The sequence below is a fragment of the Platalea leucorodia genome (assembly GCF_965183815.1).
Source record: "Platalea leucorodia genome assembly, chromosome: 6".
Classification (NCBI taxonomy): domain Eukaryota; kingdom Metazoa; phylum Chordata; class Aves; order Pelecaniformes; family Threskiornithidae; genus Platalea; species Platalea leucorodia.
In genome coordinates, this window is record NC_138828.1 from 62,012,483 (window position 1) to 62,084,571 (window position 72,089).

General features: G+C 36.5%; 2 protein-coding genes across 3 annotated transcripts in view; one reads left to right on the forward strand and one right to left on the reverse strand.

Annotated features, from left to right (window-relative positions):
* Window positions 1-20,196: 20,196 nt before the first annotated feature.
* Window positions 20,197-39,911, reverse strand: DTHD1 (death domain containing 1; the record flags this gene model as incomplete). The annotated part of the gene is given in 12 exon segments (XM_082315907.1): window positions 20,197-20,486; window positions 21,084-21,141; window positions 27,798-28,042; window positions 29,341-29,630; window positions 30,208-30,372; window positions 32,295-32,539; window positions 33,386-33,565; window positions 34,239-34,569; window positions 35,078-35,897; window positions 35,900-35,934; window positions 36,689-36,800; window positions 39,641-39,911. Coding segments are annotated over 12 exon segments (3,042 nt in total).
* A 13,837-nt stretch (window positions 39,912-53,748) lies between these two features.
* The window catches only part of ARAP2 (ArfGAP with RhoGAP domain, ankyrin repeat and PH domain 2), a gene marked incomplete at its 3' end in the record, with an annotated part of 127,575 nt that continues 109,234 nt past the window's right edge, over window positions 53,749-72,089 (forward strand). For both annotated transcript variants that reach the window (XM_082316375.1, XM_082316376.1), the window contains exons 1-5: window positions 53,749-53,837; window positions 54,941-55,018; window positions 59,815-60,875; window positions 68,062-68,132; window positions 69,078-69,157. In XM_082316375.1, the coding sequence (XP_082172501.1) occupies window positions 59,968-60,875; window positions 68,062-68,132; window positions 69,078-69,157 (1,059 nt within the window). In that variant the 5' untranslated portion in view covers window positions 53,749-53,837; window positions 54,941-55,018; window positions 59,815-59,967. The remainder of the gene's footprint in view (window positions 53,838-54,940; window positions 55,019-59,814; window positions 60,876-68,061; window positions 68,133-69,077; window positions 69,158-72,089) is intronic.

A 72,089-nucleotide genomic window follows, 5' to 3' on the forward strand; every position in this document is an offset into this window, starting at 1 on the left:
GTTGATGTCCACAATTCCACAAGTTTTAATGTGACGTTACTATGTCAGCTAAGAACCACTAAGCAACAGTAGACAGTATCTTCATTGCAGCTAAGTACACTCTGCTAAACTGGGTGATTTGGGCCTGCTCCTGGGCTCCCCACAACTTTAAACATTGATTCCAGCTGCCAGTTAACCTCATGCATTTCCCTTTGTGATTTCATTTCTCACATATTTTATACCACATGGAATTTCATACCATATTACCATTTTTGTTGGAACAGAATTTATTTTTTTTTTTGTCTAAGACAGAACTCCAAACATTTGAGTTCCTTCCTCCAATGCTTAGTGATTCCAGACTTCAAAGACAAGGTCATCAGAATTTATTATCTGAATTCTTCAAAATTACAGTTATTTTTGCAATAACTCTCAAATAACTTGGCCAAACAACATAGAATACCTTCAAATAGTACCTGTCAGTGGCAGAAATCTACCAAGCAAAATATCAGCTCACACTGATATTTGAAGCTTGGCAACAGAGATGAGCTCTTACAATGAAGAGAACTAAGAGAATCTTAATGACAAACAGTGGTATCAGTCCCAGCTGTAACTATTCAATGTTATGTCTAGTATTCAGATGCCATCTGCTAATGGAAACACTTTCTAAACTAGGACCTTTGATGACAAGCAAATGACAGCTGATACATGAACTCAGCCTCTTGCGTGTGGCCCTAAACTTCCAATATCTTACTGCTGTCAGCAGTCTCAGGACCTCGGAAAAATACTATTGCCCAGAAAATAAGATAAAAAGAAATTAATGAAAATCCTTTACAGGAGACAGGTACAGCTGCATGCTGCAATCCCCACACAATCCTTACTAGGGCAAGCTGCCAAAGGTAAAGATTGCAAAATGGCAGGAGAGCTGCAAACACCTTTGTAAAGCCTAAGACAACATTTGTACTGAGTCATGAGTCACTTTAAGAGATTGGTGTCAGGGCCCTGAGTGATTTTCCCCTGACCTTACGGAGAGTTTGGCTGCCTGAGCTCAGGGCCGACCTAGAAAGAGTACAGCTGAGGGCCTTGAAAGAAAGAGCAAGCAGACGCATCCTTGGAGGCTTGCTCCAAGCAGCTCTGCTAGGAAGACTGAGCTGGGGCTCCCTCCTCCTTCTCTTGGGGCTGCTGAGGCTCTTGTGGTTGACCCCTGCTGAGATATGCTGCAGCCATGTTGTGCCTGTGCCCTGTTGATCCAGAATCTGACCCACTGACTTGCTGTCCCAGCTGGAACTTGGCCCTGCTCTGTCACCACAAGCATCCCTGAAGACAACGGGCTGTGGGCTGCCCGCCCTGGCCCTGCTCCCTCACTGGGGGTGGTGGACAGGCCCTGGCTGGCAAGATCCTGCTCTGCCAGTGCTGCTCTGTGTATGGGCATGCATCTTTGGGGGAAAGTGTAGGGTGAGAGGGGTGTTTATCATTTTATTGAAAAGCCTTTAATAGTGTGGACACTCAGAATCTCAGTGATTGACTATAAAACTCTTTGCAGTTCTTATTTTTCTTCACAGTTCTTAAATCACATTGTGGTATCTTATGCTAAGCAAGTTGTGCTTTCCAAGCACACTTGAAAAAACGTTTTTGCTCCAGTTCCTTTAGGTATTTCTATTACATCAATTTTAATAATTATAACAGAGAAACTCACTGCTGCAAAATTATTGGTGGGATATATTGATGAACCTCTCACAAAGTTGTAGAAGCTGTACAACCAGTTTTATCAGCTCATGGCTCAGTCTCAGCCTGGTGATAGTTTCACTTCCTAGCATGTTTGCAGGCTCTTGATAAAGCTGTTTCTGTAGTATTCATACGGCTGGAAAATTCCACAATTCCTATGCTAGTACATTCATCTTTCGATGATGTTGTCTTCCACGCCACATATTGCCTTGTACTGTAATTATATTTCCTAATTCACAGATAATAATTCTAATTGTTTAAGAAAAGCCAAAGTGTTTGTATAAAAGAGCGTATTTGCCTACTTCCCCTTAAAAATAGATCCAGATTGTATTCATGGGTACAGCTTGTGGACATCCTCAAGGACATCTCCCACAGGACGAGGAATGTCTAGGAAGTGCCATTACAAAGAAAAATAAACTGTTAGCTCAGCTCTGGTCTAGGGACCGAGTTGTGGTGAAACAGAAAGGGGAAGTAAAATCCAATCATACAGAGAAAATTATCTATGAAGCTACTGTTTCCTTTTTTAAAAGCTGTCTCTTCTACAAAAGAAAATTAATATTCCCTTCCTTGAAGAAGAGAATTTCCACTATATGTTTCCGTCTCAAAGTCCTTCAAAATACAGATGTGGGTATAGAACTGCAAATTATCTCTTTTCTGCCGAGATGTTTCAGCCCTTTAGGAGTGCTTGCAGGCAACAAGATGCACGCTACATTTCCAGAAGGTCCCTTCCAGTCCTATTTCTTTCAGGAACTTTTACTCCCTTTTAAAGTCAATGGAAGATAACTATATAAAACTGAAAATGAAATATTGAAGTTCTTTTAAAACTATTTTTAATTAATAGTGAGACATTTGTCCCAGGATCTGGCATTACTTTGTAACCTGGAAATACTCTACAGACTTGTAAGTTTTGTTATTTCTGTGACAAGTAGCTCTACAATATACATAGAAAAACAAGAGAAAAAAAATCTTTTTACAGCTGACTGTTCCCAAGAACTTAGAAATTCTGGAATCATGTTGAGTCCAGATTATATGCTGAAGCAAACACACTTTATGTAGCCTAACACAATATAATGAGATTGTGTTGCAATGACTTGCAATGAAACAGTTAAGAAAATATTTTTGTGGACATAAGTATTATTCTGTTAATTCTCATGCCTAAAAGTTAAAGAGGGTTCTGACAATTTAGGATGGGATCACCTCACGTAAATGAGCTGGGATAGATTGGAGAGGGTAAGATATCTTCTGACCTAGAATATGACAAATATACCTAAAAAATGCATATAGAGCAAGGTGTTTCTTTGGCTGACAAAAAGGCTCTTTTGGCTGAAAATGGCTTCTAGCCAGAAAAGACTGTGGCTTCATGACTTTCTATGTAATGTTGGAATTAGGATTCCAGAACATATTCCTTCAGGTACAATAGTTAACTTTGAGTTAAAGCACATTTTTCTGCATATAGGCAACGTTCAGAACCCACTATGATATTCCCCTGCAGTGTTCTCCCAGTAGTTGTTCCCATGCTTAACCAGCCTCACTTGCAAAGACATTTGTTTTTTTCCTCTGAATTTCTCTGTGTTCACCTATAGAGAATTAAAATGAAGAGCCGTATAAGCACTCTTCTGGCTGCTCAACTCATTTCCGTCCTTTAAGACAAACAGACAAGGCTTCTTGAGGTTTTTTTTTTCTATCGCACATTTTATGTCTTCTACTGCTTTAAGTAATTCTTTTATTGCTTCTTTCATCCATCATCCTTATAACTGTAGCTTACTCAGAATCAGGGCTTTGAGCTCAGCTTAGCACTATAGCAGCTTCTCCCACTGAATATGGGAGCATTACAATTGCGTGTTTCCAGTCTCTCGGCCCCATGGAACTGCCCCACAGCACTGGTGGGTCAGCTCTTTTCCTTGGCACTCACCATTGCACCCCCTTCTGTTATCATTGGGATTAGGGTCCAGGTGTGTTTCTGTGAAAGGCTCTTGTGCACCGTATCGAGATCTCTGGGGAAATATTCAGATGTTCAGGCTGATGACAAAGAAGAGACCGCATTGTGTCTCCTTTATTTGAGTCCTGCCTGGGGAATCTCAAACTCCTTCTTTCATACTGTGAGAATGGCTTCCATCCTCCGCTCCTGAATGCACATATTACCATATTGAATTTCTCCTTCATTGATTGAACCTGCCTTCCTTGATTACTCATTGAGTCAACAACAAAATTTATCATCATTGACTGAATTATTTTTGTTCTCAGCTCTGTAAAAATATAAATAAATGTAAAATCAGTCCTGGAAAAGTGTGATGAAAGAAAAATAGCCACTTGGTGATATTCCCTGTTTACATTGCACGTTGAGATCTATTTGTTACTCAGGTTTTAATCCCATTAGTATGTGCCTTGATGATTTTTATCAACTGAATTTATAATTTCATAAAAATGATACCAACTTAATTTGACAAGATCTATTTTCCATGTACCCATGTTGATTAGCAGTAATTATATTATCCTCCTTTAGTTGCTTATTACTTGAATCCCATATCAGGCTTTACATAATTACAACAATCTCTTAATACTGGCAGCATGAGACCTTTCACTGATGACACTTAGATTATCTTCCCCATGATAATGCAAGGTGGTTTTTTTTCTCTAAATATTCCAGATAGATGCTAAAATACCTATTTATACCATTCACTAAAATGTTATGATAGTGTGAACATAATAATGAACCAAATAATACCCTGTCTCATGTTTTATTTGGTGAAAGATTTGACCAGAAGATTCAGAATTACTTTAGTCTTGAGTTGTCACTTCCCTGGAAACTTGGGGCTTTTCATATTCAAAAATCTTTCTACAAGATTTCTGTACATTAAACATTTTTTTCCTAACAAAGGAATATATTCTAGGCCTTATTCTTTATTCCTGAGGATTCTCACATTGTTGTATTAGAAGTTACGATCTGAAAGAGTCAATGACTAGATTTTATGTAGCTTTTATGCAAGCACATATTACATAAGGAAGAAAAGAGCTCCACTTACTGCAAGGACTACAAATCAAACTAACCCTTTATGAACATTTTTCAGATGCACCTCCCAGAAAAAGCAACTGGCCTTAAAGCAGGGGGGTAAGGAGAGGATGGGGGATGGAGGGAATCTTGGTTACCTATCATCTCCTTCTATCTTTTTTCTAAGAATTTAAGGTTTATTATACTTTCACTATTGGACTTCATACATAGTTTAATATCTTCATGCCTTCAGTAGCCGGAACGTACTTTGAAAATTTGATTTTATTTTTCTGAAAAGTGTCAGGTCCCTAGTATGTTTTGCTTACAAAATACAGTTCATTGAACATAGTTGCATCAGCTATACCTTTAAAAACAAGAATTACCTATATTTTCACACCTACAGTAGAGAGGAAAATATTTTTCTATATCTTTTTTGTAAGTAGACATAGATTTCTGGCATTCAAAATACCAAAGGCAAACCTGTGTAAATAACACAATGAAGAAGAAATTAATAAATTAAAGAGCAAAGTCAACTGGACATTTTTACCTTCTGTGTACTTATTGGGATTAATCTGGTCCAACGATTGTATTGTTTTGTTTCCAGTAATAGTTTGCAATAGCCTAGATCCTCTGATGACTGAAGAACTGATATTCAAGTGAATTTGTACTTCTGCTTCTGATTTAATTTTTCTATGATTTTATTTTAATAATACAATATGATCAATTTTGCTTTGTTTATCACATTTCTTCATTAATTTTAATTAATGAAGACATAGCATTTTTAATAGTAAGAAGCCTTTGAACACAGTGGAAAATCAGCACCTATAGGATAAATGAAAGTCTTTGCAAAGTTCAGAGGTTCTAATTAGAAGATTGAATCTAATACATCTCTTTCTCTAAGTGATATTGGATTTCATACATGATTTATAAGATGTTAAAGGGCAAAATAAATGTAAAACACTTAATACTGAACCTATAGATTGATGTCCCCTGACTTTTTGAAAAGAGCATCTGAATTTACTTGAATGTATATCAGCTTATCAAGAACTTCACTGCTGTTTCTGGAATACTTGTTTCTTTTTCTGAGCAACAACTTTGTTTAAAGTTTTTTGTTTAACTATCAGTGAATATTTAATATCTTTTTCTAAGTAGTTTCTTTCCTTTGGAAGATTGTCTCGAAAACTGGTATTTTCTGAGATAGGTCTTAAGTATGTGATTAAAAGAATGAAGGACATCCATACTTCTGTCATGTGGTTACCACTGGCCAAGCTGCTGCTGTTTTAATGATAAAGATTTTTTCAAATGAAGAAAGTAAGTGGGGTTTTGGTACTGCTATCTGGGAATGATTTGCTGGATTTTTATCTGGAAGAAATAAAGGTAATATTTTATATCACCTTTGTATTCACTGAGTAAGAACTTTTTTTAACATTCTGTATTTCAGTGAAATCTTTGAGAGATATATGTGAACAGGAGCTTGGGGTGAAGGTGAGAAATATGTGAGTGCTCTAAGATAACGATACTTAATGATTTTGAACTGAGAATGACATATATTCATGTTTTAATGGTTAATCTTCCTCGATCTTTAGTGGTTTGGTGTCATAGGAAATTAAGTTGATAGCTAAGTTTCCCACATGCAAAGGCAGAACTCCTGTCTGGTTGTAGATGCAAAAGACCTACAATTATATGTAGGAAGCAAAATGTAGAGCATATTACAAAGAAAAAGAGCTGTAGGTTAGATCCTTAGCTACTAGTGCAGCACAGTGATTGATATCAGGTAGGGACATGGTCCTAGATAAAAAACCCTATGTATAAATATGATAACTGAGTGGATTTATTTTCTCTCAAATATTATTTGGAAAGTTTTTATTTTTCATGTAATTGTTTTCAGAAGATGGTGGGGAGGGGTGTTAATCTTTCTAAATTCTGAATCCACAGTAGCACATCTATCTGGGAAGCTTCCAAAAGGGAAAATAAAAAAGTCTATGCCTGCTAGAATGTTTTGTATAGAAAAAGAGCTATGTTGTGGTTAACACATTATTTTTCTTATTTTTTTCCCTGCAAAACTTCTAAAGGGAAAATGACTGGTAGGAAGAAAGAAAATATTTATTGAACTTTTGCAATGGCTCTTAAAATCCAATACTTCAATTCAAGCTGAACTGCATGTCATTGAATAATCCATGAAGCATCTTGAATCATCTTTCATATGTACCTTGAACATCCCTTTAGTAGGGTGGCAGAATTTGGTGTACAGGGAGGATTCGTTCCCATACCAAGTGTTTGAACACTGTGTAAAGATGCAAGGCAACTGCTGCTGAGTCACAGTGGTTCATGCATCTTATTAAATTCAATCGGAGTATAAAGCAACTTGAACTGCCCAAGTGACACCACCATGCCATGGAAAAATATCTGTATGTCGAAAATGATGTTAAACTTTCCTGTGTGTAGAAGTAGGGATTCTAGGGTGTATCACTTACTCTTAAGAAGTAGCAGAAGGTTGAGCTGCTCAGTGAATATTTTCCAATGCCAATCTTGGCATCCAGGGTGATTGGGACAGTGCTGGGAGATTAGGAGTGTTCAAAATGGAAATATTCTGTGTTTATACTGCAGAATAGTGGGTAATCAGTTCTCCAGACACAAGCTTTAGTTTATACCCTTAAATAGCAGTGGTAGGAAGTTAAGAGCAACACTGTAGGAAGAGATATTGTACAGGGATGGGACTGCCATCTGGAGAAGCCTTTTTCACTGCAGTTTTCAGTAAAGATGCTGTGTTTTCAAAGAGAAAATTCCAGGAAGAAGGAATTTGTTTCAGAAGCTCAACATTTGTAATCTACAGCAGTGCCATATGATGACCTGCTTACAATTGTCTGCCATGTAAACATGTATGTTTAAATGCAGCTTTCAGCTAGTTTTTGAGACTGGCTTGAACAAGAGAATTTGAAGATATGCAAAATAAGGCTGAAGTCATTGTTACCATTAGAAAGAGGCAGAATCAGACTTGCTCATGGAATTTTACATAAAGCAGGTTCTTTTCTGCATGAACAAGGAAACTTATTACCCTAACTGCTTTGTTCATTTCTCTCAAAAGAAAAGATTTTTTTGAGTTGTTCAGAATAAAAGTGCAATAGAATTGCTCACCCTAGATAAGACTTGAAATTTAAAAGGCTTCCTTTCAACATTCAAAAATTAAAATAGCAATCAAGAATATATATATTTAAATTATTATGCCTAATCAGCTATTCCCCCCATTCTTAAAGTTTTGCAATTTATTTCTTTTCCCCAAATATAACACTTGTGCATTGAATTCCATCATACCTTTTCTAAGGTCATTTTTTTATTCTGATGCTGTGCTTGTAACCTTTCCCGTCTTGGTGTTGTGTACCATTTTTAGAGTGTATTCTTTATTATGTATTTTACATTAATGAAAATGTTTAATAGAATTTGACCCTTGATTGTTTTCTCCTCTTGCTCCCTGTCACATTCCATTTGCTTCGTCATCTTAATTTGTATTTATGCTCCTTTTTTTCCTTCTTGCCTTAGGGATTTTTTCCAAGTTGATTATTACCCCTTAGGCAGTTTCTTTTCTCCTGGAGACTCTCCTTCTCATTTTTCTGAGCCCTCCTAAACGTTAACTGACTGGCTAGCTTTACATTAACACTCTACAGTGGATACTCCTGGCTCCGCTTTCTTTAATTACAGTTAATTTTTTTATATGGTATATTTAGCATTTCATGACAAGCATTCAAGACAGAATATGACAAAGCTAAGGTTTTTACTGTCAGCCTTTACTGTGTTATTTTAAAGCATATCCCGTATTATGCAATCCTGATGTGCAAAACCATACTGTTGGTTTTGTATTGGTTTTGTGAAGTGCAATGCGGACACAATGTTCCGGAAAGACAAAAATTGTTCAGTGCAGATATTATGGACCAAATGCTAAAGGACAGATCTCATGACATGGCAGATACTATACATCAGGTTATTCCATGAGTAGTACCCCACTTGCCTGAGGGAAATGTTGAATTGAATGATAGTATTTGCCTGGCTATGTAAGAGGGTGTACAAAATATAGCACAGTTCAGCTTTGGTTTTAGAGTGTTTGAACCTACAGGTTCACTAATTTTTTTCTGGAACTCAGGAATGTCAGACATGCAACACAGGACCGATGTCCCTCTAGTCTAATTTGACACTGGCCATAATCTGTTGCTACAGGAAAGAATTGCTATGGCATGCTGTGATTATTTTCCTAATGCAAAGCTGTGGTACGGTTTATGCTCTGAAGCATTGCCTATCCATGTTCTAAGCTATTTTATTTTACCCTAATGTAACTCTGGTGATGTTCTTATTCACGTCCACATTTTAGGCCTGTAGAGCTTCACTGTTCTCTCTGGCAGAGTCTTATTGTGGCAATTATAGTTTAGGGTTGGTTTTTTTTCATTTTTTCCCCCTCTTCCCCTTAACAAAAAATATCTGTCCTAAAATACTCCCTTCTTATTATCTCTAGTGTCGTGAGTACATAAAAGAAATAAAAATGCTGGTTTACTTCTTGCAGACACTTAACTTTTCAAGCTTCTAAGTAACAGCATGGGAGTGCAAAGAAATATGATTCCAATTTGCACAGGCACATGGAGTTTGCCCAGGCTCCCAGTTATTGTTACAGACTGAGATCATGCTCCACAGCATTACCACTCTCCTGTGAACATGAAGCTTGGATGGACAAAGAGGGGCCAGAAATTAGCACTTGGTCTCCAAGTACCAAGCATCTTCAGTGCATTGGAAAATCAAATTCCAGAATCTGTAAATCTCAGTTTTCTCAGATGAGAAGTGGTTTTTTTTTGGTTGGTGTTTATTTTGGGTTTTTTTTTAAGGTAAGTCACAAAACTGCTCTCCTGTTTTACAGCTTCAGAGTTGCTGTAATTCTGGCTATCTAGTAAGACTTAAAGAGGTTTTGCAGTATTTGAGATCCATCAAATGCTCATGGTTAAATTGCAAATGTAGCTTACAAAGAGAAACCCATTGCAGAAAAAAAAGTTGGCTGCAATCCCATCCTAGTTTTGAGTATAGTAAAAGAAGAAAGACTGCAACAGATTTTGCAGCCCCAACAGCGTCAATTATGAGCACAAAAAATAAGTCAGAATTGTACTTTAGCAGACTACAAAAAATATTGCAAGTGTAAAAATTGCCAGAATAAGCCTTCTGCTTTGGTTTACAAGCTCATTTGAAAGATTTCACTTGAACTTTTTTGTCTTAGAGGTTACATGCCAAGAAGTAAATTAAATTTTTCAGAGGAAAGGGGAAAACTGAATGCTTTGATTTATTTTTTTCTTGATTCAAAGTTTTAAATTCTTGTGGAAGATAAATTCACCTTCTTTCATGTCATACAGACTTGTATGGCAACATACTGTGCATCTATGTTTTTTCCTCTTGTACTTCATTTTATAAGAAGCCCTCCTGTAGCTCCTGTAGGGGTGGACTTAGAGGCCTGTGGAGACACAACATTTTTAAACTCATTATTGCAGTGTAATAGTATCATGGCAAAGAGGAAAAAACCAAATACTTACAATCCCATTGCATGCTATCGTTGTTTTTTTATTTTAAAATCATTATAACAACATATGCATATTTGAAGCATCTCATGAAACCATGTTCTCAAGGCATTTTTGTCTGTTATATGTAATCTCTATTCTCCCTGACTCAAGCATCCAGAAGACTGTAATAAATTATCTGTCAAGGAATCAGCATTTTATTTGGTGTCACTAAGAGATTTTGTCCTATTTCACAGCTCACAGTAGCTGAACTTTGGCATAAGTAGAAGCAGGTTCTGAGAAGTACTCCCATTATTACATAAATTTAAAAAAATTAAAAAATAAGTACTTACGGCTTGTACTGTAACAACAACCATCCTCATGGCTACTGGGGACTGCAGATGTATGGTAGTTATAACCACTTCCTGTCCTTCCTCTACCACAGATATTTCTAGATTATTTTCTCTGACCATGGATGATGGAAAGTCTTCTCTTCCTCTTAAGAATCTCCCCTTATTGAACACATTCCACTGCTGAGCACAACATTGGACCACTACTGTAAGAAAGAGCTGAAGTTTTTTTCCACTTCTGATATTTGAGCCTGTACCAAGCTGTTACCAAACTTTTTAACACTGAAGTAGCATTAATCAATTATGTGATCACTTTCCAACATCAGTTCATCTAAAAATATACTCATTCCTTGTACTTAATTTAATCTTCTTACCTTTTTTTAATCTTTAAAAACTTCAGACCAATATTTTATGTAAAATAATATTTGAATAATTTTGCTCACCTGTCTATTTTTAGGTAACAGAATGTCCATTTGCTGAATGAGTCTTCATATCCCAGACATATTTGTTTATCATTGTCATGGACTAACATCATAAATGTACGTGTTGAGTTTAAAAAAACCTCTTAAAATCTAGCAGTAGAAGAATAAGCTAGAGGTAGATACCATCTACAAAAGTTGGCCTCAGATTTTAAGACTGCAGTTCTGAGGCTGGTACAGATAGAGGATTTTGAATTAATTTCTTATAGATAAAATAGGAACAAGTAGAAATTAGCTCCTTGTCCTTTTTTTAGGGTGTTAGATATGGAAATTTACCACAGCCAAGCCATATAGAAACATCTAGTGAGTTTTGTGGGCTTTTGAAGAAGATTATTTCCATTCACGACCAGAATGATGAATATACAAATAAGTTGTTAAAATGTATCTGTAGTTGACAGAAATGGATTCATTCTCACGGAAATGAACTGAGTCACCTAATCCAAACTGGATCATGTTTCAGCCAAAGGATGCATGTTCCTGTCCCTTTGGATGTACCATTATTTTTTTTGCTTTCTACTCCTTACATTTCTACACAGAACTGCTATGGTTAGTTCTTAAACAGAGTTTTCATATCTTTTACACCAGAGTTTGGTCCTGGCCTTGATTCAGGTAAGTACAGATAACAAAAGGCTTGCAGTTAAGTACTGATGTTGCAAGAGGTGCAGCATGAATGCAGTGAAGAAGGCATTCAAGGAAAAGGTGAAACTGGAATGATGGTATCTATACCATCAGTTTCTATACTGCTTGTTGATCAATAGTTCAAATGAATTTTAGTGACGAAAAGCAGTTGAAAGTAGAGAATTATTGGATGGCAGCATAAACAGCTACACAATGGGAAACAGAACAAAAATATGCTCATCAAATATGTCCCAGCCTGTTCAGAATAAAGTGAAAATGTTTAGCCACCTTAAATTTAAACGATGGAAAAAAACATTAATGTAAATGCAAATACTACTTCCAAAAACTGGTAAATGAAACACTTCCCCTTGGCCCCCGCCCAGGGCAATTAACTATGAATCTACCTTTTTTCCAAGTTTCTGTTCACTTTCCTGCAGAGGAAAACTTTAAATTGGTATGGAAATATAAACTGTAGTATAGACAATCATAATGTTACCACTATTTGAATGAACTATAGATGCTAATCTATAAAGTAAAAAATAAAGAAGATGTTTTGTATAAAACGGACTTTTATGTCAGTTAAAAGAAGCAAGGGGTTAAAATATTACCCCAGCTAAATCTATTAAACATAAAATGGCTAGAATAGCTTTGACAAGCTCATTAAAATTAATATGAACATTTCAATGGGACAGACTGGCTGTCATAAATTATTCAGGAAAAGAAATTATGCCATTCAACAACGCATGCATTTTTTATTAAAATACAAGCAAAATATGAACTAGTAGCTAATTTCCATTTCACCCTGAATTACTAGTTTTATCTTCTTGGGGTTTCATAACAAAATCAGTTACAATAAACACACCCTGTATTACAGCATTGTGGATCACTTAACTTTATTACATTGTGTAGCCATGGTTACCAGTCACTGAAAATGAAAAGAGACAAAGACTTGACAACAGTTTATTGTCAGCCATGAAACCATAAATCCGATTAATTTTATACCTTTTCAGACATGAACTGAAGCTATTAGTTGCTTGTCAGGTTTAGATGTGTGAATGTGTGCCTGTGTGTGTACACAGTCTGTAACGTGACAAGGAGTGGCAGAAGCCTGCTTGCAAGACGAGATGGATCGAGCAACTGGTATAAAGGGTATGTTGATAATTCCTGTCCAGTCTATATCTGTCTGCATAATCTAGGAACACAAAAATGGACAGAGAATTCCTCTCCTTGTGACTTCAGTTCTCCACTGTTGAAGACTGCTGTTACAAAATCTTTCATGAACTTTAAAAACTGCATTTTTAAATGCTTTAGGTATTTTCTCCTATTAATCCTGCTGGAAGGTTGTGATGTTTGGGAAAGTACTTCTAATTCCCAATCTATATTTATATTTATGTTCAGGAACCAGCACTGTGTTTATCTAAGTGAAAATAATTTTTCAAATTTTCCTTTTTTCTGGCTAGACAAGCTCTTTTTAGTTTGCTTTCAAGATCCCTTTTTCTTTTCCATGATTTTTAAACTATTCCTTCTCTGAAAAAGGGTTCAGTAAAGAGATTCAGCATTTTAAGTTTATTTCTTTTGAACATGAGCAGAAGTATAAACCATCCTGCAGAGGAGGTCTCCTCAACCTCTTCTAGACTGGCATTGACAGTTTGCTGCTCCTCTTAGAAATATTTTCTCAGTATATATGGGGATTGCATTTACATTTGGCGTGTCAATGATGAGAAAAATGTGAAGCTCTTGATTAAAACTCACAGTACCTACACAGTATGTAATGAATGAATCAAAAAGACTCCCAAGCAAAGCCTAAGGGCAGAATAAATTGAGTAGAAATGGTTCAGTAAACCCACAGTAGCTTTCCTGACTTTGCATGCTGAGTCAATGTAGTTTTACCTTGTGTCCCTCCTTGTTTTGTTCTAAACCATTCAGCTCTATGCACAGCTCTTGGTACCATTTGTTTCTGGAAGATTTCGGAAGATGTCCATGTAGTTAAAAAAAAATAGCAGAAGGCTTTCACTGTTTTACTTGCAGACTGACAAAAATCTAAGACTTTTAGGAGTTTCTGTGTGTGTAAACAGAGAGATGAACTAAAGTATTCTTGAAAACATTTGGATTTAGTTTTATAAGTACCGTAAAATCTGTTATTGTATCATCAGCTTAATTTAATGCTTGACAGGCATTCTCAGAAAACCTTCCAGATTTTTTGCAGCATCTTGTTTTCTCTGAGAAATGATGTTTCATCAAAATTCCGTAAGAAAAAAAATGGAGAACATAAATTGGCTATCTCCATTAGTAATTATTCATTTACCCCCAAAAGTTTGCCAGTTTTTAAAAATCTTTGGAAGTATATGAAACAGTAAATTGTTATGAGTTTCTCCAGTACAGAATAATTTCCTCTTTCTTTCTAGAAATAAAATACTCCAAAATATTTTTACACATTTGATTCTATACCACTTCAAACTTTTTTTATTCCTTTCCTTAATTCCTCAGGCATGCACATGGATCTTAACACTTAGAAAGAAAACATTCCTATTTCTGATTGCATAATATCTGCATCTTAAATGATTTGCATCCCTTCACCTTAAAAGACTCTAAAAGGGGGTAACTCGTTAAGAGACAAGTGAATAATGCACAATCTTTCAGGAATTTCTCTTCCATTATCTTACTGAAGTGACTTTTTATATATTGATGTCAGGTTTGAAAATACTAGAAAGTGTGTCTTTGTAGAAGCTCTTCTGCGACATCTGCTGGTTAAATTGGCACTTGCCGTATAAAACTGGCATGTAATAATAATAATAATCCCGGCTGGAATCCTTCCAATTCTATTAAGCTCTTTCAACTTCTGATATGTAATTAGTCTGCTCTGGCCATAATCTGACCAAAGGACAAAATTAAAATGGGTGATAACATTTCTGGAAGTCATACTATCAAAATTGGACTCCTAAATAGAGTGCAATGACGATAAAGGTCATGTATGGATTTTAAAGTATTTTAGCAAGTTGAAGAACCACCATTTTTTCATTTAGGAAGCTACAGCACAAAAGGTCTTAATTGGAACAATGATGTGGCAGGTGCTCAATGGACAAAAAAAGGTCAGTGAGATCTAAGCATGTAAGATGCCATATATGGTTTTGGAAAAATCTTTCATCAAGGGGATATACCCACTGTGACATAAAGAATTTTTATATATAACGGGGAGTTCAAAAGCATATGATTTTTTTTGAAAGACTAAGCATAGGGTTACACTAATAATGACAAAGGGTTGTCTTTCACTTAGACTATAGGTGAGGACAAAGTCTTACACTTGCATATTATATTATAAAATAATTTTTCTTATATCTATGATACTTTCATCGTTCAGGGAGAAAGGATGAAACATAGACTCTGCTTTTTTATTCTTGCGAGCTTTACTGTGATTTATTACAATATTACAGTAGATCACTAATTCATAACAAGCATTTTGTTAACCTCTAATAGTATATGAGAAAATTGTTTTCATATCAGTCTGTATTAACAATGTGAGCTCTTCAAATTGCCAGATTATGAATGAATTTTTATTAAAATAAGACATTAAGAAAGTAATAGAAGTACTAAGGCAAAGTTTTTCAGTTTATCAGAATCTTGTAATGATGCAGGCTGTTGCAAACACTGAGTTGGTTATTTGGGAGGGGGGGTGTTTGGGAATTTTTTTTTTTTTTTTTGCTGTATATTATGTTGTTGTGATGACTGAGAAAGACTGTTAAGTATTTCCTGGGAGAACATGAAATATAATATGAGTTATCAACCTTAAACCTGCAATTTCTGTTTTAGAGTTTATTTAGTAATCATATTAATGATTCTTCTTTTCTGAAGAAAAAATATGTCTATTCACAAGGAAACTTGCCATTAAATTCTTTCAGCTCCATAACATTCATTGTGTATGATATGATTCAACTCAATTTCAGATCAGCTGAAATAGGTGTGCTTGCGCTTTTCCAAATGTCTACACTATCTAGAATTATTAGGAGACCTCCTAAGTATATTTTCAGAGCATCATGCAACAACCTTGTTTCTACTGATATATTAATAATGATTGCATAATTCATATATAGGCAGAGTCATTAGAGAAAATATTCTAGCATCTTCACGAAAAAGGAGACTTTGAAGGAGTCTCGGAACAGGCTGGTACCTGGTATTCAGTATTCAGACATACATTCAAGCTCCTCTACTGTTTAGAACCAGAGGAATTGCAGATAATGCATTTCTTTGGTTGACAACTTTTATGAGATGCATCAGAGATGCTCAAGGACTTTTTGTTGTGCCTTAGAGTAAAGATTATATTGAAATAAAGGAGTGGTTTCAACTGGGCTATTTTATGCCAGGTTCCTGAGTGCCCCTGCCCTTTCAGGGATTTAGCTCACTGCACTTCAGACCAGGTCACTGAAATCAGTTGTTGGGAAGAGCTGGAAGGAGCCTCTACTGAGGCTTCCCTGCCAGACAGCTCTGCATATTAGTTCCCTCACAATTCTCTTGGGAGCAGCTTTTAAGTTGAGACTCTTGCACTTGAAGATGACTTTGCTACAGATAGTTATTTCTATGAAAACAGCACTTCTTCCAAGGCTATTGAAAGGATAAAATAACTCATTTGTGCAAGGGGCTTGGATGGGATGTTGATTAAATGCCATCTTAATTTTTTTTTATTAAACCCATCTGTTCTGTTCAACAGCTTACTGATCCTGCTTATTGAGCCCTGTTTCACTAAGTAAAGAGAATTTGTATTATTCTAAATGTTGAATATGCAAAGTCTGCTTTATACCTTTGCACTTCATCACTCTCAGATACAGTTGGCAACACACCCTGTAACAATGCCGCAAAAGGAATATATGTGTTCCTTCCTTTCTTTTCTGCTTAACTGTTCAGTATTTAAATAATTAGCTTCTGTATTCAGTCAGCTAAATTATAGTTGCCTAAGTGGTTTCTTTATGAGCAACTGACTTCCTATCTTAGCTCATTTTCTGTTCAGTTGCCTCCACCATTTAGCAGGAATATGCAGCATCCCCTTTTATCTAGGGGTAGAAAACATATACATTCTAAGCAGTAAAGCTCAGATTTTGCTCTCAGTCAGTCCTGTATATTTTTTACAGCCAACAAAAACACACAGCACAGAGAAGATTTGTTCCATATAGACTGCATTCTTTCCTACATTTTGATTTCAGTTCAGTGAGTCTAAATCTCACTGAGGGAACCTTTCATTTAGGAGACAATATTTGATTGAATGAAAAGCAAATGACAGCTTTGATGCTAGATAAGAAATTGGATTTTCCACAGCAATAGTCCAGTCATATCAGCCTGTGACTGGCATTTGCCATTTGGAAAGAAGCAGAATTGTCAGACATCCATCCTTCCATAAGGATTGAGAGCTATCTCAGTTGACGTTCCATTGCTCCTCTCTTTTCGACAAGGTCTCTTTGGATTCTGCTACAGCTTGATTTTAATTTACTTTAGCCAGAAAGGGCAACATTTTGGGAATTAATTGATGCTGATGTCATTGTTCTGTTGCACAGAATGCCACATTTTGGTCTGAAACCTGTTTTGTTTGGAGGTTTTGTTTACAGACTATGAACTTTAGAGGGGGACGAATCTCTTTTCTGACAAAAAAATTGGAATAAAACATGTATCTGTATATAAACCTGTTGCTTGAGACCTAGCATGAAAGGAAAGCTGCCATATTCCCTCCTCCTGCCAGGAGTTCCTGGGGTCAGGGAGACCGAGAGAAGGAGGGTTCTTCTGTGGACACCTGGTAGAGCAAAGGAAACAAACTGGACAGGCATAAGCATATTTTCTTTGCACGACTTGTTTATATCAATTTTTGTTAAAATGTATATTTTAATATGCTTTTCTGTTAAAATGTTTTTGTGAGCTGAGAAAGTGTGTGCTCAATGCTACCCATGCTTTTCCAGGAGCTGAAATAACAAAAAAGTGGGAACAAAATCTATGAAGGTTACCAAGAACAGCTAACAGGGAAAGCCCCAGCACAAGGCAGAACTGGTGGCAGAGATGAGGAGGGAGAAGAACAGAGGAAAAGCACATCACCAGCCAGCTCAGCTTTGCTGGGCCACAGCAGGACTAGTTACTAGTTTTAGACTGTGAGTTTTACTGCAAGAAGAGAAAAATAACTAGTGGGCCTAATGGTTACCTCCTTAGAGAAGAAGAACATGAATTGTTATATTAAAAGTTGTTATTTTTTTTAATCTACATTATGAGGTTTTTCTCACTCTTTAATAAAATATATGGTTTGTTTAGTCACTTAATTAGCATTTGCCACTAATAAAAATGAGCTTTTAACATGATCAAATTTAATATAATTTTACCATTCAGTTAATGTAAAAAATAATCTCAAATTCCTAGGAAGAGGAGGCTGAATGCAGTTATTCCCGTTGTATAGATGCTACTCAAATGCCCACAATTCTTGCTGATTTGCACTAATGTTAATGATACTGTACAATGGAGTATCCAGGTCTTTATAGATGGCTTTTAGTTTTTAGCAGTGCTTTAGTCGCATGTTTTTCAGCATGTGAAACACAGGCATTATGTTTTTCTTAGACACAGAGGCCATCTTGCGGCAGAATGTTGGTAGTTGTATTAAAATACTAATTTAGAAGGAAAAATGAAGTCCAATTTGTTGCAATATTTCCAGTATTATTTGTAGTACGATCATACATTTAAGCATGACCATAATATACTTACATTCTGACAGTATCTGCTGAGCCTGCGGCAGAATATTCATTCCTAAAGAGAAGGCACTGAAAACAAAAGATCTGATGACAAAATGTGTTAGGGCACTGAGAAAGGTGTGATAATGTTTTCAGCTAATAAGAAGCCAGTTTACATTTTAAAAACATCTTTATTTATAGAAAAAATTAAAAAAGGAAAGGATGGCTATGTCACAGTGAAGGGGTTAAGTTCCTCATATATTGTCTTACAATTAAAACCTGATAATCCTACAGGATGAGACATTACTGAATAGATGAATTAAACTAATTAATAATATTCCTATTTATTTTTTCTTTTGCAATGCAATTTTCTCTTTTATAGTAGTGATTTGGAAATGTTCCAAATATATGACCTCTGAAAATAAAATATCCAGACTGGCAATGCGTATCACAATTTAGATTTGTCAGCAAGACATACAGGAATTCTAAATAGTCTAAATATTACTAAAGTTTAGATTAATAACTTTTATATTTAGATTAATATTTAAAGATTATATTATATTATTAATGGAGGGGAAGGGGTTGAAAGAGGAAAAGAACTGGTGTATTGAATCCAGAAGAATAACAGTAACTGAAAAATAATTATGCATAGGTGGACTTGAAAAAAGAGCTGCATCCACTGCACATTGCTAAAGCAGTAGGGAAACTGCACAGATGTAACAGCCTGTGCAGTCATATATTGATATTTGTACATGTAAATACCAAGCAGTCAGCTTTCTCCCAGAACTGTGTGATTCACTGGCACTTGCCAGCTACATTGAGCCTTCAACAGAAATGTCGAAGTTCAGTTTTTAGAGAAATCTGTGGTGTGTTGTCTGAGGTGGATTGCAATATACCAGCAACTAACAGAAGACTGTCAATTAGAATATTATTTCAGTAGAAACACAGTTATAAAAGTCCAACCCTGCTATTGCTCCAACTTCTAAAAATTAGGTTAGTCTTACTTAGCATTCTGGAAAGAAATGAGCTTTTAGAAATGAGAATACATGGCTGAGGAATGGCACAAATACACCTGTTTTATTATCTGTACCTTCAATACAAGAACCCAGTGTAATGAATGAAATTTCAAAGCACTACATTTTAAAACTTATAAGAAGCAATACTCCTTTTTCCAAATTTGATGGTAACCTGAAAAAAACCCATTACCATGACAGATGAAAGTGAGGCAACAAATCTGGTAAATTCTGGAAACAGATTAGATATTCACATGTGGTAACACCGAAATCTGCTATGACATTCACAAGGATAAAACACATTCATGGAGAATATAAAAGTCAGGATTAATTACTAACAAACCTGAAAGTAAGAAGAAATTTCCTCTGTCTGTGCATTATAATGATCTATTATGCTTTCCTCTGAAGAACCTCGTAGCTATTATTACTGGATGTGGAGTAATCCATATATCATGGAATGATTCATAAGATTTTGATAAAGTATAGTGAATAATTCCTGGTGTTTAAAGTGTGTAGAAATATGATTCTATGTCAATTGAGCATGGTATGTGCAAGGAATTAAAGTCCTTAGAAACCTATGCAGACCAATCTATAATCCTTCATACCTATATTTTCAATATCTCACTTTTCCACAGGAGAAATGTCCACTTTTAGCAAGCAAGGACATTGTTATTATACTTTGCTTTAGTAAAGAGGTTGCACAGTAACAAACAAATAAGCAGTCTGATCCTTGACCGGTATCCCTGTCACTTGCTCATCCAAAGATATCATGGAAATATTCACACCTCTCAACAGCAAAGAAGAGAAATGGGGCTGTTAGTTGCCAGTGATTCTGTCAAGTGAACACTTTATTTTGCCACTTAAAACGAAGTTCTTCTGAAAGATCACTTCTGCCACTCTTCTGCAAATAGCGAGACAGGAGCTGCTGTTTATCAGCCGACCTTGGAAGGGTCTTTTTCCAGCAGCAAAGCAGCTCATAGATCTGGTGTGTTAAATTATCAGGGCACTTCAGCCTAACAAGCTGAAGTATGCTCCGCCGAACAGGTAAGCATAAAGCAAGCAATGATGTATTATCTTCTGCAAGCTCTTCTGCAAGCCAATATAGCAAGTTGTCCCACAGGGCCTCTGAAGGGCAAAAATTAGTAAATTAAGAGCATTATTCTTCTGCTACATATATCTATCTTTCTTTTGAAAAGCTTTGTAAAGCTGGAGGCTCAATGGGTGAACAACCCAACTAAATGTGGTTTGCTTTTTACTTTAATGAAAACATCATCACTTCTTATTTCTGATGTAATTTTTGATAACTGCACTGAGGCATGAAGTGAATTTAGTCAAGAGGAGATTCAGCAATGATCTATAACCTTTGGAACTGCATGGGGAAAGCTAGCAATAAAATAAAAGGGTTTGGGCATTTCCTATGACTAATACATAACTGATACTGGAGCTTTTCAGTACAAATTGAATCTCCTTATACCGAAAATTATATGCTGCTCAAGCACCCCACCACAACATTATCTTACAAGAGATTTTGCATTTCCCGGTAAACAGATCACTTTTTTTTTTTCCTTTGAATATCTTCTAACACATTAACTACTTTGGTTCATGAATATGGCATTTTAAAATGTCAGTTACAGCTGAAACAAATCTTGACATTTAAAAAAGTAAATAGAAAATATAACTATTATTTATATAGAAATTAATATATTATGTATGTGTTCTTACCTGATGAATCAGAAGAAATTCTTTTTGTGCTTCGTGGACGGTTGATCAACTTTTCATGCTATCAAAGAAAATACGTTGAGGAAAGACAAATGATTAAACGAGTAAGGGATGAGGTGGAGGATACAGGGGTGGATTGCAGTAAATCAGCATTTAAGATTGGTCCTACCTACACAGAGGATTTGTGTCATTATTAAAAACCAGTTAACACCATCAGCAGGTAAAAATCAGTATACAGCTATTAAAATAATGAAAATAAGTCTGTTTACACCAAATGGATGTTTATTGCATCTTATTAAAAAGTTTATAATTTATGTAATTTTACAAATGTTTGATCAGTAGCATTATGTCATGACTGGTGTATAGAAACTGGGTGTAGAGAAAATCTGTATGGAACTTTCGTACATGAAATGGATTCTAATTTTGAACACTGCATTAACTTTGCCTTGCTGTCTCTCTGTTCTTACTACAACTGTGTGCATACCATACTGTTTCAAGGAAAATAACAGTTTCTAGGTAGGAAGTGGCTATTATAAGGTCTAGAAATCATACTATGTTTGTAGCTATAGTTATTCATTTTACATGGTTCAACTTTTAATTATAAATCACTAATAATCATCAGAATTTCCATTAGAAAGTACTGAGTTCTTCATCTTTCTTCCTCTGAACACTGGAGAGAAAGAAAAAAATACTTTGCCCTTTTTCCCTGTGACTGAGAAAGAGGAAAGTCTTGTGGGCTTCACTGTTGTCTCCTGCTCCATATAAAACAAGAAATTACTTATATAAACACTGAGCACAAGAAGAGATTAATTTGTATCAAGTGAAGTTCAGCTCTTTTTTTGTTAAAAGCTGTAATTGTCCTCTTTTAGTGCCCCTGTTACTTTTGTCACACACATTCAGTTGTATTACCTGGCTGTTTATGCACAGCTTTCCCTGTGAGACTCACTCCAGTTTTATTCACTGAGTTTCTTTTTTCCATTTGTGAATTAAGAGCATGAAACTCTGACTGGATAAATTACTCTCCTCTTCCTGCTGTGCATACTGAGCCCTGCTGAGCTTATCTTAAATACTTTTATAATACAGACTTTATATATTGTTTAATATTTGGAGTGTTTCATATGTACTGAGCTAGACATCCAAAAGGTCAATATAATCATAACTGTTACTTATTCACCTGTGAATTGAACAGCTTTTCATCAGGCCTGTACTCAGTCATCTTGGCAGGGGATTTCAGCATGCACAGGATGCACACAGTATGCGCTGCTTGGCAGTGCAAAACCATCCTGTGCTGTGTGCATCTTAAGGTCGCCTCATCTTGCGTGCTTCTACAGCAATTCTGTCACTGGACATGCCATAGTGTGAAGACGGCATAACATGGCTAAAAAAAGCCCTCAAAACAAAGGGAATATAAAGCTCTTCCAGAAGGGGGCATTGTTTTTCTTCCAAGACTCAGCTTTCTTTGGCTTCATTTAATTATGCATTTATATTTAAACTTATTTTCATTCATTAATGAGAATTTAGCACCTCAAAGGTCTGTATGAGATTTTCAAAGTTATTGTAGATGAACTCAATTACCCATGCATTGACTTTAATCTGAACCACTTTATGCTACTTAATGTTAAAATAGGAGTAAAAATGATAAGAATTGAAAATGAGTATTGTCTAGAAACAGTGTAATAATATACAATGCATTAGATCCAAAACATTAAATCTGCCTTTAAAGATTAAATATCTGTGGTGAAGCGCTAAATTCACCCATGGTTCAGCTGCACTGGCATGTGGCCCCACTGTTCTGGCTGACAGCGTAAGTAAAATACTCTTAGCGGTCAAAGCAGTTTTCTAGTCTGGAAGTCCCTTCAATTAGCTAAGCAACTGCCTTTCTGAAGCAGAGGATCACATGCTATTTTGCTGTTAGACAGTCATTAGACGTAAAACTTCAGCAGAATAGTAATTTGATAATGCTTGTATGTATTACAACAATGTCTTTTTGCAAAGCACTCTGATTTCAGCCAGCAACACTGAAGTGCTCTGTCAAATGGACCTCTCAGACATGATTAGACTCTACCAGCATATCAAACAGGAGAGACAGAAAAGGAGAAATTAACCTTTTAAACTCTTTAGCCCAGTTTCACATAAATACAACTGCTTTGAAATCAGTAGAAATATTACTGATATGCACACACATACTTGACATCAGAACCCAGTCCACTGTGTTTAACTTGTGTTGAAAATAACAGGTTTGACCAACCAGTGTTTTCTAATGCTGAGGAAATGAAAGCTCCATAATAGGAACCGTTAGTGAAGATCAGCTTACTTCTGTACAAACGTAGCGTGTTTAAACCAAAACCTGATGTGAATGGTTGCATACAAAATAAACAACCACTGCTTTGACCACTGTCAGAAATATATTTGCAAGATAGTGGACAACGTAGGCACATACATATAAAAATGGCTTATAATCTGTATAGTTATTGTCTTCTCTCCACAATTCAAGAGAAATTTAGGTGGGAATTTTACAGAAATGAGTGAAAATTTAGTCAGAATGGTTGCCTTAAAAAGATTCCATCTGTCTCTGTCACAATCAAAATCAGGCATTGTGGATGCTACTAACTTTATCATCTGGCAAAAAAAAGCCCAAACTTCATTTCATTTTGTTGAGAAAATTTCTATTGTTACTGGCAACACTGAGTATTTGTGACCTCATATGTATTAAACCGAATCCGTTGACAGGTTTAAACTAAACTTAAGATATTTATTAACTCAACAAAGTAGTAGAAATGTAAATAGTCTTTGTTGTTCTTACCCTGCGTTTACTGCTATTTCGGGGATTTTATTCCCAAACCATGAAAGGCTTCCCCAGCATAGTGGGAGCAAGTGAGAAGTCCATCAACAATGCCACAACTTAGAGTAAACTAATTCACAATTAAGACATGAGAGCCTTACTGTAACAACTGGAATTCTGTAAGCAGCTGTGTTGGTGTAAGCAATACTGTAAACAACACAGCATTAGCAATAGGCCAGATATGAACACTAGAATTATATTTTAATAAGCTTGTGAAATTTGTGGCAGCTTAACTGCTGTACTGTGGTAGTATACATGTGATAGAAACCAGCAAAATTGAAGTATCATTGCTTGAGTGCATGTCTACACACATGAATGTAGTCAGATAGTTGTAGCAATATATATTAATAGCATCAGCATATGACTGATTATGCACAGTGCCAGTCTTGGTTCATATTATACGAACATTAACACAAGACTTGTACTTTAATGAAGTGGTAAATAGCAGTTGCATTTGACAGATGGTTGGTGTAGTTGTTTGTATAATTAGCGCATTAAATTTCTCCATAACTGTGTTTTCTCATCCAATTTTAACTATTTCCTTCTATTTCTTTTATTCATTAGAAAGCCCACCTAAATGTGAAGATATATCTGATTAAAATTTGTCGATCAGATCATGGATAGTAAAAAAAGGATAAAGTTCTTATATTAATTTTTACTGTCAGTGATTTCATCACTGTTAATAATTTTAGAACACTTAATAAGATATGGTAAGTAATTAGAATTTCCATTTCATTGCTCTGGCATTTAATTGCATCTGGATCATTATGTTTAATATATGGTTCTGTCTCTCTTCCAGTCAATTCCTCTTCTAGCTCAAACACATTTTTAACTGCTGCAAATATCCTGTAAAAATGAGTTCACCTTTTGATTATTTTTGTATGTAAAAAGTACTTTCTTTTATGTTATTGGTTACACCTGCGACTTACCAATATCATTGTTCTTATATCCTTTGAAAGGGGATATAATCATTCCTTTTTCAGTTTCTCCAAATATTCCTAAGTGTACACAGTATTTCAATGTCTATCAAAACTGCCTGAAGTGTTGTCATCAATGTATTGTCTCTCTACCTGGAATCACTCCATGTTTCTGATGACCTTCTTTCTGTCCTCTTCTTCCGAATCCTCTTTCTGAGCTCTGTGACCAGGACTGCAGAGTGCAGTCATGATGTGGATGCCTCATAGATATATGGCATAATCTTGATTTCATTTTTGTTCTCTAATAATTTGGAACATTCCACTTACCTTTTTATTTGCTGCTGAATGCTCTGGAAGTTTACAGAGAGCAAAATGACCAAAGATTTCTTTTTTGAGTGGCTATAGGTAATTTGGAGTCTACCAGTATAAAATTAGATATGTACTTCCACCCCAACAAAACACTTATTGGCATCTAATTTATCTAGTTTATTTTCTAGTCACTCAGTATCATTATATTCTGTGATTCTTCACAGAGAGCTTCAGTACTATGAATATTTTGTACTGTCATCACACTTGTCACTTAATTATTCAAAATTTCTGATGAATATGTTAGCATGGATCTGTCTGGGACTTCACTAGTAATCATCAGGAAATAAGCCAAAAGAGAATATTTTTTGTTCTTAAAATTTCTATGAGTTTGTTCAGTATGGAATTCAAGATTTACTTGGCTGGAAGAAGGTATGAAGAGCAAAAGAGTGAACAACTTTGTAACTTTATGTTAAAGAATGTTACATACCACTAGATAGTCGTGTGGGTGAAATTCCCATTTGCCTTTTGTATTTATACCTCAATAGTAAGGTATGTTGTTTTATTTATTTATTTATTGTATTTTGTATTAATTGTTCACTAAAGTCAAATAATCAGCTTCATTGATGTCTCATAATTCTTCAAAAAGATGATAACCGAACTAGCTGAATTATTAAGGAGTATTTCTTCTCTATTAAAAAACTTGACTTTAAGCATTATCGATTTTAAATTATTATGCTGAATGGATGGAAGATAGATCCAAAAGTAGGAGGGTTCACCAACTATAGCAAGTATAACATTTTGTGTACTAAGATGACTTGCAACATAATGGAAGATGTTATTTTGATGCTATTCTTCATTCTACAGAGAGGTATTTCATTCTGTGTAAGACAGAAAATACAAATCACGTAATAAAAAAGTTATCAATATGCAAATGTTTTCAAGCACTTTGATTGCTTTTTTTGGCCTAAGATTTGTGTTTAATGAACGTTCTGACTCCTTTAAAATGCACCTCTTAAAATACATTTACCAGAAGCAAAAGAAAAATTATTTGCAAGGTGCCGCAACACTGATTTTCTCAAGTGATATAATAACTCTCTCTCAGCAGACTTTGTGTGCATCAAACTTCGGTCCTCCGTACTTGAACTGATTCAGTTGAACGTAGAGGCACTACTCAAAAAATAGCTGTAGAGAAAATATTCCCAAAGGCTATCACCATTCCTGAGGTTTGACTTCATTTCTAATTTCTAGTTTACCAGCAATGATCATGTTATACAGTTCCTCCATTTATTTCCGTTTAAATGAGTAGGCTGCCTGGATGCTACTGTGTACCCACATACATTATATATTCTCACATACTTATACAGACTGACCAGGCTTCAAGATCTCAGCCACACTGGGAAAGAGAAAACGTGGCCTTAAATTTAGTAGGAAAAAAGGGGTAGTCAGAAATATTTGTTTTGAAAAGTCTGAATAGAACATTTAAGGACTAATATGTTCAGCAGTAGACCATATATGCCAACCCAAATCTAAGACACTTGATAATTACCTTTGTGGTTTAATACGAATGCAGTTCAATCCTTTAAATCTTATTATGCAGTAAGATTAAATAAAGTGGAACAATAGGATGGAGGCTAGGCAGGTGGATGGCAGAAAATTAACTGATGCCTAGGGTGTGCCACAGATTTTTTTTTTTTAATATATTTTTTTTTAATCATCCCACTGGATCTCAAGAGTTTGTATTTCCCTCTCTGCGGATACTGCACACGGAATGCTAGCCCTGGGGAAAAGCAAAGTGCTTGAAAACGTGATTCTCAAAAGAAAACTTACATTTTATATGGAGTTTGTCACTAAAAGAGATCTCCTCTTAAAATCTTCTGCAGTTAATTGTTCTTAATTTTTACTTGGGAGAATGGAGATTAGAGAGAAATCAAGAGGTATGCTTATGAAATAAAAGACGTATTTGTAGGTCATAGCTTAAGGAAGAGTTAAGTCGATTAAATTCAAAAAGAGAGAGATGTCACCAGAGATTTAGACCAAGTGTTACTGTACATATTTTGACATTAAAAAGTATGCAAATTTGATAGTAGTAGTCTAGTGGCAGCATTTTGTATAATATGGGGTGCTGATACCTAGGCTCTTTGAAAAGATTACAGTGAGATTTCATTGCAAGAATATTAAAGATTAATTTAAGTAGCAATAGTTTTCACCAGAGAAGAAGATAATTGCCCACATAGCTGTATTGCAGGGGCTTATCAGGCATAATAGGAGAATCAGGTGATAGGAGAGAGGTAGGTTACATGAATCATCTAATGCTCCTACAATTCGCAATTCTGCACTCCCAGGACAAGGATACAAGAAGTGTATAACTGAAACTTAAGTATTTTTCAGGGCCATACTATTTGGGGAGAGCAAATGAGTGAAAAACTTCTGCTAAACATTTTTTTCCATGCTTGTGCTTGGATGAGGGTCCCTCCCACCTGCTAAGAGAAATTCTGAGCGTGTTTGTACATTGCTGATGAATCAGAACTGCTCCATCAGTGACTCCTGTGTGTATGTAAAGCGAAAATCATACCAAGATCCTTTTGCCTAATAAATATGTGGTAAGGGGAAAAGGGAGATCTCTCTAACATTATCAAATGAGAAACCCACCTTTGGTAACGTTAGTGCTAATTTACACAGCGGAGACCGGTGTTGATAGTCACCATATGGCAAGGGTTGTTCCCATTTCTTGGTTATCATCTCTCTGGTAATTTTATAGAACACTGCTGTTCCTTTGTAATGAGGTGAACTGTGGTTACCAAATTCATCCACTTCTTTAATTTGGAGCTCTAGCCTGGGTTTTCTTTGTGAATGAAAAATCAGCCTGTAGACTCTTCCAAAATCTTTTCCATTCTCTGCAGTCCGTAAAAAAAAAAATTTTTTTTTTACACTGTACTTAGATGTGTGGCATCTAAAATAAGTCATTAGGGTGAGTCAAATAGAACTAATCACATAGCATTCAGTTGGTCTTTATCATTATTATTACTTTATATTGAACATCTGAGGTTCAAACATTCCTGCCAGCCTGCCTCAGTAGTTGAAATGTCATAGTTAGTTGTCTTCGCCCCTGAATTGTTGGCATAAGGGATAAGTGGTGAAGGTTGTGCTACAAGTTGAAAAGTAAGGAACATGGAAGGGGATAAAGTACACAACACAGAGAGAAATAAAAATAAAATGGTGTTATGAATGGAACTAGAAGAATATGCTTTCTGGTTATTCAGAATGGATATGTGTCTATCTGTAACAACAAAATGAATGGAGGCAGAGAGGTAGGTGCATTTTTAGAATTTGTAATTCCGTTTTAATTGATAGATCTATAACACTATCCTTTGCATATATGAGCAGGCTTTCCTTGGGGGCTGGAGATTTCTCTTTTTGAAGAATAATCCTTTCTTTACAGTAAACAGTGTTTTCAATAGGAGAGTTTATGTACAAAATGTTCAGAGGGCCAAATATATATTTATATGTCCTTTCCAAAACTGACAGAAGAGACTATACATAATTTGGGGTGAAAACTTTCCTGAGGCTTCTTATCTCTTTTGCCTTTAAGCAAATCTCTGAATGGTGGCAGCCACCACATGGAATTTTTGAGGCTGCTAATGGGAATGGCATAACAACTCTCTCTCATCACCTCAACTCATAGTGCAACTCACAAAAAGCAACATTTTGCCCTGGATTTCAGTGTTTAATCTTACTCATTTCAAGTGAATTTAAACAGATATAATAGCAGACTGTTTCTTTTTGTTTGGAATCTGTTTAATTCCTATCAAATGTTCTTTATATTAAAAAGCCATTGATGGAATCCTGCCCTTTTGAAATAAAAGATAAAATACCAGCTGTTTCCGAGGGACCAGGTTTTACAGAATGGCAGAGGTTGGAAGAGATCTCTGAAGATCTTCTTGTCCAATCCCCTTCTCAAAGCACGGTCACCTAGAGCAGGTTGCTCAGGATCTTGTTCAACTAGTATATTTTATTTTTCAGTTGGAGCAGTTTCCCATGTAGTTCCATGCGCTTATCATTTACAAGAAATAAAACATTGAAATAACTAAATGTACTGTGACTAACCACAATCTACTAATGTTCACATACAGTATTTCTGAATAGTTGAGGTGACTGATAATGTTCATCCAGATGCATGAATTAATTACCTTACCTGAAGCAAAAATATTGCCTCTAAATCTAAAATGAATCTGCTCTCCTTCTCTTAATGGGAATTGCTGCGTAGGTTCTGGGGGACCAAAGTAGCCCTCCTCATGGAGATTTTGAAGTTTGCACGTCAATTCTTTGGATGCAGATAGCAAAACTACTATTTTATATGGGTTCTCTCTTTTCCGATACAGTATCACATTAGCCATTGTGCTACAAACAGCTTCTTCCAGAGCCTGAGCAAAGAGGAGAAGATACATATTTTCCAAGAGGAACGAAAAGCGAATGACCACGAAGCTGTATTAAAAAAAAGGCAAGAAAATAAATAGCTCTATCTTAAATCATTTTATCAACTGCGATTTATTATGCAAAATAATATAGGGCTCAGTCTCCAATGGACCTTTTGCTACCTCCTTTTCATTCTTGTTTCCAACACATGAAAGGGTGGAAATTTGCCTGCTGCTGTAGTGTAGAGTATATTGACTCTATCTATGAATTCAAATACATACGAATTTTAGATGAAAGTAAGAGAATATTTCCTAATAAGAAATTAAAAACAAATTATAGTTTTGTAGTTAGAGAGCTAAATCACATTTTCAAATTAAGATTAATATCTGCATTTCCTGTTTCAAGTTTTGTATATATTACATTGTGTACAGTCTATAGATGAAAAAATATTTAAACAAATTTATATTTTCTCTAATTATGAATAACAAATCTAAATTATCTTATACTGCTAAGTGGAAGAAAGAGATGCTGTCAAGATAATAATTAATAGTGGATGATTTCTTAATTCTACTAATTTCCATTGATCCATATACTTGGAAGTAAATATTTGAGTAAATAAAATTTTATTAAATTATTCATACATTACCTTTCTAAATGCTCATTTAGTTCAAATGATACAAGCCCATTCCATGCATTCTGGATAATAACATCATCAAACACCTTCCAACCTTCTTCTTTGTTTCTGTGACCTAATAATTTCAAAGTATCACTAAGATTCTCCCCATTTTTTCTCACAGAAGCACTCACAGCCCTGGAAAGCCAAAGAATTACAGGAAAAGATAAAATGAAAAATAGATCCTGCAGAAAGAGTAACCTTGTATTTATTGCCCTGCTTTCCCTTCCGCTTTCCTTGATGACTACATGTGTTTTCCCCACCTTGCTGAAAAACTACATCTGGAACTATATTCCAGAGTACATAAGTGATATAATTGTTAAGAGGTATTTTTTTATTTTTTTTTTAATTCTCCAGAAAGATGGAACAAAAGGAAAAACAAAGTTTTCTATCTAAATGAATCTAGTTTAGTCTATCATTTAATATCATGCACAGTAATTATTATGGATTGGTTTTGAGTCATTCATCAAGATTTAGATTCTCTAGAAGTAGAGCTGAAAAAAAGAAAAACAACCCACCCTTTCTTCCAGCAGCAAATATTACTAAATAACCACAAAGGAATTTAGAAAAGAAGATATGCCTGCTATCCATTATCTCTTTCAACAGAGAAAATAAAAGTAGCTTCTCTTCAAATCAGGTGATTACTTTGATATCACACTCAGAATCAAGCAACCGTGACATTACATGCTCTGGCTAATTTATTCTAATGAATGAAACATGAGGGTTTTTTTTACAGAAGCCCACAACTCTCCTCTCACACACACCTCTCCTTATCAGTTTTTTAAAACTGGATGTGAATAACCCATTCACCTCAAATGTACGCCATCTGTGCAATCCCAAAAACAAAACACTCCAGACAGGACAGCCTAAGCATTTCTCAAGCATACAGCCTCAGCCTATGTGCAAATACAGGAAAATGTTGGCATCATTTTCTGAGGAATTTGTATAGAAATAAGCAATCAAGCCATGCCCTTTTCATGGATGTACTTTGACTGAGAATCTAAAGTGCCATTTAGACTGGTATTAAGAAGAGACAGATGCCATGAGGGTACTGCCACACAATTACATGCTTCTGGTACAGAAAATGAAATTTGAATCTCCTATAAACTGACATGGGCACCCTTCCCAAATCTGAAGTTTGTGATAAAGATGGATGTCTAGTCTAAGAGACCAGTGTGAGTGTAGAGCTCTTTAAAACATGATGTGAGAAGATTTTAAAAAATGGAAAGCTAGGACAGTGTCTGCCTTCTCCATCTGTACCCCGTATATTTTCAAGACAATCATAATTTTGGCATGTAGATGAATTTTGAAAAAGATAATGTTTAGCACAGTAGGAATAAGCTAGGTGTTTAATGACCTAAAGTAGAAGTACTTCAAAGCTCACTCTTGTCCCAAGCTAGTCCCTACCAAGAAATCCCAGTAAGCCTTTCTGAACCTGGAGTTGCCCACCATAACAGAACTGGAAGGACAACAATCAAATGGTAACTTCTGACTGATTTTTTTTCCTGCATGAGATAGTAAAAGCACCATTTATTTTGCTGACTGTCAAAATAGATGAGGTCAGCTTTGGCTTTTTTTTCCACCAAGAAGTTTTATCCATATCCTCCTATGCATGATGGATAAATTTTATTGAACAACTGAAATTTAGAGATTTTTTTTTAGGAGTCCCCATGTTTTAATGCTTTTTTTAAAGACATTACAAAAGGTCTAATTTTAGAAATTTTGTAGTGAGTGCTTTAGAAAAATCTGGGCCTTTATCTAGTGTGGCAGTTACCACAAAACTGACCTGCTCTAAACCGTTGTGTCATAAATTTTGACTCAGGTAGCCATTGGAATGTGTAAAAGTAGAGAGCAGAAAATTCAAAGGCCAGGGTAGCCAAACCACCAACTGGTAAAATAATGATCACAGCATCTTTGAGATGTGGTTATTGTCTAAGTATACTAGACTGTATTAAGGAACTAACATATTTTTAATACAAAAAATTATTAATCAGCAACTGTTAAAATGAATTCATTTTGATGTTTTGAAAATGGTGAATTTGTAGTGAAGTTCTTCTTACCGAGGATGGTATGCTGTAGCAACCCTCTTTACTGTAGCACTAATGGCTCTCACATGTTCTGTCTCATCTCCTTGCCTTTTTTTTTCTGGGTTTCGAGGACAGGGTAGAGTAACAGTGACTGAGCTGTTAAATGGTTGGGCTGAAGGATGCTGGACATAAACCAGTGCACTAGTAGATACCACTGAGTGGTACATATCGTGTCTTGCTTTCAGTGTGGCGACCAATGATGGTTCAATTGGCTGAACCTAAATATGGAAAGCAACTGTAAAGTTAATTTGCAAATTAATAAATCTTCTCTTACATGCCTGTTTTATTTACAAATTGATTTATCTTTTGGAATTGGCTTGGACTATCACAGAACCTTTAGGCTTCTCTCTATAACCCAGGAACAACCCAATCAGCATGTCATACAATGCACAATCAAGTGCTTGGAAGTCATAAAAAATGGGAACCTTTGCTGACTAAAATATTTTGATTGTTTTGTTCCTGCTTTGAGTTCAAGTTTTGAAACTCCTGAGTTCAAGTTTTGAAACTCCTGAGTTCCCTCAGACTTTGATAATTTTCTAAGATTTTTCAAATCTGTATTTTTTTTTGCTGTTAATTTTAGCTTCTCTGTACCTCAGAATCAATGTTTTTATGGGGGAAGGGAGAAACACAGTATAACTGAAGCAAATTTTGAGATTATTCTCAGCCTAAGACTAAGAGGTTACAAAACCTTCTGTTGGATTGCCTGGTACAAATGATGAAGGTCAGGTGAGAAAAATTGTTCCATTAACTTAAACACTGGGCGAAGCAGTTGAAGTTTGGAGTTGATGCTTATGTCATTGTTGAAAACAACCATATTTGCTGAAGTATATCAAAGGTAGATGGTTCTTCTTTTTAGGTAGAGATATGTTGACTACTGACAATGTTATGTGGCTTTAAGAAAGTTGACAGGAAACCATTTGCTGTATATACAGGATGTGGAGTTGCAACCACTTTTCACTTTTTCTAATAATGGAACATGTTGCCCTTTAACATTATTGGCATCCTTGCTTCAGAACTGATCAGATAACATACTTATGGTATTTCAAGGGTAATTTCAAGCTCACCTTTATCTGCATGGGTGCTGGAGAACTGAATGTTTCTGGAGGGTAACAGAAAGAGATTCTAGAATCCACACTCAGCTTTTGTGAGAGTCCTACTTTTGGAACAGTAAATGTTTCTTTCTTTAAGCATGACAACACAGAAAAAACACCTAGCTGATAAATTTTCACTTCCGCAAGGGTTTCCTGCATAAAGAGAATGTGGGGTTAGAGTACATCAGAGGGAAAGGAAACTGTATTCTGCAGCGTATTAACATTTTGAGAAGGCAACATTATTTATAGAGCAAGGTGTGAAATGAAAATAAATTGAATATTATTGCCACCTGGATGCTCAGTTATCTGGTGACCTCTAGTTGTCATGTGATATCACAAATATTCTAGTGTATGATTCAGGTGAAATGAAATAAGCTCATAAACTGGGTGATGAATCTGGCCCAATGCAATTCTTCTGCAGTTAAAAAAAAGAATCATCCTGTGTTTCTCTGAGATGGAGTTTGGACTCATGCACACAGAATTGTGTTACTTCTCTGTGATCTGAATGTAAAAAAAGTCCCCTTTTTACTTTTATCAAATAATGCAATTATTACACTTATTTACAAAAATCATGAACCATTACTCAGTCATTAGTATTGTGGGATCAAGCACTTGCCATAACATTACAAGTGAAAAAAAGGACCTTGTTAAATACTAGGTTTCAAATAGAATTAGTTCTTGCGAAAGTAGGAAGAAAAGTTCAATTTAACCCCGTGTAGTGGGCAATACGGCTTAATAATGACAAGTTTACTTGTATAACTCCACAGAGGCTTAACTGGGAACCTGGAATGATGTTTTTACAATGCTTAGATGAGAGGTTACCAACCTTACGGTTTCCTTGGTATCCCTCCAAAGAAATAGGAGTTAAGTAGTTTGATTGAAAGTTCACATCAGTCACCTTCACCATAATCTCCCGATAATTTCCTCTGAAGCATGAAGTAAATGGGATTGCAATGTTGATAGGGAAAGGGATTATTTTCTCATAATCAAAGCATTCAATACTGATGACATTGCTGACCAGCTCCTCAGAATCATCCACCACCAAGGAACTAGTGTCATTGACTATCTTACACTTCAGATTCTCCAGAGCAGTTGCAGGGGCTTTAATGAAACAAGCTACTTCCTGTTTATTCTTACCACTCTCTTCCACTAGAAATCTGGAGAAAAAGAATATAAAATATTATTCTTTGTATTTTGGGTGGGGTGGTGTCTTGTATTTTTAATTAAATACTTTACTATAATGATGTGCTACATTGTAGCATAAGCAGATAATTCATAAAAATATGTGTTTATGAATAGATGGGAAAATCATGAAAATTTTTATGTTTAGCTTGTTTCAGAACAGCTTACAAACTATCATAAAACTGACTAATTGGGGTCCTTTCCTACTGATTTCAACAATTTGGGAATCATTGACTTTACTGGCTGTGACTCAGACCCTCTCTGGCATAAAAAAAAAATCTATGCAATCAAATAGAAAGTTACAGTTTACTTTAGACCAAATGGAAGATCTTCATTGCGCATGCTTAAGTTGTAAACTGGTATTATGTGCATGACCAGTAGCTGTTCAATACATGCATATTGAGATTCTGGGCCCACAGATGTTTATTGCTAATAGACAATATTTATGTACATCTGTTCCTAAAAAGAAGAATATGTGCTTACTCTTTGTTCATCCAGTGCCTAGATTTTTGTACTTCTTTTGAATCATTCATAAAGGGATTCACAGCAGTAAGACCACATGTTTGTGCTGAAGACGTGGAGGTAATTAGGTCATTCCTACAAATCTCATGTTTTATTTCCATTTTACTGTCTTCCATTTTCTCTGTCAGTCTATATTCTTCACTTTCTACCCCTTTTGAAGATTGTTTGCCTCCTACCTTTTTCTCCTGTTCAAAAGGATTCGTGACAGTTCTGTCATAAATGTCTTTCAATGTCCCAGATAGAATGCCTTCCTCGCTGGTCATAAGAGCATCTTGAAAAGCCAGTTCTGGAGACTTTTCAGTAACAGAGCTACCTCCATGAGGTTTATCCTTTCCATTGTAATCTTTTTTCTCTGTAACAGAGTTTGTCAGCAGTCTGTGTTCACCATCTTCCTTTTTCATTGGAGGTTCTCCGCTAACGTCCTGTTCTTGAGCAGATACGTTTTCAGCTAATGATGCAATGATGTCTTTTTCCACAGTTTTAGTTTCACTTGGCTGAATTTGATTAACATTCTGATTTTCTGTCTTGTTCAAGGAAGGAGTTCTTTGGGATTGCTGGCTGGGACTAAAAGATGCTTGCACTGACTCTGTTGCTTCTCCTTCAGAACAACACCCATCTGTTTCTCTAGAAGCATTTTGAGAAGTCTGGATCTGAGAATCATCATCTTGTCTACAGCTGGCAGCATAAAGTTTATTTTCTGCCTCTTGAAGGTGTGCAACTGTATTTATCAAATAATCCTTCACTTCCTGCAGACAATCTATAATTCCATTGTACTCTGAGGAAAAAAATAGATAACCAATTGAATTTTGCTATGAAACCTAGCCAAAAATGTGAAAACTTTTATACACATACCTAATGAATTCCACCTAATTCCATAGTGCCATTCAATACATGAAGCACAATGTATTTCCTTGATTCCATTTAACATTTTTGCATTCATTGCTATTCAATTTGAATTAATTTCTGAAGAATTGAATACAGACAAGTACATCTGTGTACTTGTCCAAGTAAAACTGTGTATTTGTCAAAGTACTACTGTGGCAACTCTAAAGAACACCTTTCTAATGATCAGACACTAGCTAAACTCTTAATGACAATCAATCTAAAGCATAGAATTGGTAAATAATAGTCAAATCAATTTGGGAAGAGCTTTAAAACTAAACATTAATTATATGTATTTCCTAAAATTGAATCCTGTGTGATTCTAACGCATGGGTCTCTAATAAAGCTGTTATATATGGGCTTACTATTAAACATGCTTAGCAGCTTTGGATTTTTGCTACAGAGAATAGAGGATAACACACAAACACCAGCACATATACAATACTGAAGTTCAGCAGTTTGTAGCGTTCAGTTATAGGAATGGCGGAGGTTGCTCTTGCATCTAACTAAAAACACTTGGTGAAGAAGGCTGCACACAAAGCACAAAATCACTATGTGCCATTCATGTAAGATTTTATCTTTAACCTATTTATGATCCCTCATTTTTCTTATCTTCCACCTTTTCTTAGAAATCCTTCCAGATACTCTCTCCAAAGATTTCAGATGTACTACTTTCAGCTCTCCCCTCACCTTATGCTGTCAGTCTCTATAACTGGAACTGTGTCTTCATTAGTTAGGTATATTGCAGACCTCTCGGAAAATTTCTTGCTGTTTTCTATTTGCTGCATGAGATCCTGGAAAGCTTTGTTTTGCAGGTTAAATCCAATTAAAGTCAATACAAATAAGAAAATTGTACAGAATGAAACACAGTATGGTGTGCTCTCCACTTGTAATGGACAGAGACACACAAGGGAAGGACAATAGAAAGGGCTGATACAAGTCTTACGGGAAACCACTGGCTTACATTCACTTTTTTCAATAACCTCATATGAGGTAAATCAATACCTCAAGGTTTCCAACTTGAAAACTAATTTTATTGAGTAAGAATGCCATCACACATCAATGTGTGATGTTACATGATCTAGACAGGCCTTTCACTTTCATCTCTATTTGCATCTAATTAATTTAAACCTACAAAGAGTATACAGTTCAAAGATTTTTTTCTTGTTGAACTCAGTCTAAAAATTATTCCTTTGCAATGCTTTCTCAGTTCCCAAATGACTTGTTAATCGATTTTGACTACATTTGGGGAAAAAAAAAAAAAAGAAGGAAACACATTTTTAATATTTTTTTTTTCCACTGGTAGTTCAAAGAAAAAAAAAGTTTGTTCTAAGATACTGCTGTTTTTCCAGGGGCACTTTTGCAATACTGAAGAAGAACTTCCAAATAGTTTAACAGGGCTGAGAAATAAAACAAAAGGATTGGAAACAACACAGCTTCGTTTGCATAAGAGATTGTAAAAGACCACTTCCCAGTCTCACTGTGAGGCAAAGTTCAAGCTTCGGCAAAACAGGCAAAATTAACCTGTTTCTTCCTTTAATTCTGCATTCTATAAGCAAAACAAAAAAACCCCAAAACAAATCATACAGCTCTTTAAACTTCCCTAAAATCAAATATGAAGATAACGGGGTTATTCAAAACAATGGCATTTTCCTACACTGTGAATGTGACTTTTCTAATATTGCACTGCCTAAAGCCAAGCAAAGACACGGCCTTGTAACTTTACACTACCCAACTGTGTTGCATGAAAAGACACTTTTTGCATTCTGTTACAAGGTAACCTCGAAATAAGCCTTCTTTTGTGTTACCCACCACCACCATTGGTTTTCTAACACTGCTTTCTGTGCTTTTTTTGACGTTTGATAACAGGGCTTTAGAATACAGTGGCAGTTTATATGTAACTGTCTTCAAACCTTTTTGCTGACTGGTTTATGGGAAAGTGTCAGATGAGGAAAAGTAGCTTTTTGGAAGGAGAATGACAGCGAGTTCTTAGAAATCTAAAAAAAAAAAAAAAAAAAAAAACACTAAAAAAAATCACATAGGCCATGAGGATAACAGGGCAAAGTTATCTTGATCTTGGAGCCTGGAAGCAGGTCCCTTTTTTTTACAAAATGTTCTTTTATTATTGAGGACACTTTATAAACCTGTAGAACAAAGACTCATAAAAGCAGGCATAGCTAAAGATTTCTCTTTCTCTGTTATGCGTCACACTGTTAGACCATTATTAAATGCAGAAATGATAGTTTTCTTTTCTACTTTGATGAATGTTTGTTAAGATGCTGTTTCCGAGGAAAGAGAGTTTGTTTCATTCATCACAAAATGATCCTGCATTTTTCCAGGAATAAAATCTGGATTTCGTCCTCACAATAAATAACACTGTTGTTATATCCGCATCATTATTATAAATGCAAGAAATTAAATTCCATGTGTTTACCTGTGCACTATGATGGCAGAAGTCTTTCTTATTTTTACCATCATCTTTTTAACTATGTTGTTACTTGTAGAGGACTGTAGACTATATATATTGGGTTTACTTGGTGAGGTGCTGGCAGCGGGGGGCTGAAGGGGCGGCCTCTGTGAGGAGAGGCCTCTGTGAGGAGAGGCCAGGGCTGCCCTGTGCCAGACACAGCTGGTTCCACAATGGTGCTGCCTTTGTGAAAACATATTTAAGAAAGGGCAAGAACACAAGAGATCAGCGAAGAGTGAGGAAAAAAGTGTGAGAAACAACCCTGCGAACAGCAAGGCCAGAGAAGAAGGAAGGGGAGGTGCTCTAGGCATGGAGTGGAGATTCCCCTGCAGCCCATGGGGGACCAGACTGGAGCAGATATCCACTCTGCAGCCGGTGGAGGACCCACGCCAGAGCAGGTAGGTGTTCCCTGAAGGAACTGCAGTCTGTGGAAAGCCCAGGTTTTCCTGACAGGAACTGTGGGCCATGGGAAGGACCCATGCTGGAGCAGGGAAAAATATAAGGAGGAAGGAGTGGCAGAGGGGAACTGTTATGGACTGACTGCCACCCCCATTCCCTGTCCCCGTGCGCTCCTCCGGCCTAGGAGGAGGTAGAGGAGTCGGGAATGAAGACTTGAAGCTGAGCCTGGAAAAAAGGAGGGGTGGGGGAACGGTGTTGTTTTAATTTTTTGCCTTTGTTTCTCACTATCCAAATCTATTTCAATTGGTAATAAATTAAATTTATTTTCTCCCTAAGCGCAGGCCATTTTGCCCATGACGGTAAGTGATTTCCCTGTCTTTATATTGACCCACGAGGATTTCCATCTTATTTTCTCCCCCTGTCCTGTTGAGGTGGGGGAGTAAGTTGCTGGGTGGACATCTGGCATCTGGCCAAGATAAACGCACCAAAGTATAATATACATTAAAATTTGAAACAATTCTGTTTAGTTAACTTTATTTTTATATTTTTTTTTTTCCCTCACATAATGAGAATTACAAGGCTCATGTTGAATCTTATGTAATGGACTTGAAAACACTGTGATAAAACTGCTGAAATATGAATTCATTTGGTCTAATAAATGACCAAATATTGAAATAGTAACAAATGAAAAGGTCCCCCAGCATCACCACACAGTAGAACTTAGCATCCAATATACCCAGTCCATTCTTTTTACAGGTAAGTCCCTCCATACTTGCCTGGACTTGCAGTCAATTCCTTGTGTTTGTCATGGAGAGCACTCAGCAAGTGGCAGGTGTCTTGAATACTTTCAGTAACGTTCTCCAGCTGCTGGCTGAGAGATCTGCTCAGCTCTTTTGTTAAAGAAATCAGTCTAAGCACATACTCCACTATACCTTCATTATCCAGATCACTTTTCAGAAGCACATCTCTTGCTAGCAAGTTTAGGTGCCAGATTTTTTCCAGGAGCTGGCCTGATTTGCCTGCAGGTGTAATCTTACCTTCAGCCATTTCCGTTTTATGTTCAGAATATGCTACTACAATTTTTTTTCTGCTCAAACACTTCCACAAGATGTTGTCCTTAGTTCAGACTACTACACTGTTTAATGTTTGTAGCCCAAACAGCATTTAAAAAAGTACTGTATTCCACACACACTGACAAACTAAGCTCTAGCTCAGAAACTCTGAGTTGATGTTGACTATTAAAAAGTTACTAGGTGACAGAAAGGAGTGGCTGTCCTGTAACTACAGGCAAGGATTGCCAAGAGATGCCAATGTACACCATGCAGCTCTAAGGCAGGTTATGTAACTCAGTTGACTTAAATTTCAGGAGCCCTGAGCAATTTCTCACTACAGTGGCTGTAAATGATCAGTACTTATGAAATCAAGCTTAATTGTGAATTCGTATTTATATAGTCCCCAACAATGAGGAAGTGTTTTCATTGCAAGCTAACATTAAATGCTGTAGGTCACTTGACACCATTTTCTGACAACTGTATTTCATTTGTTGTTCAGAGACATCAAATAGGTGGGACAGGTCTAAGCTGCTATGCAGTCTGGATGATGTATTTGAATTATATGTAGGTTTCAGCAATACAAGAATCTACAAATCTAAGTTTGTGATTAGCAAGAATTATTTATTAGCAATAATTTAAAGAAACTTGCAATGTTTTCTGGGGTGTGCTTATATAACAGGCAAAGAAATGTAAAGAAAAAGCCATAACAGCTAAAAGTTCAAATAACTAATGACTGAAATTTTGCTTGACAGTTTAGAAGTTGAGAAGCAAACTTAACAAGAAAAGCATGAGCTCACTAAACTTAACTGCGGCATCAAGAATTTACTATATGGGGTTCATGGGGAAAAAGGGCTGTCCTCAAGAGTACCTCCATGAAAGCAGGCAGCACTGCTTTCCCAGGGGCTCACAACCATGTGCTCCTGGCGGCACTCTCGGAGGAAACAGGGCCAGTGCCTGGCAGGGGCGCCTGTGCTGTTCATTGTCTTCAGTGGGTGAAATTTCAGCAATGAAACCTCAATGACAGTATTTGCAATGTTTTCCATTTCACCCAGCAAGTTCAGAAAAAGTCTCACCAGGACAGCAATGAAAACAAGTGGAGGAACAGCACTGACATTCTCTTACTGATGCTAGTTTGCATCATGATGTGCTAGGGGAGGACAGGCCTGAAACTCTCATTAGTAGAGTTCAGTACTGGGCTAAATCTGAAGTATCATATACACCAAAATATTTTATAGTTTAAGAAATGTACTACACAAATTGTTGGTACAGTGGCTTTCCTACTAAACATTCATTTTTATGGCCCATTATAAATATAACTAATGCAGCTTTAAATAGCAATTAAAATGGGACTGTGATATAAAGGCACACTGAAAATTGCATCTAAGTATTGCAAGAACTAATAAGGTAATGTCAGCAGAGTGCTCTGAAGATGTAAAGCACTGTATAAACATTAAAGCAACAATGAAAGATATAAAGTGTCTTTAATCAAACGTATGAGCCGAAACCAGCTGCAATTATTGAATTCAAAAGGAAAGTTCCTTTTGACTCATTATGGTTTGCCTGATCGCAGTGAAAGTGTACTGCACAGCTAACACAAAAAGGTATGTGAATCATTAACCTATTTACCATTTCTGATGCTCCAGCATCTCCACATTTTTCCAAATTATTCCTAGTAAAAAGGGAACTCTGAGAAGAACATATACTTTCATGTACAGGAAGTGAAAAATATCATCTTCCTACCCAAAATTTTTGGGATCTGTAAGGAAAAAAAAGAAGATGGGCAAAAATGCGTTATTATATATTTACTGTATAGTATTGCATAGACCAACTTCTTGGTGTGAATCCATATTGTTCCCCTAACCATAGTATAGCTGGATTCATTGGCTCTGGATCTTTTCCAATATATGTATTTGCCTAGATTACTTCAGACTAAATCAATTAGTGATGTGCAGATGTGAGTTATGAAAAAGACATTAGTTTGACTAAAGGTAAAAGAAGATCTGATTTTTAAAAAGTAACTTTTGTGTGTGAAATAGATAATAACGAATGGACCTGTTGTCAGAATATGCTATTCATTAAATGTTGTAGAGCTTACAAGAAGGTACTACAACACACTGCTATAAGCACAGTTTTAGAAGATATGACAGGAACTGATCTATATTTATTTTCTTTGCCATAAGCAAACTGTTTTGGTTTTTTTTGTCAAAAAATTACATACCTAACTCCTGCTTCAGCTAATACATGCTATCTGTATAAATTGTCTATGCATATTTGAAAGAAGACATTAGTTAGTTTAGAAAATACGTTTGTCTAAAGTATAACCAATAGGAGAAGAGAGACTATTCTGATTTTGTAATGGGTAGTCAAAACAATTTCAAGCCTTAGAGATAATAATTTATATTGGTCTTCTCTGTAAACAGGAGTGAAGCATGCAAAAAAATAAGCTTTTGTAAAAATGTGAAGTACTACGTAGTATAAGTTTCTGTAATTATAGAGTGGTCTGTATAAGAATTTATTGTAGAAGCAATTAGGTAAGCTATGTTCTTACTGAAACAGTTACTACACAAGGACTGCTCTTGGCAGACATTTGAATTTTAAACACATGATTATATATCTGATCTCATGACAGAAAATGAGGCAGTAATGGCCACTCAAATTACAGTTGACTCTTCCAGCTTTTTTGCTCTTCAGCAGTAGTAATGAGAATGTATATCTAGGTTGTCTGAGGTCTTTAAATTCAGCTATTCATATAGCAAAAACATAGTTTTAGTTAAACAAAAATAGGTCCCACACCCTATTTTAATTTCAGCCCCAGTGTTGGACTATGAAAACCCGTTCTTTGTGATATTTGCTGCTAATTCACCAGTTTCTCCTTACTTGAAGAACAGTGATAAATTATGTAAGTGAAATTTATTAATCTTTGATGCTATTTAGTGGATAGTCTTATGATTTAAGGCTTGTGTTTCTGTACTGTACTGGCAGGGATTAGACCATATAACTATAAAGCCTTTGGGAACAATCAGACATTTTTTATTTGACGCAAGCTCTTGCCCAAAGAGATTCAATTGTAGTAGTAGTTTTCAGGGCCCTGCATGCACCTGTAGGCCTTCATGGCCCAGACCAGCCTCACCTGGTGAGTGCAGGTGATTAGCTGGGCCATGTTTGAAGCTTTCTGAACACTACAGATTGTAAAAGTAAATGTTGCTGAAATTAGTAAAATATAAATGGAAAACATGAAGGGTAAAGAAAGCAGAGAACATGACTCATTCAGAAATACTACAGAAAAGTGACTGTTATCTTAAAATATATGACTCCCTATATTAATATATAGTATAGAGTATACGGAGGAAAATAAGATACTATAATAGATGATATACCTGAAAGAGGAAGTCTTTTCAATGCAATATGATAAAGAATCTAGTACAAAGGTTATATAAATAGAATTTACAGTTAATGCTGGAGTTTTACAATCACTTTAAGCTCGTGCTTTTGTGAAGTCAAATTCAGCCTGGATTAGTTATCTGAGATGGTTTACTATGCAGCACACCAGCTACAAAGAGGTTGAGACAGTAGGAATAAGCAGACTTGATAAGGACAATATGACTCAATTCTCCAGCAGAGTCAACTTTAACAGTGAAACTATAGTTTGATCTTTCAGCTTTTACTACAAAATCCCGAGCAGAAGAAAAAAAGACATTTAAAAAAAAAAAAAAAAGAGACACAAAGAAAACCAGTTCTGGGATATTGTATCTGAAGAAACTCACAAATTCGGTCACTGTGGATCCCCAGCCTCACTGGAAATCCCTGCATAAAATATATCCTTTAACTGAGAAAGAATCAGGCCCATAGGGGTAGCATGAAGACACAAGCTATCATTTACCATTACACATGGACACCAGCTAATTAGTCTTACAATAACAGACTCACAGGAAAAGAGACATGGGTGTCCTGCAGCCTGATTGTCAAAATAGGGCCCTATGCCTGGGTAGGTAATATAATATAGAGGGAAGAAAATTAAAATAATTAAGAGACAATGTGTAAGAAATAAAAGTGCAAGAACAGTTGTGATAGATGTAGAATTGTTACTAGATTGTATCTTTTCAGGTCTTGGGTTGTTATTTATTTATTTATTTATTTTGTGTGAAAGAACTAATAATGAGCTGTGCACTCATCCTCAGAGTTTAGTTCTCCATTGAATTTCGCCTTTTTGAAGAGAGATCCTACTCTTCAGCAAAACTACATCAGTAAAAAAAACAAAGCAGAAAATTGTCTCTGTGCTTGATTTTGTTTTGAAACAATTCCTACTCCTGGGTTACTTTCACTTTTAACTATATTCTGTAACTATTCGAACAGTCCTTAAAAAAGAGCGCTTTCACATCCATATTAAGTAGTGGACTTGGATGTAGGAGGAACAAAATAACAAATTTAGAAATACAGGGATCAAAGAATACATTTAAATTATCATTTAACAGATGTACATGTTCTTTTCAGAATACCTTAACACTGTTGCATAGCTGATAACAAAGGAAGTGGACTTTGGTCTGCTAGGAAAAGAGATGAGACTGTATGATGCAGACCCAGTAAGTTCTATCTTTATATTCTGTGCATAATGCTAAATTCAGTATGTGACAATAAATGCATTTTGGTGTGTTTATTGACCTATTCATATTTGAAAAGATGTATAAAGGTTTTTCTTCCTGTCTTTGGTATTCTAAGGCCCAAGTGAGAAAACAATACTAGTGTAAAAAAAGCAAAGGAAGTGCCATAGAGGTACTGTGGCATAGAAATTAGATTATATGCTCATGTGGATGATTCATTTAGCACTCTACCATAGTGACCAGTGCCGGATGTTTTGAGGAAAGTCATAATCCCCTTGAAATACATAATAATGAAATAACATGGTGAAAAGGTCTATCTCTCCGAGCACAGTCACAGTACTTGACATTAAGCAATCTTAACTATGAACCAGTGTGCACAGGCCTCACATTAGGAATGGCAAAGCTCCACAGCGTAGGAGGGAAGAAAGTCTGAGACTGTGCTAAACCCCGGTGTGGGGCCTCCTATGTACCTATATTCACTTAAATGCAGCATGGTGTTCTTGGCCTGAATTTGCCATTGTATTTAAGTTAGCTTCTGTGGAGGTTTCAGGTAACCAATGTTGAGAAAACAAGCCATGCTCAGCTGTGCTGGGGTAGAGCTAACACACAGAACACGGGACCAGGGTGCTAACCATGTTTTTCTCATTTCTGAGCCTGATCATGCCAAACTGCATAGGCACAGCCTTTGGTTAGCTTTGTGATCTGCGGGGAAAAAAAAAAGAAAAAGCAGCTTATATTTATGTGTTCTCTTTTAGTTTAATTGTTGATAACTATTTGTAAGTGGTTTGAATAACATTCCATGGGAACAAACAATCATCTACGTACTGATCAAAGACAAAGAGGTTGCAGACTGGGACTTTATGAGTCCCCATCTTTGGTGGGCAAGGTCCTCATCTTTGGAATGGCAAAAGGAACTTCTAGCCCATCTAATCTGTCCTTTACTACTTGACCATAGACCTACAAAATATAGCAAGAATGTAGGGGAAGATAAAAATAGCAATATATACTCTCAAATCCATGTACTGTATTATCCTATTGACATTCTTCTACAGGAAATAATCTTGACTTAGCTGAAAACCTACTCTGTCTGAAATCCAGCTTGAACTGTAATATGCATTTCCTATACCTCCCTTTTGTGAAAAAAATACAAACCCCTTTTACTGTTGCTTCTTTTATAATGGACAATTCCTTGCAGGCACAAGAGAAGTGAGCTTTGATGACAGATATGAAGAAAAAGCGGCCTTTCTGTAGCCACTGAAATACTCCAATCAGTTTTCTTTACATTTTTTCATTTTTTACATTTAGACCCTTGGTGCACTGTAGATATGGCAATGAATGGGTTTAGTGCATTAATTTACACTAGACTTTCCTTTATTTTTAAATTTATTTCCTTTTAATTTTGTTCTGTATGCAAGAACTGTGAAGGCCTCCAGGATTCTGAACATTCATAAAGAACTGATAAGTTTTGTATTGCAGTAGCTGAACAGAGTATGTAAATTGAATTCCATACTAGTGATTTAGTCAAAAAGCAAAAAGATTTAGTCAAGGCTTTGGTCTTGCATAGGTTTTTTTTCTTTGTGCATAGAAAATTGAATTATCTTGAATCCAGCTTCATTGTGCGATACATTGGCTTTCCAATTATTTTGTAAGGAAAGGACAAGATTACCACAGTGTCTCTGAAAGGTCAGAAGCTTGATTAACCGTTTACCTGGAGAAGATCATAATTTCCACAGCCTCTCTGCTGTTTTGTCTCATTTTATAAGATTAAGTAATAACCTAATTATAACCTTTGGGATAAAACTAATTCTTGAAAGAAAAATGCCTTTTGATGATCAGTAATAGTATTTTGTAGTTATTAAACATGATTGATGTTGTTTTAATGTTAGTGTTTAATTATATAAGAAAAACTGTGGGCTTTTCTATCCAATATTGAAGTGACACTTAATTGCAATTTTAATTACATTTTAGAAAGGGAGAGGCTATACAAACATGATATGAAAGTGTTGTTTTCACTCGATGGTATTTCTTTTCCTAGTGACAAAGTCCTACTCTCAGTTATACTGCTGTCCTCAATAATGGAGTTAAACCTTCATTGCTCTTAAGAGATACCCTTGGTACAAAACAATCCCTGAAGGAAGTATGATATTTTCTGAGTAGAAGAAGGTGAAAAAGATAGCAAGAACTATATCTGGATATAGAACAGTGTGGTGTGACCAATTTCAGCATAGCTTGTAACATCGGCTGAGTATTTGAGTGAGATTTCTTAAATGGCAATCTAATTCAAAATTGTAGGCAGAATACTTATGCCATCCTTTGTTTACCTAAAGTAATTAAGATTACTGGTACTCCCAGAACCACCTGTTACTCCCCAGGTGGCTTGGCTACTTTTAACTTTTCTTTTAGCATTTTACATTTGAGGCTGTTTCTCCATTTGTTATTTAAAAAAGAGACTACAAACTAAGGAAACAGTATGTGAAATGGGGTGTATGTAGTAAAACTTCAAGGACTTGATAGTTCTCAGCTTCTGACTTAACCTAGTAACTTCACAAGAAATTATTCATGGACAGATGGGATATCTTCATTATGAGTTTTTTATTAAAGTATTATTTGTATATACAGTAAGCCTCCAGTTTAGTCCCTTTAAAAGCATCAGAATCCCGGGGAGTGAGCCAGCTATCATGAGCTGGTTTTTTTTTGGTTGGGCAGAAAGCAATGAGGAAAAGAGAAAACAGAAGAGAGATATTGTGTTTCACCAGACCTAAATAATAATGTGAAATTATGTTGAACTACCTACAATTTTAGCTGTGATTGTACTTTGGAAATTTTTTCCTCTAAAAATAGTTCTGTGATGTCTATTATGTTTCATTACTTTCCATGCCAAATTTGCTCAAGCAACAAGTAAAATGAAAGAGGGAAGGAGGTATCTGAGACAGTGACCTTTAAAACTAATAGCATCTTTAAATGTGTCATACGTGGTTTCTGTAGAATGCAAGCAAGCCAATGCTGCGTAGATAAAACCTTAATGATGTGTGATTCATTACAATTCAATGAACTGTGAAAAAGATGAATATGGGAAAAAATTAGCACTTTGATGTGCAGGAAAGTTCCTCAGGGGCTTTATTTTCAAATAAGTTTAAGAACGCTCCATTAGACTTCTCAAAGGTGGCAGGAAGTTATGCCAAGGTAACTAGGTCCCCTAAATGAGAGCAACAGCAAAGAAACAAAAAGGAACTCACCACATGCTTTGAAGCTGGATTTGTATTCAAAAGCAACTTGAAAACCTTTAAATAAAAATGAGAGACAGAAGTGCTGGAATAAGGTCCCACACTGAACACAGGTACTCTGAAAAGAAAGTATTGAAGCCACCTCTCTGGAAACCCGAAGCAGCAGCTAGAATGAGAGATTGATGCTAAGTATTTTTAAAATTTGGTTTTTTTTCTTGGTTAGATGCCTTTCATTTGAAGCAAGAGCTTAACGCCCCTGCCTTGCTAGAATAATTTTGCTGTTTTCATTTTTAGGCTTGTGAACTCGGGTGAATCTTATACATAGGACATGCTTTTACTTCCCCATAAGCAATGAATTCAAATAAAGCAGTACTGCAGACAAAATTCAGGGGTTGTCTGCAGACTGAAACACATATCAATGCATATGAAAGTGGGGGATCACCAGCCCATAGGGCTGTATCAACACGTTTGGGTGCTGGCTCAAGACAGGACATGGAGCAGGTTAGTCCAGGGAAGTACTCTATTGTGTGCTTTGGCAAAAGGCAGTAGATAGACCCTCCTTTACTTCAAGAAATATCACATTGTCCCAGGAATGTATTTTGAATTGCCATCTTTGCAGACTCCCATTAAGAGTGAGGTCAGATTCAATGTTTCTGACTCACCCATCACCACTATACGAGAGGTGCTTTTAGAGCAAATGTTACTATTGGTTTATAAGTGTTTCTATTCTCAGGAAGAATATTTCAGTTAATCTGAATAACTTCTTGCCTTTAGAGGATTTTTGCATGTGGAGTTGAATGCAATATACAATACATACGCCAGAAAATTCACTCGGACTTAACTGTCACCAGAATTGGTAAGGGGAAGAAAAAAAATCAGTATATTGTAAAAGTAATCAGTAAACAGTGTATCACCCTGTTACACCAGCTTTATGTCATTTGTTTCAAAAGTCATATATCAATATCAAAATAGAGTAAAGAGACTACCTCATGAGTCCATCAGTAGTTTTACGAAAACATATAGCCATTAAAGGAAATAAGATGGCAAAAGTCACAATTGTTGTGTTGTCATACCTGTGAAGAAGAACATGTAGGTTGGTGTCCAGTGAGACATACGAAAGTAACTGAGTTATAATGCACTGAATAACTAGCTGAGAAGAATCCCAAGGTCACATAAACAGTTGATACCAAATACAAAAACTGAACCTAGATATCTCAACTCTTGTGCTTATTGTTAACTACAGTCCTAGCATTTTTCTGAAGCATTTTTGTCTTGCCCTGCGTGAAATACGTTAACCTCATGCTAGAACTCTGGTTGTGAAAATTGTAATACATGATTTAATTTCCAAGGTTAGTTTTCCTGATATTTTATTACCAATGATATTGATGCTATACTGTAACAACAGTAGTGAAGTTCAAATTATAAAAGGCCTAGATATTTACCTGCTAGTTGTTTGAGATGTAGCTAATATTTCATTTCTTATAATGTTTCATAAACTCCAAAAACTAAATACATTTAACCTTCTCAACACCTTGAGGAGACTGGTGGATTAATTTTATTACCTCTGCTTTAAAGGGGAGCAAATGAGACCAAAAAGATTGCAGAAGACCAAGTTTAGAACTTAGAACTTGCTACCTAGCTTGGACTGTGTTCAATGGGAATATGTGCTATTTTTACAGCAGAGAGAAAAAAATCTCATTAAAAGTCTGTCCTGGTTTCGGCTAGGACAGAGTTAATTTTTTTTTTCTGAGTAGCTGGTATGGTGCTGTGTTTTGGATTTAGGATGAGAATAATGTAGATAGCACACTGATGTTTTAGTTGTTGCTAAGTAGTGCTTACAGTGGTCAAGGACTTTTCAGCTTCTCATGCCCTGCCAGCAAGAAGCTGGGAGGGGGCACAGCCAGGACAGCTGACCCAGACTGGCCAAAGGGCTATGCCATACCAGGTGACGTCATGCTCAGCATATAAACTGGGGGGACTTGGCTGGGGCGGGGGCGCTGCTCGGGGACTGGCTGGGTATTGGTCAGTGGGCGGTGAGCAATTGCATTGTGCATCACTTATTTTGTATATTTTGTAATTATTATTATTTTCCCTTCCTTTTTTGTCCTATTAAACTGTCTTTAGCTCAACCCATGAATTTTACTTTTTTTTTTTAACATTTTTTTTCTGATTCTCTCCCCCATCCCACTGGGGGGGAGGGGAGTGAGTGAATGGCTGTGTGGTGTTTAGTAGCCTGACGGGTTAAACCAAAACAAAGTCACAAATAAACTCAGTTCTTCTGAGTATTTTTAGATAGCTGACAAACTTTGTGTACAATATCAGATCTACTTGTAGGCCATCCATAAAGGAAGGAGTAGCAGTTTTTTTCCCCAGTTTATCTTATCAATTTGCTGTTTGTACAGCTAGTTTTGGAGTTCTTAAATATAATAAATATGCAGCAAGTAGAATTGATCAATAATTTTAAAGATATACACATCAAAAAATTACAATATTTGAAAATTGGAAAATGGCTGACTAGTTTGAATCAGTTACATTGCTAGCTTAATGAACAATAAAAAATGTGGCAAACATCTACTTTGACTTATGACAAACCACACAGATTTTATCTTCACCTACCAAAAAAAATTACCTACTTAACATTTTTTCATGATAGCAACACAGAAACTCAAGGGAAGAGGAAATTATCAGATAATAAAATCTCTGCTGTTTTCAAGCCTGTCAGCAGATTTTCAAAACTCAAGAATATCAACAAGCCATAGAATAGTACTGTGCCTTATGTCATATCTGAATTACATCAGAATTAGTAAGATGCAATTTCCTTTTCGATTTTTGTAAGTGGTTTTTTTTTTTTACCACAGTGGCGGAAAGCTGCCATTCCATGCTCTGACAGAGAACTATATGCTGTAGATAAACCAGAGGGTTGAGAGGTTTCTTAGAATCTGATAAATTATGCTATTTTTTTTCTAACAAAGAGTAAAACAGCATATAGAATCATAGAATCGTTAAGGTTGGAAAAGACCCTTAAGATCATCGAGTCCAACTGTTAACCTAGCACTGCCAAGTCCACCACTAAACCATGTCCCTAAGCACCACGTCTACCCGTCTTTTAAATACCTCCAGGGATGGAGACTCAACCACTTCCCTGGGCAGCCTGTTCCAATGCTTGACAACTCTTGCAGCGAAGAAATTTTTCCTAATATCCAATCTAAACCTCCCCTAGCGCAACTTGAGGCCATTTGCTCTTGTGCTATTGCTTGTTTCTTGGCAGAAGAGACCGACCCCCACCTCGCTACAACCTCCTTTCAGGTACTTGCAGAGAGCAATAAGGTCTCCCCTCAGCCTCCTTTTCTCCAGACTAAACAACCCCAGCTCCCTCAGCCACTTCTCATAAGACTTGTGCTCTAGACCCTTCACCAACTTCGTTGCTCTTCCTTGGACACACTCCAGCACCTCATTATCTTTCTTGTAGTGAGGGGCCCAAAACTGAACACAGAACTCGAGATGCAGCCTCACCAGTGCCGAGTACAGGGGCACTATCACCTCCCTGGTCCTGCTGGCCACACTGTTCCTGATATAGGTTTGCCTGATACTGATAATGTCATTTAGACATACACAAAAAGACAAGAAAACCCCCTAAAGCCCCAAAAGCACAACATGGCTTAAAATGTACATGTTGCAATTTATCTGGACATAATGCAAATAGATATATGTAAACACAACTGAGTAGGTGTTTCAGACATTTAATGCTTATTTCTCCCATTCCTTGACCCCCCCCCAAAAAAAAAAAAAAAAAAAACGAGAAAAAAAATCTCAGATCTTGTGGTCTCATACTGTGGTCAAGAAAAGTAGATAAGTATAGTTCTGGTTGAGACACAGTGCGTCAGGGTGCAGCGTCATATTATGCTCTGAGGGGAGATGCTATTACTGCACAAGTACAAATGTGCTGAAGGCAATCTCTTTTAGTGAGTTGCATGTGGGACTCTGACATCTCTTTCAAAGACAAACACCGAGGGGACCATTATCTGTGGTCTCTGCTGCTGGCCCACTTATACAGGCAAATCGCATGGGTGTTCTGGAAGAGAAAGAAAGGTGGACTTTATAGAAGGACTTGGAAGTTTCTTGACAGAGAAGAGAGAAGAGCTCAAGGATATTAATCAATGACCATACCTTAAGAATTGCAGGAAAAAGAAATTCAGCCCAGCGTAAACTGCTAATTAATTGGATTTTTGCATGGCAAGGCAAGCCTTACAAAGGGGGCAGGTCTTTTGTTGTTTACAAGACCTGAATCTTTCAAATACTTTAAGTTACTGTGGTTAAAATTCCTTTTCTAAGTCAGCATTCATTGGCATTCTTCTGTTCTGAAAGGAAGCTAGGCTTAGCTAGAAATCCTAGGCAAATTTGTGATCGGCTGACTCTGTGAGTCATTAGGTTACAATCCAGAAAGGCTATGACCAAAAAGGGTGTTAGTATACTTACCTGAATCACATCGGTGCACTAACTTGGTTTGGAAACATATGGGTCCCTTTGCAAATAATTGGGAATGATGCTGAGACAGACTCAGCAAAAGCATTAATAAAAAGCCAGGCAAGAACATAATGAATTTCTCTAGGTTATCTAAAAAGGTAAATCCAAAAGTTTCCACTGCTGTGGGACTTCTTGCCACAAAATTTGCTTGCATAATGCAAGTTTAGGAGGTAAAATTAACTGCATTTTTTTGGTACACTAGTATTTAGGCATCTAATAATTAGAACTGGCAGCAGGATTTTCAGAAGTGGTTCAGCGCTGGTGGAATTGGTTCTCTAATGCTGAACTTCAAGCTTCTAATTGTTTTGACTGGGAGTTGGAGTGAAAAAGTTGTTTACATTCACAACTGTGATCCTGAAACCTCATTTTACTACCGTGGCACCAAGAGTTTTTAACAGCCTTACTATTAGTAAGGTTGTTTGGTAAGGCTGTATTTAGCGCGTCGTAAGCAGTCTTTGAACTGGGAAAAAGAACCCAGGTTTACTTGCTCCTAAATGAGCACTTTAATTACTGACCTCTTTTTCTCAGTAAATATTTGCTTCTTTTCTGCTTCAACAGAGTGGCAGACCTCAGACTTCACCTACAACAGCATGAATTTTGTGATACGTCCTTGGATTTAATTAGAAAAAAACAGAACTGATACATCAAGAGGAAGATGTATAGGTACAGTGATGGAATATATGAAAGTACTTTTCAGTCTCATTTTGTGTAGTGAGAAACTAGTTTCAGCTGAGTGACAGTAATTCACAATGTGGGCGAGTTCCTAGAAGTGGGGAAGTTACATGCATTACTGAAAGCTTAGTAATATTTTTTTTTTTTTTTAAAGCAAGTGATCACTCAACAGCTGTTCCACTACTGTAAGGCAGCACTGCTTCCTCGCACCCGGAGCGCCCGCCCTGAGGGGGCTCCGTTTGGTGCCAGAGGTGAGAGAGGGGAGCCCTTGGCTCGCTCTCGCCGGGCTGCCGGCTGCCCTGCAGCCCGCGGCTCCCGGGCAGGGAGGGAGCCGGGAGGGAACCCCGCCGCCCCGCCACCCCACGCCACCCCACGCCACCCCACCCCACCCCACCCCAGCCCAGCCCGCTGAGGGGGACACGGGCGCCTGCGAAGGGATGCGCTGGGGCAGCCCGCACTCCCAGGGCCGAAGCCTGCGGCTGCGAGCAGGCTTCCTCCCGACTCCTCAAGAAATATGCTGCCCGGCGAGCACGCCCTGAGCCCCCGCCCCGCCAGCCCACGCGCGGAGCGGCGGCGCGGAGGGGCGCGGAGCGGCAGGCGCTCCCCGCCCGCGCCCAGGTGCGGCCGCCCGCTGCGGGAGCGAAGGAGGGCGGGAGCTGCGCGCCGCGGGCGCGGCTCGCCGCGGAGCAGCGCGGGGGTGGGGTGGGGTGGGGTGGAGTGGAGAGGGGTGGGGAGTGGAGTGGAGGCAGGCAGGCAGGCAGGCAGGAAGGAAAGAAAGAGAAAGAAAGCGAGACAAGCGAGCGGGGAGCCGCAGCGAGAAGAGAAAGCTGAAGCAATCTCAAGTCCTGCTCTTCTTTCCCCCTGCCCCTCTCTCCCCGCCTTCCCCGCCGCTTTTTGCCAGAGGTAAGCCAGCCTCCGCGGGGCGCGGAGTTTGCGAGGCAGAGGGCACGGACTGCCCGCCCGCTGCCCTGTGCGCGGCGCGGCGGCCTGCGCGGGCGGCTCCCCGGGCCGGGCTGCTGCGGGCACGGCGCTTCCCCGCGGGCCGCTGCTGCGGTGCTGGAGGACCCGGTCCCGCCGGCAGCGCAGCGGCCAGCGAAAACGGCGCTGCTGGAGAGTAACTTTAAAGTTACCGGCGAGTTCAGGGGCGAGGCTGGGTGGTTTGGTACAGGGCATGCCTCAGATGAGCGTCAGATACCAAAGTTGGAATCTCACAAGAAATAGCTCGTAGGCAGGTAGAAAATAAGGCGTGTATTATTTCCCTCCTGTTTTTTGTTTTTTTTTTCCTAGCTTAAATTATTTTAACGGTCTCTAAATGCCATACTAAGGAGCAGTGTTTTATTACTGTGTATTTATTTACGCTATGAGTTGTTCTTGTGAAGTTAGACACGAACAGACTTTTTGTTAGCTGCCGGTATATTTCTGGGAATTTTATCAGAAAATGCATAAAGTTTACTCTGAGAAAGTCAAAGATCCACTAGCATGTCCTAGATAGAAAAAACAAAGTGAGTGATACAGCACCCAAGTGTTGCCACAGCAACTTGCTAAAGTGTACTCAGCCAATTCTACCCTTAGTTTGCTTATTCATGCCGTGCAGTTCCTTACTCCAGAGACTGTCTGCAAGTTGTTCCACTGGAATTTCTTGCGGTATGAGGTTTGATTCTGAGGTAGCAAAGGTGGCCGAACCTTTCCCTGGAAGAGAAGTGTTCTGAAATAAAACAAACAAACAAACAAACATTTTGACACAGAATGTACTTAAAGGTATTTCGTAATTATCCACTGCGCTGAACTACACTTAAGTAACTTCCTGGCGTTTGGGAGGGGAACAGTTCTATCGGAATTGTTGCAATCAGTTATCTTGCTCTGAGTTGACCCAAATGTTAATTCATTAAGGAACCACTTTAAAAAGGTTATTTGAGACTTTGCTGGGGTTTTTTGAGCATGCAGTCACTATGCAGATTGCATTAGGTAGATTTTTTGAAAGATCTTTAATGATCTACATTTTCTAGGCCTCTTGTCAGTGTGTATGCAGTCAAGTACAATGGGAAGATGAAATTCACTGCTGACAGATTTCATTCTGCTCCATGGTAAGTCCTGTTGTAGTGGTTTTTGTTTTGTTTTGGGCTTTTTACCTGGGTTTTTTTGATCTTAATCTAGTACGTGGTTTAGCAGAAGCTAGGAGCAAGCCTGAACTTGCTTGTATTTGTTGAACTGATTGCTTAAAGTGTGATTATCTTGCCGTGCACTTCTAAAGGTTTGACACTTTCTTCAGGCTAATATCTGTAGTGATCTTAAAAAGGGAAAAAAAGAGTCTCGCTTGAGTGTTTCTATATTCAGCTGTATCCTACTGTTTGCACATTTCATTATTAAAAGTTGGATTGCTTGCGTGCTTCAACATAGATTTGCCTGTCTGTCTTCTAATCAGAGTTGTCTTGAAGACTTTTCAACTTGAAAATCATAGAATGGAGGAATTATAGAATCAACTGATAAGGCATTTCAGAATGTTAGATGCAGGTACTTATCCTCAATGTGAGGGAAGGTCCTGAAAGTTATGTATGTTTTTCTGTGCCAGTGTTGACCTTTATCTTTAGTGCTATTTAGCTGTCACTTTTAGTAAAACAAAAAGACCTGTTATGCCACTCTGAGTTGTTGTACCTCCTTGTCTAAGCCCCTTCCATAAGATGGGAAAAGGAAGGATGTGAAAATCAGTTTGAAAAGAAGTGTGAGAAACATCATCTTCTATGGAAGAAAGTTGGGTGATCCCATATAAGGCTTGGGATGCGCAACACAAATTGCAATACATCTGCTGCCAAAACATATTTTCTTGGAAGAAAAGCCCAGATGGTTTCCCTTGTATTGTTTTTTCCCCATAGCAATTTAGATGTTTTACCCTTATTTCTATAAAATTGAATGGTCAAGTATCTTCCAAGAAGCTTGATTTTTGTATAACCGCTATAGGATTTTCCTGGATTTAGTAACCATGGTGAATGATGACTTTTGTCTTGTTACTATCATATTGGAGAATGTAATTAATATTGTTACTATCATATTGGAGAATATGATAGTACACCAAGAATCTGTTTTATTTAAGCAAGGCCAAATTCCACTCGATTTTTTTTTTTTCTTTTTTGATATTTATTTCTATCAAATACAGCGGGAAAAATATATTTCGCCTTGCTGCTGAGAGAAAAAGTTTTGTTTTGCAGGGTGTATGCAACCACGTGCATTAATGTTGGTGACTATTGTTTACTTAAACTTGTCACAGTGGTACGAATACAGACATGAAAGTGACTGTATGCATATAAATGTGTATATATCATATATATGCACTACACGTCTAATGCTATACAAACATTCTTTAGGGTTTGCTATGACTTATTCCGCAATTAAAGCTATGGAGGAGATTAAATTCTTTTTTAAATTGATATTAATTACATTGACACAGATTAATATATTGGATAAGGTGGTCCTTGAGTTCTGCTTTTCTGTATACTTCTTGAGCTTAAGCCTTCACTAAGGAGAAAACATTGTAATGTAAGAAACGATTCAGTATTTATCTTCTAGCCGGCAATACAAACGTTTGCTAAGGTGTGTAGATTTGTTTAGCTGTTTGTTACTTGAATCTTTGTCCGAGTAGTCAAACCAAAATAGGTGTCAGTATAACCCTTTGCTCAGACCCACAAAATATGTGACTGTGAACTTACTGGTATCTAACCAGCTGTATAGATAGGCCAGATCTATAGCACGTCTTTATAAATCTTGATGGATGAATTGACATCTTCTGCCATAGATTACTACGGAAACAAAAAATGGCTCGGGCTTCAGCTTCTAGCAGTGCTGGCATTTTGTGGTCAAAATGTCTTCCCAGTGAGCAGTTTCTTCCTTTCTCAGTCTGCTACACGTTTCGTTTATAAAATACACTGCAAAAAGTAATGGTTCTTGCAAAGTTTGTTCTGTGCTAGGTAATCCTCTGCATTGTTATGTGGTTTATACAGAGATGGGTTAGGATCCAAATAACTGATAACACATGGCGATTTGTGTTCCTGAAGTAACGGCAGTGGAGGTGTTCCAGAATAAGGTGTGGGCGAAGCATGTAGAAAAAACAGGATTTAGGTACCGAAAAGAGTGTGTGTGTATAAATACGCATGTTTATATAAAAACATATATTTATTTATAAATATATAATGAAAAGCTACTTTCCTAAGTGTCTTTTTTGTTACTGCAGAAGGTGGAGGGATTGAGAGAATGATACTGTCTGAAAATAAACACTAACACCTCAGGGACAAAATACCCAAACACCACCATGAAACCCAGAACTGCCAAGGAAAGTGGAAATGGCCGAGATAACCAATTGCAACTGCAACTTTAAAACACTTAGGCTGATATGCTAACATTGCAGGGGTTTTATATACTTGAACATGTAGGGGTGGTGGGGGGGGTTGTTTGTTTGTTTGTGTTCATTAATGGGTACGTGAAAGACTATTCTCTGGCACAAACAGTGCCTGCCTGATACTTTTTGCCCACTTTAATAATTTCTGTACTAATTATTTCTCATTCTGTACTCAGAATATATATTCAACCTCTTAGGAGACTATGTATTTATATTTGTATTTTTCATGGTTTAGAGATGGGTGGAGGCCATACTGTTGAATTTTATCTTATATGACCAGAGGCTTACGTGAAAAGCCTGAGGAAATGCTGATGTTTGAAATTTTGAAAGGACCAATGAGTGTTTAGATAAGTACGAAGGTTGGGAAAGGACAAAGTTAAATCTAAAAGCTTATTGTTAATCAGTTTAGCTCAATCCAAGGCTTTTTTAATTTAAGTGACTTGGGAATCTTTTAGTGAGTGTTAACTCCCTAAAACTTCATCTCTCTTGAGAGGCTGGTGTCTCATTGGCCTATAGAGTTCTCTCTCTAAAAAGTTTTGAATTTAGTTGAATGAAGTTTATGAATTTCATATTCAAGATAATAAGTCACTTCTCAGACTTGTGGACAGTGATCAAAGCTGATAAAAATATTGTCCCAAAAATGAAGTTAAAGAGATAAGCAAGAATCCAAAGACTTATTTTAAATAATGGAACACTTACAGTAAGTGTGCTGTGTTGATTTTTACATCTTCCAGAAAAATGTGGGTTTGTTCTTCTTTTTTTCCTCTTATTATGTCACATATAGTGTAAGTATAGAAAGATTTGTTTTTTCCCTGGTTTTTATTACCACTTTTTGAAAGTGTGGGAATAATAAAGATATTTACAAAATTTTGCAAGAGAAGACTTCTAGTGATTGAGTTGGTTATTTAATAATTTATTTCATAATCATAATAAAGTACAGTCACCAATAGCAGCGACAACAGTTGTGCTCCATTCAGGACATGATTTTAAATTTATATTTATTTATATGTGGCTTTGGGGAATGAGGAGGGGCATAAATATTTATTTATGACTGCTTTTCTGAATAATGACTTAGTTATTCAAAAGACATTGGGGAAAGCTTACAGGAAGAGTTTTTATCTTTTATTGGAAGAATTGATACAGTACAAAAGTAGGCAATCTCTTAAGCTTCAATTCTAGATCATAAGTAGTGCCCTGTTTGTCAGGAAATATTTTGAAGAATAAGGTATCAATACCTACTATCATGGATATATTCTGGGCAAATGATTTCTTTTCTTTCTGATTGCTGCTTAAGTCTTATGCTGTTCTACTGAAGCTGTTCTTTCTTTTCCAGGCTCCTTAAGGCTAGTACCTGCATGCCAGGACAGCTGCTACAGTCAGCAGGTTTCCCCAGGGCCAAATTACTCTTTATAGAGGAGGTGAAAAAACCTGTTGACTGCTGCTGATCTTAAACCTTCTTTAAAGAGATGTGATTTCAGGCTGTCTCAAACACCTTCAGAGTGGTAGCTTCTCCATCTGCTTTGGATTTTGTAAATTGTGAATTTGGATATGGCCCTGAAAGAAAGAAGAACTCAAATAGGTGGAATCTGGAAAGTGCAAGAGCTGAGTTGGAAAATACTGAGCAAAAACTCTCACGGGCACTTGAGATACCAGATGTCCCTAGTGTGGAGGCCAGAACTTGCCTATGGGGTTATGCCTCTGCTACTGTTTGTGGCCAAGGGAAAACTGCTTCCTTGACAGAGTTGAAAAGCTAGTAGTTACCTGTTTCCTGTTTTCCCTCGTGACAGTTCTTTGAAGGGCCTGATCTGCAGGACGTACTTTGATCACCTCTGTAGCTTTCTGACTGTAGTTATTTAAACAACTAAGGCACTTTCGTCCGCCCAACCCCGCTCAGAAGTGATTCTACCTTTGTAAACTGTTTTATTGGTTATGGTACTTTTTCGGTTGGATTCTCAGTTAAAGAGGGCTTCAACCCACAGTTCACATAGAATGCTCTAGCTAGTCATTTTTCCTTTTTCCCATTGAAAGTGTGCTTAAAATTGAGTTTAAGGCTCAAAAGATAAGGCAGTAGAAGCCCTATGCTGTAGTTGATTGGTGCTAGTGTGGGAATAGGAAAGCTTTGGGTCCCAGCTCTGGTCTTAGATCAGTTTTTCTCCGCCTTATATCCAAGTACTGTGTAATAAGAGTGTGTGTGTGTGTGTGTAGATCAGTGATTCATCTCTTAACTGTTCATCTTGAAGTCAACTACTAGGATTATATGTTTTAAGACTGTATTACTTGTGCTGAGTTAAGACTTTCATTTCTCTGTTCTCTTTATACAGGCCAAGATAAAAGGATGGAGAGGTTATGCTGTTTACCCTCCTTGAAATTTTCATATATAAGCAATTTAAAAATATTGCTGTATAAATGACAGGGAGCCTTTCAGAATTTTATGCAAGATTAATGTGAATTCAGATGGGAATATTTTTTTAATGCCCTTTTTCTTTTCCGTAGGTTTGCAGTCTTTAAAAAAAAAAAAATCAGTTTGAACTGAAGAAACTTGAAGAAGTGTCTTGAAGAAGCTGGTACTCTTCATTCACTGACTGACAACATATTTAGAGAGCTTTGTTGCTAGTGAATATGCGTGCATCCTGACTATATTTCTACATGACTGTGTGGGGCAATATTCGGAATGAAGCTGCCATTATGTCATCCACAGTCAATGGCACCAATATTGAAGAATTCTTGGTCAACATTAACTTGGGGCAGTATCTTCCTAACTTTAAAGAGTATGGCTATAACATTGTGACAGATTGTGTGGGAATAAATAATGGTGTGCTTCAGCAAATGGGAGTGTTGCCTACAGGGCACCGCAGAAGAATTCTTAAGCAATTAGACACCACTCTTTCAAAAATGCAAGGAAATTCTCTTTTCTGTGAAAATTTAAAACTCAAAGACTTAAAAGGTTTAGAAGAGAAGCAATATTCATCCTCAGATCAGGAGTCTCCAATAAGCAATTCAAGTGTAGATGGGACTAACTTGATACCTGCAACATTGTCAGAACACCTGCTTAATAAAGCTTGCATTGATAAAGAAGGGTTTGAACTTGCAGAGCAAAACTTATCGGAGGCAAATGATGATAGCTTTACAGATTTGGATTTTTCTAGTTTATACCAGAATTCAGACAGCATACTAAAAGCTATCAATCTAAGTGGAAGTATTAAGATGAATACTCAGCCAGATACATCACTGGAAGAAGCTGCTGCATACCAAGCTGATGAGCACTTGGCTGGCTGTTTGGCATTTCATGATCCTCCTTCTTCATTTGCTCATTCATGTGACACAAAATACAATGAAAACAAACATCTGATGTTAGCAGATGACGATGATTTAACTGATAGTGAGCCAAATTCTCCATTCTTTAAGTTTAAAGGAGAAATGGTAGACAATGACTTGTATGATTCTTGTACGCAGAACTGCATGAAAGTATTTCCAAGAGCAAGCCGGTCTTTTATATTAAGGCATCGACCTGTACCAGAAATTCCTGAATCAAGTAAAGTTCAAGCTTCATCAAGGTAATTGCTGTTTCTTTCTAATGAAGAATTGCTATCATTGTAGAAATTATGGTTTGGGTGTTCTCGCAGGTTATTTATGTCATTTTCTGGTGGATTTTTTTAATATGTGCTGTAAATACACTGGATCTGGTATGAATGTTGCCAGACTAACTGAAGGATTAAGCTTCAATGCAAGTTAAAAGTGCAAATGAGAGTATAAAGGGAAATTTTAGAACAGTGTTTCCTTATAGCCTCCCCAATCACCTCTGCGTCTACTTATTTTCAAAGAAAGGAATCTTTATTGCTTTAGATATAACCCTTGTTAAAACCAACTATATGAAGCATTTTTAAACTTAATCTGTATGCTGTTAAGATAGGAAAGAATGGAAATACACAAGTGTTACAAAACCAAGACTGAAGAATAACAGAAAAAGCTGTTGAATATATTCCAAACCAAAACATTGCTAATAATATTAATTTGACCTTAGCTCCAGTGTTTCTGATGAAATTCTGATCCATCACAGGAAAATGGTGACAAAATGGTGATTTCAAGAGGGCTAAACATTGACCCTTAAGTATAAGAATTTATTTTTGTGATGAGACAACAGTTATGGTGAAACACAAGTATTCAGGTTCTATGGTAGTAACTTTTAAGGTCATACCTTTCAAGAGATACTGTTCTTGGAAAAGACAAGCTTATTATCTTTATATATGTAACTTATAAGAAAGATACAGGAAGTTTTACACACCTACACGTATTAATGTAGTTTTATCTAAAAAGGTGGGCAAAATTTAGGACATCCTTCTTGTCTCTTTTGTGCATTGTATGGTGTAGCCACCCTGTAAACAAAGCAGGATGTGTCTGATATGATTGTATGCATGGGCACAAGAAGACAGTTACATGAGTATCTTAAGTCTTAGCCTTAAAGCACATAAATTTTTTTTTGTTTTAAGTTAGAATAGGGTATTTTGTGGAGGAGGAAGTTATGTTATACTGTGGGTCTAAAGCAAGGACTTTCTTCAAGAAGGCTCTTAGATTAATTTCTAAACTGGTTGTCATTTAACTGTTAACTCGGAGAATGAATGCAATCAGTTTGTAATATTAGGTGTTGGCTTTTGCTGGTGTCCTCATAATAACAAAACCTTAGCTTTTAATGATGCTTGTGGTATAAAAATATTTTTGAGGCATTCCAGCAGGAAAAAAAAGTGGAAAAGGGGGGGTGGGGTGGAGGGAACCAAACCACAATAGATGTGGGAGGTTTTCAGAGTTTATGGAATCTTTGTAAGGGTAGTTCTGTGCAGCATTGGTGAGGATAGTACTGGATAGAGTCCAGTAAAGTTTGTTATGATAAATTGCATAGGAGAGTTTGAATTTGTTTCAAAATATTCATGTGATGTGGGTGTGGATTTTTCTTCCTTCAAAATGGTTGAGTTCATAATCTAAATCCACAAATTAGTGAGCAGTGCTTATTGTCTTGAATAAACATCAGTTGTTGTAGCTTGTCTTGCAAAAATATGATGGAATGTAGAGGAAAAAGTTTGATGTTAGAACTTAACTCCAGGCCTATCTTAATAAAAGTAATATTGTTGGAATGTTAAAAATAATAGGCACTGAATGCACAGTTGATCACAATATTACAGGCTGTGTAAATGAAGAATATCTCCCCACAGATTAATCTGTGATATTTCTGGTTCTGTTCACTATAAGCATTTACTCAGCATGCTGGTTAAGTGTCTTAAACAGAGAAGAAAAATTCATGCAAAGGCATATGCAAAGTTTTGTCGGTGTAGGCATATCCAAATCATTAGGTTGCACTTTTCTTAGTCTCTTTTTTTTTTTTTTTTTTTTTTAAACCACCAGCTGTGCCTGGAAGGGACATGTCTGAGAATGTTTTGTATTTATCTTGTCTTTTTCATCTGCATATCTCAGCAGTTAGAAACATCATTAGCGAGTTTATACATGCCCTAAATGTGGAGTTTTCCCAGCCTTTATGTTTCTTTTAGATTATTGAAAGAAGTTAGTGTTAGAAGTTGTAATGCAATTGTTTGATTGAACAGATGGAGAGGCAAAGATTCTTTGCAACAATTACAAGACTTTAGTGTGCCTTAAGAAATGTTTCATCAGTGCCTTCCAAATCATCAAAAAATTGTGCCAATTGAAACTTAAGTATAAACATCTTTCAGTGAGGAGTAGCTTTACGTTAACTTTTGTAGCATTATTATCCCTACTTCATATAATACAGCTATTCCTGCTGAGCTGAAATGGGAATCTCATCCTAAAAGATAACAATAACCAGCTACTAAAAAAGTACTCTTGATGTCTTTTGAGAAACAATGATCCAGTAGAGAGAATATGCTGTATTTGTAATCTTCCCACCATTGAAGGAAATCCTCCAAATCCTAGTCTGTTAGTGATTGATATGTGACTGGGCCATTTACTTCATTACCCACCATTTTGATTTGTGAGCTTCAGCTTATTTTCTCCATTTATAACAATATGGAAATCCTGAAGGACAAGTAGCAATCTGTCTGAGGAAGATCAAGGCTAAACCAGAACTTCAAACCAGAACTTAAACTTCACAGAAACATTCTTGATAACCTTGCTGAGTATTTTTTTAAAGGCAAAGAATTAATACAGAACTTTAACCTCAGGAAAGCATCTTTAACCTCAGGAAAGATTGTGTCTGTTTTACAGAATTGCATAGACAAATTGTTTCAACTGCCTTTTATTGATAGATGCTGGTTTCATCCTTATTACATTGCGTGAAGGCTTTTCTATAGAGGGAGAGAAATCCCACTGAAATCTTCTGTGAAACTCAACATTTCCTTCCAGTTGTGCACGGATATTAGTCATTAAATTTTTATGCAAGGAAATGCTTTTCTCATGATCTCCTATGTGCCTTCTGGCACAAAAGTTCCTATGGTGGGTCTCCTGCCCCTTAGTAGTGCTGTGACCATGTCACTTTTTATTACTAATAATGTGCTTGCCTCTCTTGCAATTATATCTGCTTCCCTGTGCCTCACTTGTGCTCCTGGTTCTTGCCCGTAACAAAACTTGCTTTCAGCTGATAATACACCATAGCATTTTAGAAGTTGGAAATATTTTGGTTTTCTTTCTTCTTTGAAGTACCTGTGGCATCACTGTAGCACTGAGGGGTGCAGAATTAAAAAAAAAAAAAAGTGGCAATTACACAGTGTTCTTGATAGTGGGGTTATTGTGCAGGTTTTAGTAGTGGTTTTGGTTGATCAGATTGAAGTGATGTGTAATTATGCTAGATTCTTGTCAGCTAGACTTTTCCTTCTTATAACATGAGCTCTCTGTTGATACAGAATTAGTAAAGATAACTCTAAAGGTGTTTAAAAGCACTGGAATTGTCAAGAGGATTGCAAATCATCTTCTAAAATTGAAATAATCTGCATCCAAAATGTATTTATTAGACAAAGTCATCACCCTTTCTGAGACCCTACATTTTGTATTTAAGTGAGCAGTCTTAAATTTTTAATATGGTTCACCAGTCATGTTGTGGAACAGAACAAAGGGTTAAACACAGTGGATTGGAAGTTTCATGGTCTTTCTTGATACTTACGGTCTAAGTGACTTCATCTATACAGACATGAGTGAAAAATTGAGGCTTTTGTAAGACAGAATAGTGAAAGTAATGCAATGGATGGAGCTAACCACTGACGTGACTTTAGCACAAGATTAAAGATGGTAAATATAGAGATAGTCTTAGATGCTTTGGGTGCTTTGGATCATGTCATTTAGCCGTCAGTCTTAGGTGAAAAAGCTACTGTTGCATCATCTGTTCAAAGAAAAAGCTTAAGCAGATTTACAACACGGTAGACCTGTGTGTTAAACAGAATGCTACACAGCCAAAATTTCAGGCTGATGAACTCTATATACTTCTGGATTTTTTTCATATCCCCCAAGTTTGTTACTTATTTTGTTCAGTAGTGGGATTGCTCTGATTCTTTATTAAGAGGAATAAGAAATAGACCAAAAGTAATTCTGGAAAATATTCTGAGTTTGGGGGAAAATATAAATAAATAAAATAGATAATGATGCTTGGCCTGAACAGGCACTATTCGGCTTCTGCAACTGGCAGATCCTGTGGTTGAAACTGGGGCTGATAGTAGCTTGGTGCTGATACTCTCTAGACTCCATTTTTTAATATATAAGTGGTCAAGATTGCTAATGAGGTGCCCAAGCTGGTGCTGCCGTGTCTCTCTACTGTGTTCTGTCACACAAAGCAAATTTTTTAGGAGAGAGAAGCTACTCCCTCTCTTTTTCTATGGTCAAGCATCACCATTAATTTACCTCCGCAAGCAGTCTGTGAACCCCAGAGCTCTAACACAGCATGCTAGAGTACTTTTGACGTGTTTGCATTATGGGAGGGTTAGGTCTTGAGATAGAAAAGAAAACATGTTTTGAATGAGTTTGGAAACAAAAGCTTCATTCATTTAAAACACTCAGCAGATGAATGCCAGTAAAGACTTAGAAGCACTGACTGCTTACCCTGACCTCTCTCCCTCGCTTTATTTGCAAGGTGACAGGAGTATATTGAATAAAACAGCTCAGCTCAGCCCAGTGCTAAGCTCTCACCTTTCCAGTCTCTCAGCCTTTAGCGAGACCAGTCGCTGCCTCATCACACCCTTTCATCCTGTTTATGCATAAGTAAAGGACGGTGGGGAAGAGTATGCAGCCTCAGCCTCATCCGGTACCTCTCAATATAGAAAAATAGTGGGTCTGAATCTCCACAGTTGTAACAAAGTGATAATTTAATTTAAATTATTATTATATCTTTGTAAAATTGGCACACTGCGATTGGCAGACTGCTTGTACTAACCTTCCTTTAAAGAGCAAAATAAAGAAGATATTAATCTGAAGAGGTATTACATTTTGGAAATGGTTAAGGAAAGTCATAGATTGGTGTAGATAGAAGATTTTTTTTTTTTTCAATCTTATTTGCCCCAAGAGAAGTCTTCAGTATTTTTCTGTCTTTTAATCCAGATATTCAATTTGTACAATAACTATGTAACTATTCTATTGAGCACTGACAAATTATTATCATTTTATAGCTTGCAGTGTGTGTTGTTTGTTATACATAATCTTTGAAGCAGATATTCAGAGTAAACTTGTTTCATTTATTTTATATCTTGAAATAGTTTTTACTTGACATAAGTTAGAACTTTGTTTTCCAAAAATGACAAAAAGGTTTTAGTGTTGATTGCTGGAAAAAAAAGACTATAGTTTTCTTAGTAGCAGGTTTTCTTGCCATGTATACATACATCTAGGCACATAATCAAAAAAGAATACACAAGTCCTGAAAAATACATGGATTAAAAAAATGCAGGTCTTTGTAGGCTGATTTGTTATTTTTTCATTTCCTGGTGAATTTATCTTCACTTGTTGCTGTTACCATTACCCACTTTTAAATCCATCCACCCTGAAACTAAGCCAATGACTCACTGTTTTACATAAGGAAGAAAACCATCATTTTAAAAGCTCTCTGAGTCAAAGCTGCTTATCTGTATCTCTAATTTATTTTAATGCTGTTAATACCCTTAAAAAAACACAGTCTAACAACAAAAAATCCGGTCTGTGTTGGAAAAGTTAAGGTGGTTTTCTTTTTTTATTGTAAGCATATCAGGTTCTTTAGTTTAGTACAAATGCATGAAGTTAATTTGCTAGTGTAGCTTCAAAAGATGTAACTACATAATTTTTAGTAAAATGTATGAAGAAACAGAGACTTTTAAAGTATTTGCTGTCTATTTTTTGTAATTTTAACTCAGGAGAGTAGACAATTATGTGTGGGAGCTAGGCCGTGATCCACCTTCACTGGCCAAACTCACCCCGTGAGTTTTCTAAAACCAGGATTTTACAAAATATTGTTGAGGAACTTAATTGATATAACCTGGATAACATTTGAAATGTCAAGTAACTTTATAAGTTGCGGCTTCTGTCTTGAATTTAATCTAATAAGTTGTTTGGGGCAGATTTAGACATGGATTAAAAATGATATGAAATAATAGTTCATAAATGTAGGCCTTCTGTCATAGAGAAACATCAGCCTGTAATATGGAGTAATTAAACTTGGACTTCATGGGACAGTATTTCTAAAGTTTTGAATATATCTGATCTTAAAAGAATAAAATTTCTCAATATGTCAAGTGGGGAAACAAAAATCAGGAATATTGGTATTTTTAGTAAAACATACTTATCTTTGGCTTTGAAGGAGGGAGGACCTGCAAACTGTTAGAAAAACTTCAAGGATCTTGTATGGCATTTATCAGTCAATGAATATTCTATAAGGAGGCATGAGGATCTGTATTACTTTTATTTCAAGCAGAGAAAATGAAATTAAAGGCAAAAAATACTAATTATTCATGTTAACATGGGAAATCAGAGCTTGGCTGCAAGCAGCTCTAATGCACTACTCTAATGCACTACTCTAATGCTAGAGTAGTGAAGATGGGTTAGAAATGTGCTAATTTAGGCATATTTGTTCCTGTGTTGTTATTCTAAAGCTGCTGTCTCTGCCTGAAACCTCAATAATAATAATAATAATGAAAAAAATGTAATCTTTAACAGCATGATGAGTGCCACCAATAATAAAATGATTTTTCTGTTGTGTATGGGGATACATTCTTACAAATTTACAAAATGTGCTGTGATAGTCACAGGCAGTTGCAATGCAGTGACGTTTATGTCTCAGATTGACAACTTTCTGGGAAAAATTCACCTTAGGAAATTAAAACTTCACAGCAAATTTTTTCAGTGTTTGAGAGCATGTTTTGTCTGGATTTCCATGCCCAGGCTCCCTTTGAACTTGATAAATTAGATTTTCATAGTACATCCTTCTTTAAATATAGTCATTGGTAATGAGCATGAAAGAGAAGGGAGGGTGAAGAGTGGGGGATCTCCATGCTTCCCAGAAATCTAAATGTATGATAAGGTCAATTCAAAACAAACAAAAAAGCCAAAGTCAAGGTGTGTGCTAGAATCAGAGAAGTATTCAGTGTCATAAAGGGAGGAAAACACACTGTTGGGTGACTTTTAAATTAAATCAGAAATTTTCCCAAGACTTAAAATTGACTATTTCTATATTTGTATATAATTTTAATAGTTTAACTGCATAAGATGTTTTTGCTCCATTTCTGGGAAATTTCACTTAATGTTTTCATTTTGTGCTTTGTTTTGTTCAAGTTCCCTTCAGAAAAGAAGAAATGTGGATCTTGTAAATATTTCTTGCACTGGGAGGCAAATTTCAAGAAACAGTGAGTTAAACACGCTGATATTTACATCTTGAATACTGAGGAAAAAAGAAACCTCAGACCAGAATTTGTCTAAAATAAGTGTTGACTTGCTTATTCTAAGAAATATTGGGCATCTGGAAGGTCTGGAAAAAGTGATGTATGTAATAGCAGAGCATTTAACCACTTCTGCATTTTTACTTAGTTTTTGTTTATGAACTAGTAAAATGAAAATTAGAAAATCCAGTCTTTAAACCTCATTTATTTTAATATACTTTTTTAGACTACAGTATTTTGAATTTCTTAGATTACATCCAGATTTTTTAAGCAGAGTTAGCTTTTTCTTGAAAGATAGAAGGAGCATATTCCTGACTAATGCCACTTAATTTGTTAGTTAGTGCTCATAGCTCCAGGAAATAACAGGAAATTAACTGTACTAAACAGTTTACTGGAAGAGTTTAGCAGTCTTGTGCAGTCAGTTGTAAACAAAAGTTCTTTCATACTCTAGAAGTATGTCTTCTTTGAAGTTATGCATATTAATTTCAAGCAAATACTTGGTCACAAAATGAAGATTGTGCACAAATGAGTTTGTGTTTTTTATTTTTTTAAAGTCAGAATAAAGGAGACTTTGGAGCTATTGCTCCTATGAGTATGCAACAAAAGTTTGTGGTTTCTTTTTGTTTGTTTGTTTAACTTGATGCAGGGTAGGAAAGAAGAAAATCCCTGTATGCAAGTTATATCCAAATTATATAGTAATAGTAGTAGTGTCTGACTAGGTAGTGTCTGAGGGGAAACGAGGTGTCTGGCGTTCAGTTAGAAATGGGAAATTGTTTCTCGTTCTTCAAAATTTTTTCTGAGGACAGAGGAATCAGAAACAGAAAAATCTGTGTCCGTTCTTGATTTTATTAGTACTTTAGTAGAGTATTGCACTGTATGACTCTGTATTTATTCTTTTTTTTTCGCTTTAAGAAACTTTCACAGAAGAAAAGCCACCCATCATCTCTCCATATGGGGAAACCTTTATTTGTGACAACCCTAAAGATGCTAAAGTAAGTGAGAAGTCTGGATATAAATGATCTATCTTCACTTTAATCTTCATGTTATGTATTTTATATTGCCCTTAATTCTTTTTTCCTCTGCTTTTTTAGTTTCCAATAAAATTTCAGTCTTTTTAGGTACATGAAAAAGGTTTATTGTGTAACTATTTGCGGACTAGTGACTTCTCTTAATCTGGAGATACACTTTGTACTGTTCACTAGGAATAGGAAGCTGTGGTTTTGGTTGGTTGGATTTTGTTTTTGGTTTTGTCTTTTTTAAACAACGTAGGACAGATAACTGCTTTTCCCCACCCACCCCCCCCCAGTGCTGCCATATCAAGTGCAAAACAGTCAGTTACAGGCAGTTGCAGACTACCTTGATGCCTTCCTTTTACCTTCCTAGGTACAGTGGTATATTGTAATACTTTGTGCCTAAATAAGGTTAAGTGGTGGATAACCGTTAGAATTGACTAGTAAAGGTAAAAGTGGCTTTTCTCTTTTCTGATAATTGAAGATCGAGACTGGGCATCTCTACACAGTCTTGTGTATATCCTATGAAAGCAGCTTACATGTTAGCTTAGATGATCTAATGGTCACTTTTGGCCATACTCTTTTTTAATTCCTATATATGAAAGTTCTCAGGACTTCTGATATTTTTTATGCATCCCCTAAACTTGCTGTATACCCAGAAAGTTACTTTTGCTGTAGGATTCTCTGAAGTGAACGTTTTTGTTGGGGTCAGTAATTGATGGTGTGAATGCCACAGATGGCATGTGGACAGACTTCTGAATCATGTAGGGGTCTGGGAGGTAAATTAGCTTGCTGAGGCATCCACCAAATGCCGTGAATCCCAGCTCCTGCTTCTGTCTTAGCAGGATGCAGACCAAAAATTGTTGATTGTGTGATTGCTTGTAAATGTCCCAGCTGATCTCAAGCCACTGAGTTAGAGAAAACAGTAAATTATTGTTAGTTACTGTCCTGTTTTACTTTTTAAACTATTGTAAACTAGTGACTAAAATCAAAGCTATTAAAACGGATGCGAAGGATATTTTTTCCGCAATTTTCATTTGTTAAGAATTGGTCAGTGAAAATAAATGGTTCAGATTTCATCTTCTAATGGGAATGCTTTTAGAAGCATAAAAATGATCTCTATTTTTGGTGTGTACTTTCTTTGCTTTGGAAATATGTTGTGCTTTTTTTTTTTTCTCCTTGACTTTTTAAGGAGATACGCATAAATTCATGTCTTGTTTCTCCTTCTAGTTCTTATCTGCACACAAAAGTAACTCTTGAGCTTTCGTTTTCTTTCCTTGTGTACCATGTCTTGTCTGTGCCAGTTATTGTTGTCTGTGCTAATGTCTTTAAAAATTTGAAATTTAACTTCTTTGTAATTAGTTCAATGGCATAAGCAGGTTTTCTAGAAAAAGTTTCCTAGCCTTCTTGCTACTTCTTAGCATTATTCTATATATTTCATTGAAATGGTTGGTTGTAAAAAAGCATATCCAGGAAGATTGTCAGCAATCTTTTTTATTTTACAAAGGCACCCAGTACAAAAATACCATGCTGTTAAACTGGATTAACTGCTTGAAATACAGTTGCTATTTCTGCTGGTTGTAGAATCACGATTAATGCGGTATATTATAACATGCTTACCCTGATCTGAAGATTTGGATTTTAATTATCACTTTCATGTAAGTGAATAGTTTTTTGAGTTATATCTATCACGTCTGTTGGAAACTTTATAGTTAATTTTGGTTCCATTAGAACTTAATTGCAGGCAAAGTTCATAAAGAAGAACCATAAAACAAAGGTCCTAAGATACATTGCACTTTCAGATTTTTTCCATAGGTATGAAGTATCCTAGGAATAAATAAGAAAGTTTAGATAACACTGTAAAGTATCTGAGATTTTAGGGCTTGTAACTGGTGCTTCACTTTAAAAGATAACCTCACATGAGAATATAGTTTGTCTGTATACAAGGAAATGTAACAAATTGTTATATGGACTGACTGAAGTTGATCTAAGGGCTTGTAAGTTGGCCATTACCCTTCTTCCTGTTTCATTGGTGTAAACAAGAAGAGGTTTCTATAGACTTCTGTAAAGGGAGTGTCTGTAGAAATAGGTAATGAGTCACTGCAGACTGGAAGTAAGTGAGCATGAGAGAACAGGGAATTAAGGTTATGAAGAAAATATGCCTTTGACTTAGGTCAGGAAGAAAGACAGCTAGAAGCAGAAACCTCTAAAGGGCAACCTGAAGAAGAAATATTTTTTTTATATTGCTTTAAAAGTAACACAAAAATCCAAATGTTTTAGAGCTGATTTATTGTTGTGTCCAAATGAAGAGTCAAGTGTATTAGGATTCCTTCACAGAAAAACTGAATTCTAATGAGTTCAGGCCTCTAGAGTGAAGTATTGGCTTTATTTCTTGCTGTAGACTGTCAAACTAAATTAAACATGCATATTGAGTTCAGTAAACTATGTGAGTACCTAAGCATTTTGATAGTGTGGAATGCTGGCCAGGTTGCAAATCTTACCACTTTAAAATAAGAACCCTTAATATTTTAAAAGGAGGAATTTATCTTTATGGACCTGTTATAAAATTGTATTGCCAAACCATGATTCAAGAATCAACCTGAGGAGAACTCTGTGACATTAGCTTTAACAGAAGACTAAGGCAATATCTCTTAAGGAAGATGCCTGTCCTGAATGGCATTGAGTCTTTGTTTAATGTAGCCTCAGTTCCGATACTTTTCATGCCGTCCATGTTTTAGCATTCAGGTTTCCTGACTTGCTGTTGTGATCAGCAAGACTACCTGTTAGAAAAAGCTAAAAACAAAAATGCATCTGAATTACTTCCTGATAAAAAGTAGAAGATTTTTGTACAGGGCTGCAAGTAGGCAGTTCCATCTGACTGGGATCCTGAAGCCAGGTTTCTTCCTTAAGGGTA